This window comes from Bactrocera tryoni, unplaced genomic scaffold (assembly GCF_016617805.1).
Source record: "Bactrocera tryoni isolate S06 unplaced genomic scaffold, CSIRO_BtryS06_freeze2 scaffold_25, whole genome shotgun sequence".
Taxonomy (NCBI): domain Eukaryota; kingdom Metazoa; phylum Arthropoda; class Insecta; order Diptera; family Tephritidae; genus Bactrocera; species Bactrocera tryoni.
This window is the reverse complement of record NW_024395977.1, coordinates 11,347,625-11,419,713: the sequence shown is the minus strand read 5'-3', so window position 1 is coordinate 11,419,713 and position 72,089 is coordinate 11,347,625. Positions and strand designations below refer to the sequence as shown.

General features: G+C 39.6%; 3 protein-coding genes and 1 long non-coding RNA gene across 5 annotated transcripts; 1 reads left to right on the top strand and 3 right to left on the bottom strand.

Moving 5' to 3' along the window:
• The first annotated feature begins 24,949 nt into the window (after nucleotides 1-24,949).
• On the top strand, nucleotides 24,950-25,570 carry LOC120780580 (molybdopterin synthase catalytic subunit-like). The gene is made up of 2 exons (XM_040112841.1): nucleotides 24,950-25,175; nucleotides 25,241-25,570. Exons 1-2 carry the CDS (start codon nucleotides 25,044-25,046, stop codon nucleotides 25,547-25,549), a joined length of 441 nt encoding a protein of 146 aa, XP_039968775.1. The 5' UTR covers nucleotides 24,950-25,043; the 3' UTR covers nucleotides 25,550-25,570.
• A 13,872-nt stretch (nucleotides 25,571-39,442) lies between these two features.
• LOC120780721 (cyclin-dependent kinase inhibitor 1C-like) lies at nucleotides 39,443-40,102 on the bottom strand. Its single transcript, XM_040112982.1, has 2 exons — nucleotides 39,837-40,102; nucleotides 39,443-39,662 (listed from the first exon to the last, which is right to left on the bottom strand). The coding sequence occupies exons 1-2, from the start codon at nucleotides 40,100-40,102 to the stop codon at nucleotides 39,443-39,445; spliced, it is 486 nt and encodes a 161-aa protein (XP_039968916.1).
• A 7,162-nt stretch (nucleotides 40,103-47,264) lies between these two features.
• Nucleotides 47,265-47,539, bottom strand: LOC120780505. 2 transcript variants are annotated; one of them, XR_005705885.1, is made up of 2 exons: nucleotides 47,454-47,539; nucleotides 47,265-47,353 (listed from the first exon to the last, which is right to left on the bottom strand). It is a non-coding gene; the product is annotated as an uncharacterized LOC120780505 (long non-coding RNA). The 2 variants fall into 2 exon arrangements; XR_005705884.1 differs by having other exon boundaries at nucleotides 47,435-47,533.
• Nucleotides 47,540-60,892: 13,353 nt separating this feature from the next.
• LOC120780720 (salivary glue protein Sgs-3-like) lies at nucleotides 60,893-61,483 on the bottom strand. Its single transcript, XM_040112981.1, has one exon. The coding sequence runs from the start codon at nucleotides 61,481-61,483 to the stop codon at nucleotides 60,893-60,895; it is 591 nt and encodes a 196-aa protein (XP_039968915.1).
• Between the last annotated feature and the right edge of the window lie 10,606 nt (nucleotides 61,484-72,089).

Here is a 72,089-nt window from a genome sequence, read left to right as displayed (position 1 = left end):
TGTTTTGAAATGAAAAGAAAGTTGAATTTATATTGTGTTGAAAATCTTTTATTTTCGATTATTCCAAATATTTTCAATTTTAACGAAGCTTGATAAACAATATTTTTTGGTTTCTGTTTCGGTGCGTAAATCTACAGAGCAGTTGGTTTTCCAACTCGTGAGCCGTATATCCGTCCTTGTTAAAAACATAGCATTTCCAAATTTATGACCCACACTTCTAGCGACTATCCTTGTGTCCTATTGATTCTCATCTCAAATGCAATTTTCACTTGAAACGGAATGCGTTGGAACTGATATGGAAAATAATAGAAGTCTTTGATAACTGAAAAGGTTTGAATTGAAATGGCAAATCGTTGGAGCTCAGAGGAATTCGTAGAGTCAAGCATTCCAAATTTATGACCCACACTTCTAGCGACTATCCTTGTGTCCTATTGATTCTCATCTCAAATGCAATTTTCACTTGAAACGGAATGCGTTGGAACTGATATGGAAAATAATAGAAGTCTTTGAAAACTGAAAAGGTTTGAATTGAAATGGCAAATCGTTGGAGCTCAGAGGAATTCGTAGAGTCAAGCATTCTCTCCCATTCTATAAGATGCTACGTTACAATCAGTCGGGTTGCATTACACAGTTTCGGTGCTTGAAGATTGCGAAACATAATAACGACAGATCCAACTTTGAGACGCAAATAATGCGGTGTCATACCAAGCCTCTCCAAAGCACTTAGAAATTCCACTTGATAATTCGCGGCTTCGTCTCATTGTCAAGACGATCGATCGATTTGTATGAGCGTCTCCCGGAATTTGACTTTAAATCTTCCAGTTTAAGTCAACAACATCGGTATTTTTTGCAGCTAACATTGCGCGTGCACTTAAGGAATCGTACTTACGATAACTTGGCCAATGTCCGAACATTCGTGATGAGTTCATCTTTCGTGAATTGATAAGCGACAGATGGAATTGATATCGAACCACCGGAATTGATCCATTTCCAATTTTTAGACGCGGATTTGAAGGCTGATTTGTTTAAATGTTTATAGCGAACAGAGTGCGTACTTCATTTTCATTCCAGTGATTAACATGTTCCAGAGATTGTAATTGCTGGCTTACTTCTCCAAAATTTGCACACACCGTACCATTCACAGTACGCAATGACTCAAATAAAGTTGAACCGCGTACATTAATCAATAGCAACCTAAGGTAGAAACAATCGTCGTTTATTGGGTGGATTGTGTAAATTTGTCCTAATGCATTAGTTGATAACACACCTGGATGTTAATCTACTGGTTGGAATTGCTTTCTGTGCAACTATTTCTTTGACGATGCATTCCAGGTATAATATCAAGGTATTTTCGAATAGAGCAAGTTTCTCGCAAACGGGTCACTGACGAAAGTTGAGAAAAAACTCGTCAATGTTAATTTTGTTGCTGGCGGTGTTTCCACTGGCTGTACTGTATTCTCTGGGTTGAAATACACTCTCCACATTAAATGCGAGACGCACAAGAGTCGGAAAACGTTCATGAATTGCAAAAGTAAAAGTAAAAGTAAGTGCTGTGACATCGTGACGATCGCTTGCTGATTGACCGCGTTCCATACGTTGATGGCAAACGGAACGCCGACCGATATTAGCGCGACCTCTTCGTGGCTTCGTAAGAAATTTCAATCTGTAATTGATCACTTTATGTGAAAAATAACGTTTTCACTGAATAATTTTCAATAATTTTTCTTTTGAATAGCCGGAATAAAAAAGCATGCGACCGAAATTGAATGATTCAAATATTTGACAAATAAAAATATTGAAAAACAAAACAAACAAAAATTGAAACAAAAAATTTGTATGGAAAAATGTTACTTTTTGGGAATTTTCCAATTTCCAATTTCCCTTAACATTTAGGAGGATGAAAAATAGATGTTGTCCGATTCTCCACCCTAGCCGATATGCACGCTAAGATTCACGAAAATCGGTCGAGCGGTTTCAGAAGAGTTCAATAACGTACACCGTTACACGAGAATTTTATATATTAGATGTATGTCAAAATTCAAAAACAAGGCACATCAACTCAAAAGTGCATTCTTCATGAGAAATGTCGTCGAAACTTTGTTTCCAAAACATTACAGTATTTCTTATGCTAAACCTCGATCCGAAGTCATAGAGCCACCACTGCCAGTTAGTGAAGAAGAAATATTGGCCATAGCCGAAAAAATTAAAAGCAGGAAAGCGCCTGGATTAGACGGCATTCCAAACAGAGCCCTAAAGGAAGCCATGATACTGAAACCCAAATTATTCGTAAAAATGTACAATGCGTGCTTAAAAGAAGGAATATTTACCGACCCATGGAAAGTCCAGCGATTGGTTCTACTTCCTAAACCAAAAAAGCCTCCGGAGGAACCATCTTCATATCGACCTCTGTGCATGCTTGACACTATTGGCAAAGTATATGAAAGCATAGTTAGAAGCCGCTTGGAGATAGCAATCCAGAAAGCCGGCGGATTATCAGAAAAACAATACGGCTTTATGAAAAAGAGGTCCACCATTGACGCACTATACGATGTCGTTGACACCGCGAAATGCGCAGTAAGTGGCAAGCGATGGAAAGGCGGAACAAAAAAATATTGTGCGCTGGTCACCCTGGATGTGAAGAATGCCTTTAACTCAGCAAAGTGGGCAAACATAATCAAGGCTCTGTATGACATAAGCGCTCCTCAATATCTGATGGAAATTGTCATAAGCTATTTCGAAAACAGGCGACTGTTATTCGATACAGATGAAGGCACCGAAAGCTACTCGATTACGAGTGGAGTCCCGCAAGGCTCGGTACTAGGCCCCCTTCTATGGACCATAATATATGATGGGGTGCAAAGGAGACATCAACCGAAAGCTATTAAATTAGTTACATACGCAGACGACTTTATTGTGGTAGCAGTGGCTAAACACCTTGACGACCTCCGGAGCAAATGCAATGAGTGCATAAACGGTCTGGGCCAATGGTTCCCTTTAGAACTGGCTGAGTAAAAGACAGAAGTCATGCTCATAAGTACAAGAAAAGTGGAAGAAAGAATATGTCTCACCATTGGAGAGTGCGAGATTCATTCACAGCCTCACCTAAAATATCTGGGAGTAATAGTAGACTCAAGGCTCAAATTTAAGGATCACCTAGAATACACTGCAAGTAAAGCGAATAAAATCCTGAATGCCTTATCTAGAATGATACCAAATAAAGGCTGCGTGGGTTCCAACCGACGTTTATTATTCGCAAAGGCAATGAGATCGGTTATGTTATATGCGGCTCCAATATGGATCCAGGCGCTAGGCATCAAAGCATATGCCAGACAAATAAACACAGTGCACAGGCTGTCGGCACTAAGAGTTATCAGTGCTTTCCGAACAATTTCAAGTGATGCTGCTGAAGTAATAGCCAGTATGATGCCCATTGACATCCAGGGGGACGAATACGAAGGAGTATACAAATTACCAAAGCCATCTTTAGGAGCCAAAACAGAAGAGAGAAAGAAAAGCTTAACGATATGGCAGCAGCGGTGGAAAACCTCACTTAAGGGGCGGAGGACCTACAGACTAATACCGGACATCCATTCTTAGATCGATAGACGACATGGGGACCTGGATTTCCACCTAACCCAAATACTAAGTGGGCATGGGAGTTTCAGAAGCACGACATTAGTCCGAATTGTCCGACGTGTTCAAAGTGCTCTGAAGACTTTGAGCACGTATTCTTCTATTGCTCTCGCTTTTTAAGTGCAAGGGAAAAACTTAAAACTACACTCGGTGGTAGTTTTACGGTGGAAAATTTGACGACACTTATGTGTAAGTCCACTGAGAACTGGAAAGTTGTCAGCGAATCGGCAGCTTCAGTCATGACAAAACTTAGATACATAGAGCAGAATAGGCGTCCGTCAGTCCGTGGTATAGAGGAGACTTAAATGTCTTATCACTCCCACGATGTAATACCTAATCAGGTGGTCCCGTAGGAGAGTCTTCCCCCTACTTAAAAAAAAAAATCTTCCGCACAGCCTTTCCCTCGAAAACTCGTAACGTCGACTCATCAGATGTTGTCATCGTCCATGCTTCTGCACCATATAGCAGGACGACAATATTAAGTGACTTATAGAGTTTGGTCTTTGTTTGACGAGAGAGGACTGTACTTCTCAATTGCCTACTCAGTTCGAAGTAGAACCTGTTGGCAAGCCTGCGTTGAATTTCTAGGCTGACATTGTTATCGCTGTAAATACTGGATCCAAGATAGACGAACTGGCCACTACCAAAATAGTGACAATCAGAGAACTTTCCCCACTTGCGTGAACTTCTGGAAATTACTCTATCCGCCCGGTTACTACAGAAGTAAAAATACACTTCTTCATATAGTATAGTGTTGCCACAATGGAAATTTGAAATAACTTAATTTAACGAGTCGTATTTCTCTCCATTTATTTCAGTTGATATTGCTTCCAAGGGTCGCAAAAACTTTTTTAACGTTCATATTTGTTTCATTTATTTAAATGTTGATTCATAGGTGAGGTATTATAGGAGCGATTGAAAGGGAAAACTTCGATTCATTTCCGCTTTTCTTCTCAAAATTTGAATGCTTATAAATTCTACAACCATGCAAGATGAAGTTACATTTTCAGCAATTTTCACTTGAATGCATATTTTAATTACGAATAATAGTTTTTTATTTACGTACAGATAGAAATCAAGTCGACTTATTTTTTAACCAAAATATTATTGCAGATCATCAAGACGAAATATACTTCTTCTTCTTCTTCTTATTTGGCGTAGACACCGCTTACGCGATTATAGCCGAGTTAACAACAGCGCGCCAGTCGTTTCTTCTTTCCGCTACGTGGCGCCAATTGCATATTCCAAGCGAAGCCAGGTCCTTCTCCACTTGGTCCTTCCAACGGAGTGGAGGTCTTCCTCTTCCTCTGCTCCCCCCGGCGGGTACTGCATCGAATACTTTCAGAGCTAGAGTGTTGTCCTCCATCCGGACAACATGACTTAGCCAGCGTAGCCGCTGTCTTTTAATTCGCTGAACTATTTCGATGTCGTCGTATATCTCGTACAGCTCATCGTTCCATCGAATGCGATATTCGCCGTGGCCAATGTGCAAAGAACCATAGATTTCAAGGCTGACATTGTTGGTGGTGTTAATGCTGGTTCCTAAATAGACGAAATTATCTACAACTTCAAAGTTATGACTGTCAACAGTGACGTGAGAGCCAAGTCGCGAGTGCGACGACTGTTTGTTTGATGACAGGAGATATTTCGTTTTGCCCTCGTTCACTGCCAGACCCATTTTCTGTGCTTCCTTGTCCAGCCTGGAGAAAGCAGAACTAACAGCGCGGGTGTTGAGGCCGATGATATCAATATCATCGGTATATACGCCAGCAGCTGTACACTCTAATAGAAGATGGTACCCTCTCTATTTAGTTCTGCAGCTCGATTTATTTTCTCCAGAAGCAGGTTGAAGAAGTCGCACGATAGGGAGTCGCCTTGTCTGAAACCTCGTTTGGTATCGAACGGCTCGGAGAGGTCCTTCCCGATCCTGACGGAGCTTTTGGTGTTGCTCAACGTCAGTTTCCACAGCCGTATTAGTTTTCCGGGGATACCAATTTCAGACATCGCGGCATAGAGGCAGCTCCTTTTCGTGCTGTCGAAAGCAGCTTTGAAATCGACGAAGAGGTGGTGTGTGTCGATTCTTCTTTCACCGGTCTTTTCCAAGATTTGGCGCATGGTGAATATCTTGTCGGTTGTTGATTTTCCAGGTCTGAAGCCACACTGATAAGGTCCAATCAGTTTGTTGACGGTGGGCCTTAATCTTTCACACAATACGGTCGATAGAACCTTATATGCGATGTTGAGGAGGCTAATCCCACGGTAGTTGGCGCAGATTGTGGGGTCTCCTTTTTTATGGATTGGGCATAGCACACTCAAATTCCAATCGTTGGGCATGCTTTTATCAGTTTTCGCCGCCGTGTTTGAATAGCTTGGCCGGCAATCCGTCGGCCCCTGCCGCTTTGTTGTTCTTCAGGCGGGCAATTGCTATTCGAAGTTTTTCATGGTCGGGCAATGGAACGTCTGCTCTATCGTCATCGATTGGGGAATCGGGTTCGCCTTCTCCTGGCGTTGTGCGTTTACTGCCATTCAGCAGGCTGGAGAGGTGTTCCCTCCATAATTTAAGTGTGCTCTGGGCATCGGCATTTTTTCGTAGAATTTTCGAGCATTACCCCTGTCGGCCAGCTCATCAAGCTCTTCGTACTCACGCATTTCAACCTCTTTCTTTTTCTGTCTACAAATCTCGCTTCCCTTTTCAACTCTCGGTATCTATCCCATCCCGCACGTGTTGTGGTCGATCGTAACGTTGGGAGGTAGGCAGCCTGTTTTCTCTCCGCTGCGACACGGCACTCCTCGTCGTACCAGCTGTTCTTTTGCACTTCCCGAAAACCAATGGCTTCGGTTGCAGCTGCACGTAAGGAATTTGATATGCCGTCCCACAGTTCCCTTATACCGAGTTGTTGACGAGTGCTCTCAGAGAGCAGGAGTGCAAGCCGAGTAGCAAATCGTTCGGCTGTCCGTTGTGATTGCAGCTTCTCGACTTCGGACCTTCCTTGTGTTTGTGGGCGTGCGTTTTTTGCTGCACAGAGGCGGGTGCGAATCTTGGCTGCAACAAGATAGTGGTCCGAGTCGATGTTAGGACCTCGGAGCGCACGCACATCTAAAACACTGGAGACGTGTCTTCCGTCTATCACAACATGATCGATCTGGTTGGTAGTTTTTCGATCCGGAGATAGCCAGGTAGCTTGATGTTTCTTCTTGTGCTGGAATCTAGTACTACAGATAACCATATTTCGGGCCCCGGCGAAGTCAATCAGCCTCAACCCATTTGGGGAAGTTTCGTCGTGGAGGCTGAATTTACAGAATTTACCTTCTTTGCCCACCTTGGCGTTAAAGTCGCCAAGCACGATTTTGACATCGTGGCGGGGCAGCTGTCATAAGCGCGCTCCAAGCGCTCATAGAAGGCATCTTTGGTCACCTCGTCCTTCTCTTCCGTCGGGGCGTGGGCGCAAATCTGCGATATGTTGAAGCACCTCGCTTTGATGCGGATTGTGGCTACACGTTCATTCACCGGAGTGAATGATAGTACTCTCTCCCACCACCAACACCAAACCAAACTTGCGCTCCTTTATATGGCCACTGTAGTAAATGTCACAAGGACCTATTCGTCTCTGTCCTTGTCCCGTCCATCGCATTTCTTGGACGGCGGTGATGTCAGCCTTTATTTTAGAAGAGGACATCAACCGGACATTCAAGGTGCATGCCCTCAAATCGTAGTCCTTATCTCGTTTGCCATGGTCGTCATCAAAAGGGGGGTCTCTCATCCCAGGCTTGTTGCTTCCTTTCATTGGGGGTGTTTTTTCTTACGTGGCTGGTCCCAAAACCACCGCACAACCCTATGTAGGGGATGTTTCGCCTTCTCACATTAGCTCGCCTTCGAACGGATGTTCTTAGGCTACTAGGCTACCCAGAGGATACTTGGTCAAAGACCGGAAGTAGTGACCTGCTTGAGCCATGTGTAAAAGAATCGTTTCTGGCCACTCCCAAGTGAATGGCGATCAGAGAACTTTCCTCACTTGCGTGAACTTCTACACATGACTCCATACTTAGTCCAGTCAAAATAAACATTCCAGTTTGCATGAGTTCCCAACAAGCTGGATTTATGTGCAGGCCTCGAATCCGTCATTACAAATGACACATCAAAAGTCTCTATCGATTCCACTTGTGCGTTGTTTTTTATTCGAGGTCAAAGGTCACGTTTGCGTTTTTTGCGTATATCTCTGAAACATTGAGAGCTACCGAAAAATTTGTAGATCGTATCTACTTATCTATCGATTTCATTTTTTTTTTTTGGGGATCCAAACATTGGTGAGGATGACATCTGCTAACGAGTTAATATTTGTAAACACTTTTGCTTAATCAATCAAGTCTTCATGTTTTTCAAACAATTTGAATACTGTATTTTTTGCCCTTTTTGATAATCGCTGATGTCGTACCGCAGCTAGTTATCACATGAAGGAATAATATATGAGGCTGAAATATTAGACATCGACTCGGACCACTATCTTGTTGCAGCAAAGATTCGCACCCGCCTCTCTGCAGCAAAAAACGCACGTCAACAAACACAAGGACGGTTCGAAGTTGAGAAGCTGCAATCACAACAGACAGCCGAACGATTTGCTACTCGGCTTGCACTCCTGCTCTCTGAGAGCACTCGTCAACAACTCGGTATAAGGGAACTGTGGGACGGCAATTTCAAACTCCTTACGTACAGCTGCAACCGAAACCATTGGTTTTCGGAAAGTGCAAAAGAACAGCTGGTACGACGAGGAGTGCCGTGTTGCAGCGGAGAGAAAGCACACTGCCTACCTCGCAACGTTACCATCGACCACAACACGTGCGGGATGGGATAGATACCGAGAGTTGAAGAGGGAAGCGAGACGCATTTGCAGACAGAAAAAGAAAGATGCCGAAATGCGTGAGTACGAAGAGCTTGATAAGCTGGCCGACAGGGGTAATGCTCGAAAATTCTACGACAAACTGCGGCGGCTTACAGAAGGTTTCAAGACCGGAGCATACTCTTGTAGAACCCCTAAAGGTGATCTAGTGACCGATGCCCAGAGCATACTTAAATTATGGAGGGAACACTTCTCCAGCCTGCTGAATGGCAGTAAACGCACAACGCCAGGAGAAGGCGAACCCGATTCCCCAATCGCTGACGATGGAGCAGACGTTCCATTGCCCGACCATGAAGAAGTTCGAATAGTAATTACCCGCCTGAAGAACAACAAAGCGGCAGGGGCCGATAGATAACCAGCCGAGCTGTTCAAACTTGATCTGCCCAATCCATAAAAAAGGAGACCCCACCATCTGCGCCAAATACCGTGGGATAAGCCTCCTCAACATCGCATATAAGGTTCTATCGACCGTATTGTGGGAAAGATTAAAGCCCACCGTCAACAAACTGATTGGACCTTATCAGTGTGGCTTTAGACCTGGCAAATCAACAACCGACCAGATATACACCATGAGCCAAATCTTGGAAAAGACCGGTGAAAGGAGAATCGACACTCACCACCTCTTCGTCGATTTCAATGCTGACGTTGAGCAACACGAAAAGCTCAGTCAGGATCGGGAAGGACCTTTCCGAGCCGTTCGATACCAAAGGAGGTTTCAGACAAGGCGACTCCCTATAGAGAGATGGTACCATCTTCTATAAGAGTGTACAGCTGCTGGCGTTTACCGATGATATTGATATCATCGGCCTCAACACTTGCGCCGTTAGTTCTGCTTTCTCCAGGCTGGACAAGGAAGCACAGCAAATGGGTCTGGCAGTGAACGAGGGCAAGACGAAATATCTCCTGTCATCAAACAAACAGTCGTCGCACTCGTGGCTTGGCTCTCACGTCACTGTTGACAGTCATAACTTTGAAATTGTGGATAATTTCGTCTATTTAGGAACCAGTATTAACACCACCAACAATGTCAGCCTGGAAATCCAACGCAGGATTGCTCTTGCCAACAGGTACTACTTCCGACTGGGTAGGCAATTGATAAGCAAAGTACTCTTTCGACGAACAAAAACCAAACTCTATAAGTCACTCATAATTCCCTTCCTTCTATATGGTGCAGAGACTTGGACGATAACAAGAACTGATGAGTCGACGTTGCGAGTTTTCGAGAGAAAGGTTCTGCGAAAGATTTATGGTCCTTTGCGCGTTGGCCACGGCGAATATCGCATTCGATGGAAAGATGAGTTGTACGAGATATACGACGACATTTTTTGTATAATCAGTGTAACCGTCAAATATTATAGTAACGTTGTGACCAAAGTGTCTATGAACATACTGAAGATATTTGTCCATAATATCTTCAAATGTGTTCTCTCGATCCCACACAACATTATCGACTGAATATCTTCTCGAACGATTGCTGCAGCTGCTTCAAGTATTCTTAACCGCTCTTCCTTTTCTTTTTGTTTTTTATTCTTATACGAAGCTTTGCTGAGGACGCCATGCTGTTTGTAGATGAAGCAAATTAATGTTGAACTTCCCAATTTCTCAGTTATAATTATTCTATTACCATACTTAAACTTGAGTTTTGACTTAATTGCTCTATTATCGATCGATGGTTCCTTGCAAATATATTTCAATTCTTGTATTGTAAATTGACAGTCATCATGATTTTTAATAATTGCAAATATTTCAATCATCGCTGAAGTAATAGAATCACTTCAGGACGACCTATTTTATCTCCACTAATGGTTTTCGGAAACAAAGTGAAACAATCACAGTGTTACTTAGCCTCAGCAGCAACTAAGTCATATTCGTACTGCCCGCGGGCAATGATACCTCTTACTAACTCATCAAAACGAGTCTGAGCTTCCTTCCAGATGGTTTTATTGAACTCAAGGGTTGAAACTTGAGACAGTCATGGTCGAAGATGCTGAGCTTTTTTCATTTCAGCCGTTTTATCTGCTTCATTGCCTCAGAACAAACAGTATTTCTTGAAACAAAAAAACGATTCATTATCTCTTGCTCTAGTAAGAGGAGGACTAATCCCAGATGCGTTAGCTATCTCCGCCTCACGCTGTCTTTTAGTTGCAGCGATGCTGCTCTTCCGGGTGTATGATTTACGGCACTGCTTATGTATCGTTACAGATGTTTTGTCCTTCAAATATTCATCGAACCCATCAGCCCTTTCAGTACTTGAATCAATTAAAATCTTTAGCCCACGATCAGTTACCACTATTTCCCTTTCAGTCAAAGATTCATTGCAAATAAAGCAAAGTCTGACATTTTTACAAAATTCTGTAAAGGCACGGTTAAAACAGAGAATATAATTCACAAACACGTATATTCACTACGAAAAACCGTTCAAAACTCACTGCAATTACTAAAGCTATGTTCTTCGGGAAAAGCAGGTATACCCTGGTTTCGACCCGAAAAATGGAGAGTCGCAGGCAGATGTTTCTCAAGGCCAACCACCCAATAGAATTAGGGACGCACGATGACTCACCCAGAATTGTATATTTTTCACGTACCTGATGCAAACTAAATTATGTTCTAATGTTTTTTGTTCAAATGGTTAACCCGATGATGCATGCTGGCCAGGTATGAGTGCATATTCGTATTTTCTAAGTTTAAAATAGCCATAATTCGAGAAAAGTGCGCCTTAAAGGAAAAAGTGTTAAGATCTTTTTGTAGACAATTTTACGATCTACAAATTTTTCGGTAGCTCTCATTGTTTCAGAGATATACGCAAAAAACGCAAAATTGTGATCTTTGACCTCGAATTAAAAACAACGCACAAGTGAGATCGATGCGGAATTTTGACATGTCATTTGTAATGACGGATCCAAGGCCTTCACAAAAATCCAGCTGGTTGGGAATTAATGCAAACTTGAGTCATAATTTATACCATGTTCAGACCGCAAATTTAAAGGGATTAGATTAATTTAATTACATTCCCTAATCAGCCCGTTCCCACTGCCTTTGGAAAGATGAAAAAGTAGCTGTTTTTGACATTGAAGAATTCACATCACTTAATATTTATCAAAACGAAAGATTGTCATATAGTATTATGAAATAAAAGCCGTCTTCTTTTAAATATTATTTATAATGGAAATAATGGACGTATTTTTTCATTTGTTAAGTCGATTGAAATTAGATTCATTGCTTTAAAAAAAATTTGATTGTTTACATTTTTTCTCTTTGTAGTGTCTAAATCAGCTGTCATAAAGTAATAGATTTCCAATGCTGACAAGTAGATGGCGCAAAATCAGAGTCGCGCCGAGAGAGTCATTTTTGTATGGCGAAATCTTGATAAATTTATAGGATTATTAGAATAAAGCTCTCAACAGCCAAAATCGTGTGATTAAGTGTCGGTCTAAACATGGTATTAGCCTATTTTGACTGGACTAACTCGTATATGTCTATATTGATAATTCCCTCAGAAATTGCTCCGTTGTAAATAAGTAGAGTAATTGAAAATAATCACTTTAAAGGTTGGCTCCAAGTCTCACAAATAAATGCTTAAGAAAAAAATTGCTTATTTATTGAGCTGTAGTCAAGTAAATTTGGCAGCAGAAAGCAGGAAAGGCGTTAAATCGCATGATCTTGGTGGCCAACTTACGGGTCCATTTCTTGAGATGAATTGTTCTCCGAAGTTTTCCCTCAAAATGGCCATAGAATCGCGAGCTGTGTGGCATGTAGCGCCATCTTGTTGAAACCACATGTCAACCAAGTTCAGTTCTTCCATTTTTGGCAACAAAAAGTTTGTTAGCATCGAACGATAGCGATCGCCATTCACCGTAACGTTGCGTCCAACAGCATCTTTGAAAAATACGGTCCAATGATTCCACCAGCGTACAAACCACACCAAACAGTGCATTTTTCGGGATGCATGGGCAGTTGGCCACCAAGATCATGCGATTTAACGCCTTTAGACTATTTTTTGTGGGGCTACGTCAAGTCTAAAGTCTACAGAAATAAGCCAGCAACTATTCCAGCTTTGGAAGATAACATTTCCGAAGAACTTCGGGCTATTCCGGCCGAAATGCTCGAAAAAGTTGCCCAAAATTGGACTTTCCGAATGGACCACCTAAGACGCAGCCGCGGTCAACATTTAAATGAAATTATCTTCGAAAAGTAAATGTCATGAACCAATCTAACGTTTCAAATAAAGAACCGATGAGATTTTGCAAATTTTATGCGTTTTTTTTTTTAAAAAAGTTATCAAGCTCTTAAAAAATCACCCGATATAATATAATTTCATATGTGAATATGTTTGTATATATACTATATACATATGCATATTATGACATACTATCATAATATCCTAAAAAACTAAATACATATATTACTATAATATTGTATGTAAATTACATTTCTTCATTTAAATTTTCATACGCATCTAGATATTAGCACATAGTTACATATATACACATGTAAGTAGAATTCAGAGTCAAATCGTGATATTATCATTTATCAGTAAAAAGTGTGCGCGCACTGCTCTATATGTATGTTCATACATATGTGTACGACATTGCCGAACGAATAATGTTTACACAAACCAACATACAAATATGCGTACACATGTAGTAAATATTATATGTGCGTATGACATTCCCACACAAATAAAGCATACACAACATACATATTTATATGCGTTCCCATGTAGATATGTAAATTAAAAACTCTGTTTAGTTTTTGCGGGCAACTACGGGCAACTGCCCGTGGTCAACTGCCTCGTTTTCTTTATTATATTTTCTTAAATACAATATTTTGCTTAAGCCTAGATACAAATATTAATCTTACATTCTAGGAAGTATATCTACAATCCACTTGAGATAGGACATATGTAGGACATATGTTACATATGTAGGACATATCTTACAATCTATGGGTTACATTTTTGGACCACCTAAGGCGGACAGTATTAGCAAAGTACACATAATGTTACTTACGGATACTTAATACGGACCATATGGGTCGTAAGTGTCATGTTACATATTTATGACAGATAAAGAATATGTTCATGTAATGTGAACTGGTGGTATTAACTTGTATGTCACCCGCAAAAATTACAAATATTGTTCCACAAAAACAACAATGATTTCAAATAGCGCCAGCAGCGTCATGAATCAATATGGCAGCCAAATAGTCGATGCCGAAATATGTAGAAAAACACTTAACAACAATATTTTCATTCATGAACGCAAGCACACTTTCAACAGGCAAACTTGCTTCATTCATAAAAACAAACACTATCACATCTCCCCGAACAAGCCTTTGCCCACAAGCGTCTTTTCGCGACGATGGCAAAAGCTAAAAATCATAAATTTAACAATTTCTGATATTTGTATGAGAAAGAAAAAGTGACAACGGCGCAAATATAAGTATTCAAATATATTAGAATAAAATTGATAATATAGTTTATTTGTCGATTTTCAAGCCAAGAAATGTGTGATAGAAAATATTCAATATCCGCTTAAATGAAAATCATCCCTCTTAACTGCCTACATTTTTTTGCATCTCACGGTTTGTTTTTTGAAATACATCGAAATTATTGCTTTAAGTATCACTCGATTAAGTATCCGCACTCGTTTATGTGCCATATTATATTTTTATTTTTAACAAACCACAAAAATCTGTATCTTTGATTGTGGCACTAAGGGGGTTTGACTGTATTTGTCAAGGAATGTAAAAAATATTGTTACGCGGCTTGTAAACATCTGTGTCGATATGTATGCAAGCTCGTACAGAAACATACATACATATGTACATATTTACGCTGGTTTCTTGGAGAAGCTGTTACAGCGACAAGGGAAGCAATGGCAATTGGTGATCGTTCGTTTGTGTTTTCGTCACAGCTCGGATTTTCTACTAACAACACAATGTTGTGAAGCTTTGTCGTCGCATCATTCTTTCGACACATTGACTCTTTGACATGAAAAAAATGTGAGCTTCGCCATTGGTTGTCCGCGCCAACGGAAATTTCGCATAAAGCATTGAATGTACATACATATTTACATACATTTGTTGCATGTAGACAAATTTACAAACATTATGCGTATGGTTCTTTTATATTTGTTTACATGCACACATAATTATATATGGGCAAATGTGCGACCGCTTGGTCTTTTAACATGATATCGAAAAGTTTAATGACCACAGCAAATATTTATTTAAGTATATAAATACATATGTATATGTCGTACCAAACCTATATAAAATGCATATTTAAGTAGTAATACAAATCTTATTGAATTATATATTTGCAAGATTTTATGGAATTCATCATAAAATAGCTCAATTTTAAAATATATATGTACATACTTATGTACGTTTAAAGTTTCAAGTGTCATGGCGCCTGGTAGACAGTCGCTTACGAAAAATACTATGAATTTCGGTCTGAATTTTTCACAGCATGTTTTCAATAAGTTTTACCGTCAAAATAAAAAAAAAAAATCGCTTTTAGCGTTTAAGCGTTTTTTTATATGAAGTTTTTACATTTCTTGAGAGATGGAAACTACCCTTAATAATGTAAAAATTTCCATTATGTAATATCTATTTAAGATGACAGTTCCTGCGGCCAGGCAGCAGGCTCCACGCAGGAACTCCTTGAGGTGCTTGGAGACCCACTGGACGGCAGCGCGGTTGACGGCGGGGACGAGGATCTGCTCCTCCTCGAACCACTGTTGTAGTGACCGTCAACAGGGAAATCGCCCAGGTGAACCTGCATCACGCGGCTGATCCAAGAGCCTTGGTTCATAGAGGAGAGGGTAAAGGCCTCAAGACGGAGGGCAATAAGGTAATCTCTCTTGCTAGAGACCTAGAACTTGCATAGTGGTCAGGAATAACATTGAATTCTTCTGCATTTCAGAGTTCCTGACGCAGGATCTGGTGGCAATGCAAGCCAGGGACTTCGAAGGCATGGACTTCGTACTGGCTTCGGTCTATTTTCCAGCGGAGGCATCCACGGCACTTCCGGAGGTGGTGGAAAAGCTGGTGGAGCACTGCAGAAGATACAAGCTTCACCTAATTATTGGCTGTGATGCAAACGCCCACCACTTAGAATAAGGTATTACAGTCTGCAACGCAAGAGGTGAGCCTCTTTTAGAGTACATATTAGGTAATAGCTTAGCGATAGAGAATGTAGGGTGTGAGCCCACGTTCATAACTTTAAGCAAGAGGGAGGTGTTGGACTTCACCTTGAGCAATGAGCCCGCAAACGGATTGGTCTCACAATGGAGAGTCTCAACGGAGCCCTCCATGTCAGACCACAGGATTGTAAGGTTCATGCTAAAGGTAGAGGTCAGACAACTCCCCACTAGACGCAACCCTCGTAAGTCGAACTGGGATACCTTCCGAGAGATACTAAGCGAGGAATTGAGCAAGAGGGGGCAGACTGATAAGAGCGTTTCAGGCCCAGGAATTGAGAGTGGGCTATCGGAGCTGAGCGGGGCTGTTATCAATGCCTATCATGGCAGCTGCCCTCTAAAAGTGCCCACAGACAGTCGAAACTGTCCCTGGTGTCAAGGAAACTGGCAGGCCTCCGAAAAAAAGTACGGAGCCTATTCAACAAAGCGAAACGTACGGGGGTCTGGGAAGAATATAGGAGCTACCTCACCTTATATAACAAGGAGATTAGGTCTGCAAAGCAGGCAAACTTCAGAAGATTCTGCGAAAATGTCACCTCCACACCAGAACCGGCTCGGCTGCATAAAGCTCTGGCTAGAGGTACGACTGCCGTAGTAATACCAATAAAAAGAGGTGACGGGACTTTCACGACCAGCGCAGAAGTCAGAGCCACGGACTGCGGGCGCAATTACCGGGGACTATTCGGGAAGACCAATGTCAACCCGTGATCGAACACAGGCAATCCCGCGAGGATTGGAGAATAGCCAAACAACTATATACGGCGGACTCGATCAGGTAGGCAATGACCTTGTTTTAGAGATTCAAGTCTCCGGGAGTGGATGGCATCTTTCCAGCGCTATTACAGCTAGGGGAGCAGTTTCTACTGCCATACCTAGTTCAGCTGCTGCAAGAGAGCCTGGCGTACATCTCTGAAGTATGGAGGACAGCGAAGGTGATCTTCATACCCAAAGTAGGAAGGAAAAATTACTCATTGGCGAAGTCCTTCAGGCCAATCAGTCTGACTTCTTTCCTGCTAAAAACCATGGAGAAGATCGTGGACCATGAAATAAGGTCGAAAGCGCTGAAGAGGGCACCCCTGCATGCCGCTCAGCATGCGTACAGAGCGGACAGATCTACCAGTACTGCTCCGTACCAGCTAACCTCTGAGATAGAGAGTTCACTGTAGAATGGGGAGGTGATGCTTTGCGCTTTCTTGGACATCGAGGTGCCTTTGACAACACGTCTCATAGGAGTGTAGCCAGAGCACTGGAGAAAAGAAATGTGGCAGCACCGGTGCGTAGATGGATAGAAGCCGTACTGCGCACCAGAATTGCTGAGACCACAGTAGGAGATAAAAGTGTTCGATTCGATACAACCAGAGGCTGCTCACAGGGGTGTGTATTATCACCCCTGCTGTGGAGTCTTGTCGTAGACGACCTGTTAGCAATGCTAACAGACAAAGGGATCCGCTGCCAAGGGTATTCGGACGATATTGTAATTATAGCCCAAGGCACATATGAGGACACTCTCTGCGACCCGATACAAAGAGGTCTAAACCTGTCAAAGGGGTAGTGCAGGGGGGTTGAATTGAACATCAACCCCTCCAAGACGACCATAGTCCCGTTTACGAGACCATACCCGGTCTCAGAAATCTCACAATAAGAAGCAGAATGATAGAGATGACCAATAAGGTCAAATACCTCGGCCTCACGCTAGACTCTACTTTGCGGTGGAAGCAGCATTTAGACCTGACTTGGTCAAAGCAACAAAGGCATTAATGGTGTGCAATCGGCTGGCGGGTAAGTCCTGGGGCTGTGAGCCAAAGATTGTTTGGTGGTTGTACACCATGATAGTGCGACCGATAATCACGTACGGGGCGGTGGCCTGGGCCTCAATAGCGTCGCAGACTTCGGTAGGAATTAAACTATCGAAGCTACAGAGGCTAGCCAGTGTCTGCACGACGGGCGCAATGCGCACCTGCCCAACGGCAGCTCTGGAGGGCCTACTTGAACTCACACCGCTTGACTTGGTTATCGGTCGGGTAGCCAAGAGCACACTTCTGCAAATAACGGCAGAGGGGTTTGGCAAAGGAAAGGTCATCTCGTCCCAGAGGATGAAAAAGATAAGTGGCATTGTACCAATCGCCCTCCTCCCGAAGGACAGCACTACCAAAACAGTTAACTTCACTAAGAAGTTTACGGTCACCCTCGGAAGCGAGGATGAGTGGAACGACTCCACCCTTGAGCTGCTGCTGAGGAATAGTACGTTGAGGTGGTACACCGACGGCTCAAAAATGTCGGAGAGAATTGGTGCAGGGATCGCGAATCCACGCACCAAGCTCTCCATGCCTATGGGAGAGTTTCCGAGCATTTTCCAGGCGGAAGACTTTGCCATAAGTCGGTGCATAGAGATAAACCTCTATCGCAACTATCGCAATGAGCGGATAGCCATACTCAGCGATAGTCAAGCAGCACTAAGAGCGATCTCCTCCTACGAGATCAGATCGCTGCTAGTGCAGGAGTGCTGAGAACGGCTGAACAGCCTTGCGGAAAGAAACCAGGTGCACTTAATCTGGGTGCCAGGTCACAAAAGAATAGTCGGTAACGAACTGGCAGATGAGCTCGCCCGCGTCGCAGCCTCCACCAAAATGGTAGGTCCTGAACCCTTTACAGGGGTGGGTCCCCATATCATAAAGAAGCTACTCCGCAAAGAAGAGGGAGTGGGCAGAAAAGAGCATTGGCAACGAACACAAGGCAAGTTGCTAATGGGAGGGTACAACATGAGCAGGTTCAAAGTTGTAATTAACCTCCCCAGGAATACACTTAGGCTACTGGTCGCATTTTATACTGGCCACTGCAAGCTAAATAGGCGTTTGTATAACATGGGCCTATCTTCTTGCACTAACTGCCGGTTCTGCGACATGGAGTCTGAAACACCCAGGATTAAGACCCTCGGTTCCATGTTTGCGGACAGGGATCGCATCGACTCACTAGCACCCGGTAGAATATTGGACTTCATCAATGTGCTGGGGCTAAGTGATTCCTTGTGATTTAGGAGAGGGCACAATAGACCTAAGGTCGCGGTGCATTCCTCATCAATAAATCTATTCTAAAACTATGCATGTGTAACAAACCGTACATTCATTACGGGGCATCTCGACAGGCAAAAATTTATGGGATACTAACTGTCAAATCTATTGATATTGCCAAATATACATGTGGGAATTTGTTATCATAACATAATCATTTGCGAAAAGGCGTCGGGTAGGTAGGTTCGAGTTGATGTACAATACAAACCGTCTCAATATTCTCTCTACTAATAGCGGGATTCTGTAACCAGTCTCTAGTCTCTATTTGAGACACTTTGAGGCAAAGTCTCAATTTGAGACCAGTTATTATTCACTAAACAGTCTCTAGCGTTAGTCTCAAAATATTGAGACCTGGTACTTAGCAGGTCACAAAACTAAAAAGAACTCTTGTCTGCCATTTTGAATATACTGGATAGATATCATCATAGATATTAATCGATTGTCGTTTCTTTATATTTTGTTAGCAACTCAAACACGAAAAGGTTAAAAATAAATCAATTTTACATAAATTTCGTAAATATTATGAAACAAAGTCAACATATATTTTTATTTTCATTGATAATTATGTTTGTTGACTGTGTTATAGAAAATTTAATATTTGTTATCGACATATTTATTTTCAGTAAAGTGTAAAAACATCTCTGAATAATGAAATGTAATAGATTTTGTGACTGTCACTTACAGAATAGCAGTATCATCTCAAGTCTCAAAAATTGTCTCTAACTTAAAATCTCAAATTTAGAGACTTGAGACTGTCTCGAGTTACAGAATCGCACGGTAAATTTAATATTACCGAAATGAAAATTCGGCACAATTCTGATTTCTTTATCGCCGCGATTTGAAGGTGCCGTTGGAAAGAGGAAGTCCTCCTGATTAAAAAATATATAGGTTATAGGTACCGCAAACGCTTAGTTTACGAGATAGTCGACCTTAAAGTTCAAAAATTCGCAAAATTCGAACATTACAAAAAGCTATTTCACCGCGTTAAACCCACTTTATTTACATTTTTATCTTCAAATTAATTAAATTACACTATAATCTTTTAAATAAATCCACATTTTACACTTTTAGTAGGTTTTTTTATTTAAAAAACCATTATTTTAAAAATTACATTTTACACTCATTTGTTTACCAAAAATTACATGCGTATACATAACCAAAATGTATAAATTTTATAACGAAAACTTAAATTTTGTTTGAATATTGGATTTAAAGTGGTTATATTTTTTGGCTATCATGCACTCATATTGAAAAAAAATTTGAGTTTTGGATATAAAGGATGGAGTCATGTGTAGAAGTTCACGCAAGTAAGGAAAGTTCTCTGATCGCCATTCACTTGGGAGTGGTCAGAAACGATTCTCTTACACATGGCTCAAGCAGCTCACTACTTCCGGTCTTTGACCAAGTATACTCTGGGTAGCCTAAGAACATCCGTTCGAAGGCGAGCTAAAGTGAGAAGGCGAAACATTCCCTACAAGGGTTGTGCGCTGGGTTTGGGACCCGCCACGTTAAAAACTCCCCCAGTGAAGAGCTACAACCAGCCTCGGATGAGAGACCCCACTTTTGATGACGACCATGGCAAACGAAATAAGGACTACGAATTGAGGGCATGCACCTGGAATGTCCGGTCCCTTAATTGGGAAGGTGCCGCTGCCCAGCTGGTTGATGAAGAGAAGGACGATGTGACCAAAGATGCCTTCTATGAGCGCTTGGAGCGCGCTTATGAGAGCTGCCCCCGCCACGACGTCAAAATCGTGCTTGGCGACTTTAACGCCAGGGTGGGCAAAGAAGGTATATTTGGCACTACGGTCGGTAAATTCAGCCTCCACGACGAAACATCCCTAAATGGGTTGAGGCTGATTGACTTCGCCGTGGCCCGAAATATGGTTATCTGTAGTACTAGATTCCAGCATAAGAAGATTCATCAAGCTACCTGGCTATCTCCGGATCGAAAAACTACCAACCAGATCGATCATGTTGTGATAGACGGAAGACAAGTCTCCAGTGTTTTAGATGTGCGTGCGCTCCGAGGTCCTAACATCGACTCGGACCACTATCTTGTTGCAGCTAAGATTCGCACCCGCCTCTGTGCAGCAAAAAACGCGCGCCACCAAACACAAGGAAGGTTCGACGTCGAGAAGCTGCAATCACAACAGACAGCCGAACGATTTTCTACTCGGCTTGCACTCCTGCTCTCTGAGAGCACTCGTCAACAACTCGGTATAAGGGAACTGTGGGACGGCATTTCAAACTCCTTACGTACAGCTGCAACCGAAACCATTGGTTTTCGGAAAGTGCAAAAGAACAGCTGGTACGACTAGGAGTGCCGTGTCGCAGCGGAGAGAAAACAGGCTGCCTACCTCGCAACGTTACGATCGACCACTACACGTGCGGGATCGGATAGATACCGTGAGTTGAAGAGGGAAGCGAGACGCATTTGTAGACAGAAGAAGAAAGCGGCTGAAATGCGTGAGTACGAAGAGCTTGATAAGCTGGCCGACAGGGGTAATGCTCGAAAATTCTACGAAAAAATGCGGCGGCTTACGGAAGGTTTCAAGACCGGAGCGTATTCCTGTAGAACCCCCAAAGGTGATCTAGTCACTGATGCCCAGAGCATACTTAAATTATGGAGGGAACACTTCTCCAGCCTGCCGAATGGCAGTGAACGCACAACACCAGGAGAAGGAGAACCCGATTCCCCAATCGATGACCATGGAGCAGACGTTCCATTACCTGACCATGAAGAAGTTCGAATAGCAATTGCCCGCCTGAAGAACAACAAAGCGGCAGGGGCCGACGGATTGCCGGCCGAGCTATTCAAACACGGCGGCGAAGAACTGATAAGGTGCATGCATCAGCTTCTTTGTAAAATATGGTCGGACGAAAGCATGCCCAACGATTGGAATTTAAGTGTGCTATGCCCAATCCATAAAAAAGGAGACCCCACAATCTGCGCCAACTACCGTGGGATTAGCCTCCTCAACATCGCATATAAGGTTCTATCGACCGTATTGTGTGAAAGATTAAAGCCCACCGTCAACAAACTGATTGGACCTTATCAGTGTGGCTTCAGACCTGGCAAATCAACAACCGACCAGATATTCACCATGCGCCAAATCTTGGAAAAGACCCGTGAAAGGAGAATCGACACACACCACCTCTTCGTCGATTTCAAAGCTGCTTTCGACAGCACGAAAAGGAACTGCCTTTATGCCGCGATGTCTGAAATTGGTATCCCCGGAAAACTAATACGGCTGTGGAAACTGACGTTGAGCAACACCAAAAGCTCCGTCAGGATCGGGAAGGACCTCTCCGAGCCGTTCGATACCAAACGAGGTTTCAGACAAGGCGACTCCCTATCGTGCGACTTCTTCAACCTGCTTCTGGAGAAAATAAATCGAGCTGCAGAACTAAATAGAGAGGGTACCATCTTCTATTAGAGTGTACAGCTGTTGGCGTATGCCGATGATATTGATATCATCGGCCTCAACACCCGCGCCGTTAGTTCTGCTTTCTCCAGGCTGGACAAGGAAGCACAGAAAATGGGTCTGGCAGTGAACGAGGGCAAGACGAAATATCTCCTGTCATCAAACAAACAGTCGTCGCATTCGCGACTTGGCTCTCACGTCACTGTTGACAGTCATAACTTTGAAGTCGTAGATAATTTCGTCTATCTTGGAACCAGCGTAAACACCACCAACAATGTCAGCCTAGAAATCCAACGCAGGATAACTCTTGCCAACAGGTGCTACTTCGGACTGAGTAGGCAATTGAGAAGCAAAGTCCTCTCTCGACAAACAAAACCAAACTCTATAAGTCACTCATAATTCCCGTCCTGCTGTATGGTGCAGAGTCTTGGACGATGTCAACAACGGATGAGTCGACGTTGCGAGTTTTCGAGAGAAAAGTTCTGCGAAAGATTTATGGTCCTTTGCGCGTTAGCCACGGCGAATACCGCATTCGATGGAACGATGAGCTGTACGAGATATACGACGACATCGACATAGTTCAGCGAATTAAAAGACAGCGGCTACGCTGGCTAGGTCATGTTGTCGGATGGACGAAAACACTCCAGCTCTGAAAATATTCGACGCAGTACCCGCCGGGGAAGCAGAGGAAGAGGAAGAGCTCCACTCCGTTGGAAGGACCAAGTGGAGAAGGACCTGGCTTCGCTTGGAATATCCAATTGGCGCCACGTAGCGAGAAGAAGAAACGACTGGCGCGCTGTTGTTAACTCGGCTATAATCGCTTAAGCGGTTTCTACGCCAATTAAGAAGAAGAAGATATTTAAAATATGAGTTTTGGATATAAAGTAGTTATATTTTTTGGTTATTATGAACTCAAATTCATATTTTAAATATAATATATATATATACTTACATGTATCGTCACCTAATATACAAACCAATGTATCATAAAAAATAAATGGAAATCGCTGACAGAAATAATAATTAAAATTTATCAATTTTATGACGAAAACTTAAATTTTGTTTGAATATGAGTGCATAATAATCAAAGAATATAACCACTTTCACCAATTTATAACAAAAAGTCAATATATTTTTTTTATTTTTAACGCAGAAAGGAGTACTACGCGAGATTACTTTAGTCACCCCGGGTATTCGCTCGGCCAGAGTTAATTTTTTAGAGCGCGGCCGAATGCCGCCAACGCAGAAAGGAGTACTACGCGATAGTACTTCAGTCATCCCGGGTATTTGCTCGGCCAGGGTTATTTTTTTAGAGCGCGGCCGAATGCCGCCAACGCAAAAAGGAATACTACGCGATAGTACTTCAGTCACCCCGGGTATTCGCTCGGCCAGGCTTGATTTTCGAGAGCGCGGCCGAAGACCGCCAACGCAGAAAGGAGTACTTCGCGAAAGTACTTCAGTCACACCGGGTATTCGCTCTGCCAGGGTTACTTTTTAAAGCGCAGCCGAAGGCCGCCAACGCAGAAAGGAGTACTACGCGATAGTACTTCAGTCACCCCGGGTATTCGCTCGGGCAGGGTTATTTTTTTTAGAGCGCAGCCGAAGGCCGCCAACGCAGAAAGAAGTACTACGCGATAGTACTTCAGTCACCCCGGATATTCGCTCGGGCAGGGTTATTTTTTTAGAGCGCGGCCGAAAGCCGCCAACGCAGAAAGGAGTACTTCGCGAAAGTACTTCAGTCACATAAATTACGTATTACACATATACATATGTAGAAAGTATTTTTTTTTTATATTTAATATAGAAAAAAGAATCACGCGATAAAACAAACAAAGAAAAATTGTTAAAAATCGTACATATTTACTGTTTAAGATGTGGCAAGGCTCGTTTTCCTCATAATTGTAAACAATCTAACCTTTTCAACGATGAGTGTGCTAAGTGATTTTTAAATTAATAAATTTAGTTAAAATATAGCAAAATAAAAGTGAAATGTGAACTTATTTCAATGTTTAGAGTGTATATTTAAATATACAGAGTGAAAAACGTGAAAAAATTTAGTGAAACATAGAGAAATACCATGTTTTCTTAGTGCAAATTTTTGAACTTTTAATCGTGAATATTTTAAAAAATATTAGTAATTTTTACATTATTTTTGGATATTCCTCCTCTGGAGAAGCTCCCCTATCCGTACATACCCCATTTATACGGAAATTCGGTTTTTTTACCCCTCCGCTAAAGTAATCGGAATCGTGCCGAAAATTCCGACGGTATTTGTGTAAATGGGATATGTTGCATCTTCGAAATTTTCATAGAAATGAAAACTGCGCTGTCAAACTGCTGAAGTGACAACTTATTACCCTCAATATATGGTTTTATGATAACAAATGCCCACATACAGATTTGGCAACGGCAATGGCAATAGATTTGAGAGTTAGTATGCCATAAATTTTCGCCTGCCGAGGTGCGAGGTAATTTGGCATTACTATATTCAATGCTATTTGTGATAGTCAATCTTTTAGTTTTCTAAATACTATTGGTGATGAATAGTGTCGAAGAAAATAATTTGGTGGAAGTCAAAGTATTATTTTTCGCCAAAGCGCGTGAAATTTCTGGATTAAGTTCAACAACTTTTATTACTGAACAACACATACAAGTATCCAAACTCTTAAACCAGATTTGCCAAAAATTTGCAATAGATAGTATAAGGGATAGTTGTGTTATAGCAATAAACGAGTGTTACTGTGATAATTTAGTAAATCTTCAAGAAGGTGACGAGGTTGCTATTATTCCAGCTATTAGTGGAGGTTAAAAGATATGGCTAATTTTTTGTCCATTACCCGGGAACCCTTGGATGTTGCAGCTATTACAAATTCAATATTTCATGAAGATTGCGGTGCTGTTTCCTTATTCGTAGGGACGACTAGAAATTCGTTTGACGGAAAAATGGTTTGTATTTAAGTGTTTTAAATAATAAGAGTCAGATATTACGGCAGCATGATTGTTCATTATAGGTACATTCGCTTGAATATGAAGCATACGAATCAATGGCTCTAAAAGAACTTGAAAAAATTTGCGATTCAGTGCGCTCCAATTGGAAAGATGTAGTGAACATCGCAATATATCACCGTCTCGGTTTAGTTGCACCAAAGGAAGCAAGCGTAGTTATTGCTATATCGTCTCCCCATCGAGAAGACGCATTAAAGGCAGTTTCATATTCTATTGAACATTTGAAGAAATCTGTACCTATTTGGAAAAAAGAATTGTATAGCGATGGAGATTCAAGTTGGAAAGAAAATAAAGAATGTCAGTGGGTTAAGTAACTACATATTTTATAAAATATACTATCAACAGGCCATGATTCCGATTACTTTCGCGATGGGGTACTGAAAACGAATTTCGGTATAAATGGGGTATGAACTGATCGGGGAGCTTCATCAGAGATGGAATATGCAAAAATAATGTTGCAAACAAATATTCGCGTTTAAAATTTCAAAAAAATTTTATTAATAACGGGTGTATAACGTTGCCGACAATCAAAATCTCTAAATTTAGAATCCCGACTGTCAAAATACCGACAAATCAAAACACCGATAAATCACAATACCGACAGGTTAAACAAAGGTGCGGCCTACGGATTCCGCTCACGAAAACGCTCAGTATCATAACCCTTTGTTGGTAGAATTCTCTTTCTGTGCTCTGATAGAAATAAGGGCGGACACGATAAAATATTTTTCATATGTCGGCATTTTGGTTTGCCAGTATTTTGATTTTTCGGTGTTTTGACTTTCGATATTTTCATTTAGCTGCATATTTAAATCGAGTCGGTATTTTGATTAATAACATGGTATTTCTCAATGTTTAACTATTTTTTTTTACATTCATCACTTTATATAAACATACACTTTAAACGTTGAAATAAGTTAACATTTCACTTTTATTTTTTTTTTTTTAGCTAAATTCACTAATTTAAGGGGTCAGTGCGGTAATCTGACCTTTTTTTATACTCTCGCAACACAGTTGCCAAGTAGAGTATTATAGTTTTGTTCACATAACGGTTGTTTGTAAGTCCTAAAACTAAAAGAGTCAGATATAGGGTTATGTATACCAAAGTGATCAGGGTGACGAGTAGAGTTGAAATCCGGATGTCTGTCTGTCCGTCCGTCTGTCCGTCTGTCCGTCCGTCCGTCTGTCCGTCCGTCCGTGCAAGCTGTAACTTGAGTAAAAATTGAGATATCATGATGAAACTTGGTACACGTATTCCTTGGCTCCATAAGAAGGTCAAGTTCGAAGATGGGCAAAATCGGCCCACTGCCACGCCCACAAAATATCGAAAACCGAAAACCTATAAAGTGTCATAACTAAGCCATAAATAAAGATATTAAAGTGAAATTTGGCACAAGGGATCGCATTAGGGAGGGGCATATTTGGACGCAATTGTTTTGGAAAAGTGGGCGTGGCCCCGCCCCTACTCAGTTTCTTATACATATCTCGGAATTTACTATAGCTATGTCAACCAAACTCTACAGAGTCGTTTCGTTCAGGCATTTTCATATACAGTTCAAAAATGGATGAAATCATAATAACCACGCCCACCTCCCATACAAAGGTTATGTTGAAAATCACTAAAAGTGCCTTAACCGACTAACAAAACACATCAGAAACACTAAATTTTACAAAAGAAATGGCAGAAGAAAGCTGCATCCAGGCTTTTTTTAAAAATTGAAAATGGGCGTGGCGTCGCCCACTTATGAACCAAAAACCATATCTCAGGAACTACTCCACCGATTTCAATGAAATTCGGTATATAATATTTTCTTAACATCCTGATGACATGTAAGAAATATGGGTGAAATCGGTTCACAACTACGTCTTCTTCCAATATAACGCTATTTTGAATTCCATCTGATGCCTTCTCTGTATAATATATACATTAGGAACCAATGATGATAGCGGAATAAAACTTTACACAAATATGGTATTTGAGCTGAGGTAACCCTTGTGGAAAAATTGTCGTGATCGGACTATAACTTTTCAAGGTCCCTGATATCGAACACGAAGTACTCAGTGCCTAACCTAACATAACCTAATTTTTCACCGAAAATATCGGTAAATCTCTCAGACATTTTCATGTAATTCAGAGGGCATCATTTTTATACTCTCGCAAAAAAGTTGCTAATAACAGTATCTCGAACTTAGCCCTTCCTTACTTGTTTTTACATAAATTTTGTCATAACATTGTCAATAAATTATAAAATTTATGAATCTTTTTAGGGACGATAGCCATTTAACATTTAAAAAAAAAATTAAGCAAATCGGCTGAGTAGTTCGACCGGAGTCACGTCCGCCAGTTAAAAAACGTGTGTTTTGAGAAAAACGCGTTTAAAGTTTGGGGTGTGCACTCCGAGCGCTCCGAACGTCGAGCGGTATTATTATTTTTGGGCCTTTTTCGAAACCTTCCAATGGTAAAGTGGGTTTCTCTATTAATTCTAAGGGTATAAGGAAAAAGAAAATGCAAAAAAAAAAAATTTAAAAAGATTACATTACTGTCCCCTTTAAAATCACTAAGCAATCTCATGGCTGAAAAGTTTTTAGAGTGCTTACAATTATGAGGAAAGCTTTGTAACATTTTAAAATCCGATAGGAATGATTTTTAACTACAGCGTTTTTTTGTTTGTACTTTCATGTGTTTTTTTTTTTAATTTTTATTAACTATATTTCCAACATTTTTCAAGCTATAACTCAAATACTTTTGTGTAGTACTCCTTTCTGCGTTGGCGGCTTTCGTCCGCGCTCTAAAAAATAACCCTGGTAGAACATTACCCAGTGGACTGAAGTACTTTCGCGTAGTATGCTAAAAAAATAACTCTGGTCGAGGCAATACCCAGGATGAATGTATCGATTTCCTCATGATTGTTAGCACATAAATGATGTCCACTACGACTATAAAAACAAATTTTTAAAATATAGATTTCTTACTTATAAAGCCTGCAAAAAGTGTAAAATGTGAATTTGTTTAAGTATTTACCGTTTAATTAAATGAATATTCCGTTCTGGAAATTTCGCTTTACACTTCTGGAATAATGTCTGTAGCGTAAAAATTACAAGAAGTGGTCGACCAAAATGGTATACATACATATATGTATTTGTTAATTTATTCATTAGTATAAATATAAAAAAGATTAAAGTGAGATTAGAAATACGAAAAGACTTTACATATTTATAGTTGTTACATGGATATATCAGCTTGAACCTACCTACCCGACGCCATTTCGCAAATGATTATGTTATACTTGTAGAATAGATAGGCAATAGATTTGACAGTTAGCCTGTCGAGATGTGGGGTTAAAACAGCAAATTAAGCTACACTTGTTTATTTGCGTATGTTTACGAATTATATGTACATTGTAATATTTTAATGAAACCTTTGCTAAATATTGTTTTTTAATTTTAATTAAAAATTTAAAACGTATGGTATTCAGTAGTTTAAGTTTATAAAAATTCTCGGCTCGATTCCGATTACTTTGGCGGAGGGGTAAAAAAAACCGAATTTCCGTATAATTTCCGGGGTATGTGCGGATAGGGGAGCTTCTCCAGAGAAGAAATATCCAAAAATAATATAAAAATAACTTTTATTTTTTTTTAAATATTCACGATTAAAAAGTCAAAAATTTGCACTAATAACACATGGTATTTCTCTATGTTTCTAAATTAAAATAAACTAAATTTTTTCACGTTTTTCATTCTGTATATTTAAATATACACTCTAAACATTGAAATAAGTTCACATTTCACTTTTGTTGTGCTATATTTTACCTAAATTTATTAATTTTAAAATCACTTAGCAGACTCATCGTTGAAAAGGTTAGATTGTTTACAATTATGAGGAAAACGAGCCTTGCCACATCTTAAACAGCAAATATGTAGGATTTTTTACAATTTTTCTTTGTTTGTTTTTTCGCGTGATTCTTTTTTCTATATTAACTATAAAAAAATACTTTCTACATATGTATATGTGTAATACGTGATTTATGTGACTGAAGTACTTTCGCGTAGTACTCCTTTCTGCGTTAAAATAAAAAAGATATATTGAGTTTCCTTATAAAGTGGTTATATTTTTTGGTTATCTTGCACTGATATTGAAACAAAATTTGAATTTTCGTTATAAAATGGTTAAATTTTGGTTATCATATCTGTCAGCGCTTTCCATTTATATTTGATAATACGTTGTTTTGTATAGTAGGTGACAATATACATATATAATATTATTATATAATATTACTATATAATATTTCTTATTTGTTTATTAAATTAAATAAAGAACATATCCATATGAATGGATAGAGGCATTTTTGGGAAAAAAGGAATTTTAGCGAATTTCCTTATTATACACGGCAGCGCTCCATTTTTAAAATAAAGATTTCTTCGGTAAAAAAAACTGTTAAAAGTGTAAAATGTGGATTTATTTAAAAGTTTATAGTTTATTTTAATTAATTTGAAGTGAAAAATGTGAGTAAAGTGTGTTTAATGTGGTAAAATAGCTTGTTGAAATGTTCGAATTTTGGGAATTTTTGAACTTTAAGGTCGAATATATCGCAAACTAAGCGTTAAATATAACCCATATATTTTTTAATCAGAAGGACTTCCTCTTTCCAACGGTACCTTCAAAACGCGGCGCCAAAGAAATCGGAATTGTTCCGAGCTCGGACACGAATTATCACTATCGAACTCTATCAGCGAATTACGCCTTCGAAATGCTAAATTTGTACTGACTGTTATTATGTCGCCTAATGCGTTTATTAGGGCAAGAAAGTCATTATTTATAATTATATATCTTACTGAACTTCTTAATAATACTTAGACAAAAATATAGCGATATTGTTGCGCGTTGGCTAACTGTCGACTCTTGGCACCCTCGCACATGTTTTTTCGGACAGCATCATTATTAAAATTGCAGCATACTACAGTTTTGAAAGAGTTTTTAAAACGTAACCGACATGCGAGGTTAAATATATTTTTAAAATCCAAAAAGTGATAATCAAATGTCGGTATAAATAAAATTATGGAAGACATGACTGGAGAAAATAATATTCACTTCATTTTTTTATTACAGCATGCCACAAAGACAACTTTATTTTCCTAAAAACTCAAATATGTAATGAAATTTCTGTGCCAAATGACTTAGTGCAAATATCAGTTGATAAAAATGAGATTAAAAAGCGTATTACATGCTACCTCCAAAAAAAACGTGATGAGATTAATCAAAACAACATTATTGACTACGGAAGTATGCCTAACTATGCAAAAATAGAAGGAACTCATCCCAATTTTCCGGTAGAAAATTCATGCGCGCGAGTAAATACTACCGTTGTAAAGCAAGATAGTTCAAAATGTCTTTTGAAAGGTAAGTACGTTCAGTATTAGTCTGGCATTTTTATTTATAATAAAGTTCAGGGACTCAGTTAATTTTTTGCTACCGGATGGGCCGAAGTACTAAACTAATTGTGATGGATAAATAGTTATAAAATACATACATATGTATATGTGTATGAAAATTCAGACCAGACGAGTTCAATTTCAATTGTTTGTATTACCGTCCGTCTGTTCGTGCAAGTTGTAACTTGAGTACAAAAATTCTGGAATTTTGCATATTTGTTTCTTGGCACCAAGAGAAGGTTGCTATTCTAGATTTTCTAGAATCGTAGACAACGCTTACGCAATTATAGCCGAGTTAACAACAGCGCGCCATTCGTTTCTTCTTTTCGCTACGTCGCGCCAATTGGATATTTCAAACGAAGCTGGGTTCTTCTCCACCTGGTTCTTCCAACGGAGTCGAGGTCTTCCTCTTCCTCTACTTCCCCTGGCGGGTACTGCCTCGAATACTTTCAGAGCTGGAGTGTTTTCGTCCATTCGGACACCATGTCCTAGCCAGCGTAGCCGCTGTCTTTTAATTCGCTGAACTATGTCAATGTCGTCGTGTATCTCATACAGCTCATCGTTCCACCGAATGCGATATTCGCCGTGGCCAACGCGTACAAAACGATACATCTTTCGCAGAACCTTTCTCTCGAAAACTCTACACGTCGACTCATCAGTTGTTGTCATCGTCCGAGCCTCTGCACCATATAACAGGACGGGAATTATGAGTGACTTATAGAGTTTGGTTTTTGTTCGTCGAGAGAAGACTTTACTTCTCAATTGCCTACTTAGTCCAAAGTAGCACTTGTTTGCAATAGATATTCTGCGTTGGATTTCGATGCTGACATTGTTGTTGGTGTTGATGCTGGTTCCAAGATAGACAATTATCTACGACTTCAAAGTTATGACTGTGAACAGTGACGTGGGAGCCTAGTAGCGAGTGCGACGACTGTTTGTTTGATAGCAGAAGATATTTCGTTTTGCCCTCGTTCCCCACCAGACTCATTTCAAAGATTTGACGCATGGTGAATATCTCGTCTTTTGTTGATTTGCCAGGTCTAAAGCCACACAGATAAGTTATAATCAGTTTGTTGACGCTGGGCTTTAATCTTTCACACAATACGACCGATAGATAGAGCACACTTAAATTCCAATCGTTGGGCATGCTTTCTAGCAACAATATTTTATAAAGAAGCTGATGCATGCTCTTTATCAGTTCTTTGCCGCCGTGTTTGAGTAGCTCGTCCGGCAAACCATCGGCTCCCGCTGCTTTGTTGATCTTCAGACGGGTAATTGCTATTCGGACTTCTTGATGGTCGGGCAATGCAACGTCTGCTCCATCGTCATCGATTGGGGAATCGGGTTCGTCTTCTCCTGGCGTTATGCATTCACTGCCATTCAGCAGGCTGGAGAAGTTTTCCCTTCATAATTTAAGTATGCTTTGGGCATCGGTTACTAGATCACCTCTGGGGGTTATACAAGAGCATGCTCCGGTCTTGAAACCTCATGTTAGCCACCGCCTTTTTCGTAGAATTTTCGAGCATTACTCCTGTCGGTCAGCTTATCAAGCTTTTCATATTCCCGCATTTCGGCCTCTTTCTTTTTCTGTCTGAAAATGCGTCTCGTTTCCCTCTTCAACTCTCGGTATCTACCCCATCCCGCACGTGTTGTGGTCGGTCGTAACGTTGCGAGGTAGGCAGTCTGTTTTCTCTCCGCTGCAACACGGCACTCCTCCTCGTACCAGCTATTCTTTTGCATTTTCTGAAAACCAATGGTTTCGGTTACAGTTGTACGTAAGGAGCTTGAAATGCCGTCCCACAATTCCCTTATGCCAAATTGTTGACGAGTGCTCTCAGAGAGTAGGAGTGCAAGCCGAGTAGAAAATCGTTCGGCTGTCCGTTGTGATTGCAGCTTTTCGGGTGCGAATCTTGGCTGCAACAAGATAGTGGTCCGAGTCGATGTTTGGACCTCGGAACGCACGCACATCTAAAACACTTGATTCGTATCTTCCCTCTATCACCTTACTTTACCTGATCGATCTGGTTGGTGGCTTTTCGATCCGGAGACAGCCAGGTGGTTTGATGAATTTTCTAATGCTGGAGGTCCATCAGCCTCAACCCATTTGGAGATGTTTCCTCATGGAGGCAGAACTTACCGACCATAGTGCCAAAGATACCTTCTTTGCCCACCCTGTCGTTAAAGTCGTCAAGGACGATTTTGATATCGTGGCGGGGGCAGCTCTCGTAAGTGCGCTCCAAGCGCTCATAGAAGGCATCTTTGGTCCCATCGTTCTTCTCTTCCGTCGGAACGTGTTGATCAGTGATATGTTGACAGTACTCGGCGACGGAGTCTCTCTCCCACAACGAATACCACACCAAATTTGCGCTCCTTTGTATGGTCACTGTAGTAAATGTCACAAGGACCTACTCGTCTCAGTCCTTGTCCCGTCCATCGCATTTCTTGAACGGCGGTGATGTCAGCCTTCACTGTAATGAGGATATCAACCAGCTGGGCAGCAGCACCTTACCAATTAAGGGACCGGACATTCCTGGTTCACGCCCTCAAATCGTAGTCCTTAATTCGTTTGTCATGGTCGTCATCAAAAGGGCGCTCTCTCATCCGAGGCTTGATGTTCTTTTTCATTGGATGCTTTTTTTACGTGGCGGGTTCCAATCCCAGCGCACAACCCTGCGGAGGGGGTGTTCCGCCTTCTCACTTTAGACGTCTTCAAAGGGATGTTCTTGGGCCACCCAGAGAACTTTCCTCACTTGCGTGAACTTCTACACATGACTCCATCCTCCAATAGGAGATCTACCATTGAAATTTTAGCAGCTCTTAACTTTCACCTGTTTGAACCAGAGCTCGCAACGATCTTGCGCTTTGTTCTGTATTAGACTCACACTTCTCCCTAATAAAACAATAATGACTTTTGACACCAACGAAGAGCGCTACTCTCAGACTCTGAGCTGACCTTTTCAGAAGCAGTTCAAATTATGTGAATATTATTTCAGCCCAATAGGTCAGAAAAGCATTCATATTACGATTATTATCCAAAGCATTACTATGATATCCTAACAAATTTCCAGATCGGACGACTATAGCATATAGCTCATACACAATTCGAAAAAAGATTAAAGTCTAGTTCTGGTAGAGAAGTTTTTTTTATTTCTAAAGTTTATCGAAATATTATTTATTTTTTAATTTATGGTTGTAAGTTATTTGCGCTTTTTAAGTTTTTCATGACTGTTATGTTACTTTGGGTAATTTTGCATATACGTAAAAAAATCTTAGTAAAAGGTTACACGACGACAAATATTTGGAATATAGTTTAAATAGTACAAATTTTATTTTTTTAAGTATTATTATATATAAAGGGAGATCGCGTTAAGTGGAACCCCTACTGTCAGCTAGTTCATGTATGATCGTGACATCTTGCAAAGAGCTTGTAATACAGTGCGCAAATTTTGGTTAGGCGCGCTCTTAAATTATAGAGAAAATAATTGTACACGCGACAGTGTTAATATTTTTGTTTTTGTAAACAATAGTTGCTAGGTAATATTACATAGAAAGCTAGCATGCATAAAAAAACAAGAGCATAGCGGTACTAAAATAGCAAAATGTGAATATTATCTGACAACTGGTGCGAACTTTGGTTAGCCGCAGTCTTATTTTCATCGGTTTTGTGGTAAGTTCTCTGTGTTTTAAGTATTTTTTTGTGAAGTTTTGTTAACATTTACGCTTATTCAATTTGATTATATTCAGTTAAGAACAGTGTGATTGAAATGGCTAGAAAAAAATTTAAAATGATGTGGAAAAGGCCCAAATTAAAATTTTGAAGAAAAATGGCCTTTCTAACAGAGCAGTCAGCCGGCAAATCAAAAGGTCAACTTCCGGTGTGCTTAACGTGGGTGCCTCCTGACGACAGCCTTACCCCACGGCGCTCAAAGGCACGGCGGATCAAATCAATGCGTTGATCAGCGCCCTGAGAATGCTAGGCATTTTCAGTACCAATTGGAATGGACACACTAACCACCTTGGTCGGTTCGAAGCCCATCTAAAACCTCTGCCGTGCTTTGGGTCCAGCACCCGGTTGCGATGCAACTCCATATTCAACTGACAAAGTCAGTTCTTCCCGCATTTGGGTTTTAACCACAACCACCACGATACTCCCCGAGGGGCCAGTCCGCATGAGCAGGTTGGAGTTAACTCCAAGGGCTTCTGCTCCCGGTGGTATCAGAATTAAGTCTGCGGTCAGACCTCGTAGCCGAAGCTACTACCAGTTGAGCTTCCATGTGGCTCTGGACCGGTGGCCAGGGGTTGGACCCCATACACACATCACATACACACTCCACTCATACAAAATCTAACCTTAATTCCCAGCTAACCGTCTTCGCTGCTTTCGGTATTGCGGCTAGCAGAGATCACACCATTAACATCTAATCGACCATCAGTCCAGCTAATCCCCAGAGGCCCATGTCCCGTTAGCAGAAAGCCAAGACTCAGACAAAATCTGAAGTCTGGGTTACCCTCAACGAACCTAGCGTCCCGAATGTACTCAGTCGTTAGGACTATTGGCCCAACGTTCTTGCCACCTACACCTAACCCTATCATCTAGAAGCCCCTTGCTCCCTAGATATTCCTCCCTCTCCACATCGTCGTTGGAAATCTAGTCATTCCACTGCAATGACACACTCAAGCCCCTTCTTAACTTGAATGCAACAGCACAATGAGGCCATGAGGAAGGGCACCTAACAAAACATGCATAGCATCCGTTGAGACAGTGCGACATACAGGGAAACAAGCACGCATCATACAGACCTCAAGACAGTGGTGGCTGCTTCCTACCATACAGCGGCTCCATATGTGGCACAGGCCACAAACAAGTCACGATATATGGTGCTGACAGCACGACGTCCGAGACCCCAATCACTCCTCAAAATGCGTCGTATTTTGCCCACGGTTGCCTGCAGTCGCTCCTTCACATTCGCCTAACCATTCTTTCTCATGGTCAGCCCCAGATATTTGACTTGTATCACATATCTGATGCTGACCCCATTCACCCGGACAATCGGTGGACGAACGGGCGACAATCTGCCCTTAAGCAGCATTTTCACCGTTTTTTCATCGATATGTCAACCCTCACACCTACACACAGAGAGTTGCCCAAGCAGAGTGTCCATCATGAGTTTCCAAATATATGGACCACAGATGGAATCCTGCGGGCAACCGCGAACAACTCCAGTATCCACACTCGCATTCATTCCGACAAAAGATGCCTTTCTGTTCGGAAAATAACTCCGCCAAAAAGTAATTTCCAGACAGCCAAGCTCCTCCAGCCGTTGCACCACTCGATCCCAGCTTAGGTAATCAAACACTGCCTTGAAGTCAACAAATATGCCAAGGATATAAAACCATGCATCCTCAATACTGAGTCCTTTTCTGAATCCATACTGCCTATCCGACCACATACCTCGCGTTAGCTCACCATGACTCTTTCCAGCACTTTTCCAAGTACTGGAAGGAGACTGGTGCCCCGATAAGACCGAGGATCGCTCCTGATCTTATAAGGGGACTTCGGGAGAGGAACAACCCTGACACTTTTCCACTCGCGAGGAAAGTATCTTTCCCAGATGCACTTATTATAAATGGCCTCCAGGTATTCCGGAATGAACTTCCATAAGCTTTTACACATCTCTCTGTTTAAACCATTAAAACCTGGGGACAGTTTAGACCTAACCAGGCCAAAGAAGGGACAGGCACCTCTTGTGCTTGAGGTGCCTGCACCTCCAATCTGGGAAAGAACGCACCTAACAGAACCCCTGCTCACTCTCTCCACGACGATAACAGGGTGTCACCGACGCGAAGAGAGGTGACATCTTCCCTCCTACGACCCCCCCAGATCCTATCGACCTGACCCCAGTGTTAGTTCCTATTCTCTCGAACAAAGCTCGTCCAGTCCTTTAACCTTAACTATCATTTTTTATACTCCCTATCCCCACAACTAAATTCATACCTATGCTGGGGCAGCCTATCAGAATTGGACCGTCGGGCGCGTTGAAACTTTCGCCTCAATCGCCTGACAGTCCTAACTCACGCGTCCACCATTGCCATTGTATTATTTGCAACACCGGTTTGCAAATTATCAGCTGATGTCAAAAATAAAAACACTGTAAACAAAGAGAAGAAATAAAGCAAACCGATTTGAATAAAATAAGGCTAAAAGACGAAAAGCCTAATAAAGGGTGGAGCGAAAAAGAAATCCAGAGTATACTGGATTTCTTACAAGAAGCTCCAGAAGTAAAAGTGAAATTTATGGCTATGTGCCGCTTAAAAATATTTCTTACCTTCAGTGTCCATAATTTCTTCAGCAGCTTCATCAAATAAAGCATCAGTTGATTTTTCTCTAAAACTGTTTTTCTGCATATTTTACAATTTGTGCGAAAATTTTGTTTACAAACAATGTTTTTCTTCACGGATCAGTTGTGAATTAATGGTATTTGCAAGGGTTGCACAGAAACCACAAAAAATACGTTCATTGTTGATGGTAAATATTTGCAATTGCATAATTTTGCAAACTCACATGCACAAGATTCTGAATTGCCCTTATGTTTTATTACGACGAAAATAGATTCAGAAATATATATTGAGATGTTGGATGATGTGCTCATTGAGTATTTGGAGGATAAGGTCGAAATTACGTTTACCTTTCAGCAGGATAATGCCAGCATCCACGTTTCCAAGAAGGCAGAAGGGTTTTTTGCTTCGCGCTCTCTACCATTGCTAGGATGGCCAGCCAGAAGTCCGGATTTAAACCCCATTGAAAATGTTTGGGGCATAATTGCAAGGGCTGTGTATGCGAATGGGTGCCAGTACTTAGTTATTTGACTCGATACCAGCCAGAATTTTTAAAAATGGGGGTGCAACTTCACATTAAGAGAGCAAAATTTGCAAAACTTTTGTGCAAACCTCTTAAGTATATACTTTTTTGTAATGCGGCTAAGCATAGTTCGCGTATAGTTAAGATGTATTTTCAATATTTTAACTTTATTGTTTCTGTAATACAATTAAATGTAAAAATATATTATGTTTTTCCCCCAATAAAGAAATATTCTAAATTCAGTTACTTTTGACAATAACTCTTATGTTAAATCACCAAAAAGCATGTGCGGCTAACCAAATTTCGCGCACTGTGGTTTTGTTCATCTAACGGTTGTTTGTATCACTTAAAGCTAACCGAGACTGATATGGAGTTATATATAAGTTAAGCCGCAATAATTTATCAGGAGTATTACACTTAACAGCATCGCCAACTCTTGCATTACAAGTATCTGTTGATTGCTTTGAGAGAGATATATCTGTTATTATTTAAATCCATAGATTTGCAAAAGAATTTGTAAAAACATTCGATTTATATGCTTCTTTCTCAATTGGGGTCCAAATGGACCCACAACCTCAACAATGTAATTTGAAATATTGATCCCAGTTAAGGGCTAAAGAATATACCGTTTAACTTCCCTATATCCAATCACCATAATCCACAAAAAAAACATCGCGTTAGAGAGGCTTCGAGTGATGGAAGAAAATTTGTATGAAATTTAACTTCTACTGAGGTCTGTCTGTCCGTCCGTGCAAGCGATGACTTGATTAAAAACCAAAAGATCTTAATGCATTTAGTACACGTGTTCCTATCTATCCTTTCAAGGAGCGACTCGCACAACAACAAGAAAATGTGTTAACTTCGACTGCATCGAAGCTATGTACATATACCTAAAAGGTATAAAAATAAATTGATATTGCTTTTGATCGGCCAGGTTTAGGGAATAGTTCACATAATGCGGTTTTCGACGTTTGCTTTAGGGTGTTACAAACTTCGTAGCTAACCTAATATCCCTATTCAGGGTATAAATACGTTAAACGAGGTATCGGACTGATGATTATTTAAAAGGGATCAAAATGTTTTCAAAAGAAATCTCTTCAAATCGAATATATGTTGTAAAAGTTTTTACTATCTTTTGACTTCTTTGTCCACAAAAAGATGATACTTTTTTATCGACTAAACAATAGTTTTATTCTAGTTTGCAGAGTAAAAAACGCCTCAGGACCTCAAATACGGCCAAATTATTTCGATACTCTCGATAAACTTATGGCGAATAAAACTCCGATTAAGTATGCCAATAAAGATAGCTGTTACGAAAATATTTCAGTTATTAGTAAAAGAAAAAGAATGGAACCTATTGAAAAACATTTATTTCATAAAATAAATTATCACTTGCCTATGAATTTGCGACTGAAGCAAGCTGAAGATCGGATTTTACGCTTGGAATCGTTATCCCCGGAGTATTGGCATTTTATAGTAAGTACCGTAAGCCGTAAGCTAGTTTATTTGCAATAAGATTGTTGGATAGCCTTATTGATATTCGCAAAGCAGTAAAAGCACAGTATTTATTTTCACCGATTTATCTACATAGCGAATGTTAATTTTTTAAAAACTTTTTCAAATTCATCTACTACGCTAGAGTGACTTGCATACATGCGATAAAAATTAAGTGATAATTTTTAATATATTGCTTTTGTTTTAAATAGAAGTCTTCTTTTTTTTCGAAAAAAAAAACCTCGCGGCACCTGTGTTGAATATGAGGTGTGGATGTGAATATGGTGTAGATGTGTGGAATATGATGTGGATGATGTAGATGGTGTAGTCGTGTTGAGTATGGTGTGTATGAGTGGGGTGTAGATTGATTATATTAAGAGGGGGGTCAGGTGCTCATTTAGCCATCCCGGCCCCCCTAAACGACTGTTTAGCCTAAAAGGCGCTGCAGCTGTTGCAGCGTAGCCACAACGCTGCTCAGCCCCGTAGACCGACGAGGTGGTGGCCCAGGTTGTCGACGCCGCGTTGATGTTGCGCTCCGCTGGGGTGCGGCACGAGCTGCGGGTTGGAATCGGGGTATGCGGCCGCGATGGATGGGTGTCCGATTCACTTCGCGTGCCGTGCTGCGATGTAGCAGCGTGTGATGCGGCCTGTGGCATATTTGGCACAGTCCTCGTGATTCACACGCTGCAGTCCCATGGGTATGCGACAGGCAGTTATGGCAATGCCCGTGGGCCTGGGCAACTTTCTGCCGTTGCACGGGTCGCATACCCCTGAATATGCCACAATGGTGCAGGCGATATGGGCACCGACAGATGGGGCACCTTAGGGTCTCCGTGGTCCGTGATGGGAGTAGTGGTGGTCGAGTGCCACCACGAGGTGCTGATTGAGGGACCGCTGCCGACGCGGTTGCCGGTACCGGTGCCGGCGTTGTTGCCGGTGCAGGTGCCGGTGGAGTTGCAGGCGTTGTTGCCGGTGCAGTTGCCGGCGTCGTTGCCACCACAGTTCGGGGCGCTGGAGTAGGCACGGTGCGTGGCGCATTGGTAGCCCTAGCTATTGGCGTGGTTGCGAATGGTGTATCTACATCCATGGTGATCTATGTATAAATGAGATTGTCAGTTAGAAATCTGTCATACAATTAGATATTGGCAATCGTGCCACGATATGTGGCATGAATGGGCCATCGTATGGATCGACCATTTTTTGTTAGTTTTCTTTACGGTTTGTTATTTTTACGTACGGTTTATTATTTTTATTTACAATTTATATTTGCGTATTTTTCGTTTTCGTATTTAATTTAGTGATTTTATTATATCGCGATATTATCGGTTCGGTTTTTTCGGTTTTCGGATTCGCGATCGTCGGAAGTTGGCAGAAAGCATAGCTTCACGAGCGGTCTGGTTAGCGTTCCGTTTTGCGTACGGAGATCAACGATTCGTATGTGACCGTTATAATTTCCAGCTACCCGTTTGAAATGGGTTTTGAAGCTTTTTACAGCTGATTCCCATAAACCGTCCATATGAGGAGCGCTTGGGGGTATAAATTGCCAATTAATACCTTGAGGGGCGTACTTTTGAACGATGTCGGATGACACTTGTTTGAAAAAATCCACAAATTGCTTTCCTGTGGCTCGTTGAGCTCCAATAAAGGTTTTGCCGTTATCGCTCATGATCTTTGATGAGTAGCCACGTCGAGCGACGAAGCGAGCAAATGCCGCGAGAAAAGCCTCCGTCGTCAGATTACTACACAGCTCAAGGTGTACTGCCTTTGTCGTGAAACATACAAAGACAGCCACATAGCCCTTCATGAGAGTGGGAGACCTTAACATGGACGCCTTTACCTGGAAAGGCCCAGCAAAATCAACACCTGTTGTGGTGAAAGGCAGAGCGAAATTGCAGCGTTCCGGTGGAAGTGCTGCCATAATCTGCGTTCGCATCTTCTTCTTGTGCATAGTGCAAATCTTGCACGTGAAGATGCACTTCTTGATTTGCGGCTTAAGACGGGGGATATAATACTCCTGGCGTACCATCTGTTGCATGAGACGATGTTCGGCGTGTAGCATTAAGATGTGGATGTAATGGAGGAATAATGTGGCAAATGGTGACCTCTCTGGAATTATTATGGGGTGGCGTTCATTGTATGTCAGGCTCGAATTAGCAAGCCGACCATTGGCACGAAGCAGACCTTTCGTGTCCAGAAATGGGTTGAGGACTAAGAGTGAGCTCTTTTTATCAATCGGCTTCGATTCTCTTAGTAGCGATATATCGCGGCTGAAATAGCGCGTTTGTGTATATGTTATTAGTGCGACCTTTGCCTTTTGTAACTCTAGGTGCGTCACTGTGTTGCATGGGAAATTATGTGATCCCTTCACTTTGCTTTTGAGTTGTTCTACGTCTTCCATGCATGTGGTGGTTTTTCCAACCAGGCTAGTACAATTTCAGAATCGGACCACATATATAGTTTGCATTTCGTCATATTTAAATGCATTTGCACCATGACTACTAATTTTGACAGTAGTAGTGCGCCACATAACTCAAGTCGTGGGAGACTTATAGTTTTTAAAGGTGCCACCTTAGCTTTTGCTACTAATAAGTGGCTTGTGGTCGTGGTGTCACTTTGCGTGCGCACATAGATAGTAGCGCAGTATGCCTTTTCTGAGGCGTCACAAAAGCCATGTAATTCGACTTTGTGTTCGGGGGGGTAGTTTATCCATCGTGGAATTTGTATCTGAGAAATATCATTCAGATTGTTTGCGAACTGGGACCATTTTTCTAAGCGAAGAGGTTTCACTTGTTCGTCCCAGTCGGTTTCATCTAGCCATAGCTCTTGTATTAAGATTTTCGCTTGGATCATAATTGGCGAAAGCCATCCTGCGGTGTCGAAAAGTTTTGCCACCGAGGATAAAATCTGTCTTTTCGTTATGGCTGATAATGCGGATATGGACTCTGTCGTGTATGAGAACTGGTCCGATATCGCATTCCATTGGATGCCTAACGTTTTTGTTGTACTTTCCTTTTCGAATATAAGGAAATTAGTGTCCAACAAATTTTCGTTTGGAATATCTTTGCTTATATTTGGGTGAGTTGCCGTAATCTTTTTTAATGGAAACCCTGCGGAATTGAGGGCTTTTATTACCTGTGATAAGGCCTCGTATGCTTGTGGAAGAGTGTGACTTCCAGACAGAATATCGTCTACATACGTTTGAGTTTTCAACACTTCAATTGCCAGAGGAAATTCTGACTTTGTGTTGTCTGCCAATTCGTGGAGTGTTCGAATGGCTGGATATGGTGCACAGTTAACGCCAAATGTAACTGTTTTTAGTTTGAAGTCGCGTAAAGGACTGGTGGGGGATCTTCGGAACATAATACGTTGAAAATCTTGGTCGTCTTTATGTACGACTATTTGCCGATACATTTTTTCAACGTCCCCATTGAATACGTATTTGAATATACGCCAATTTAAAATCAGAAGCATTAAATCTGGTTGGAGTGTGGGTCCCGTAAATAGGATATCATTTAGGGAATTCCCTGAACTAGTGGTTTTCGAGCCATTGAAGACAACTCTTACTTTTGTTGTTTTTTTGTCTGGCTTCACTACTGCGTGATGTGGCAGATAAAAGGAGTAGTATTTGCCGTTGACGATTTTCTCCCCTGGGGTTACTTCCTCCATGTGATCCAAATGGAGGTATTCTTCTAACACACCATCATATTCAGATTTGAGTTCGCCTTTTTTAAGTAAGTTTCTTTCCATACTTAGAAACTGCTGAATTGCAGTGGTGCGAGAGTGACCTAAGGCGAGTGTGTTAGGAAATTGTTGCTTAAGTGGTAATCGTACGACGTACCGACCGTTGTCTGATCTAGTAGTTGTGGCTTTGTAAAAATCCTCACAATACTGATCTTCAGGGGTTGTGACTGATATGGGGGGGAGTTCTTCTAGTTCCCAAAACTTTCTCAATTGTGAATTGAGGTACTCATTTGAGACTTCCTCAACTTGAGTTGTTAATGTTGTAACTGGTTCCGCAACTAGTCCGCTTAGGACCCATCCGAAAATGGTATTTTGCGCCAGAAGTGTTTTGGTAATTTTCTCAATACCTTCGAGAATAATTTGTGGTATGAGATCGCTGCCTAATAGGAGATCTATTTGAGCGGGAGTGTTGCAGTTGGGGTCTGCTAACTTAAGGTGTGAAACCTTTTGCCAATGCTTGCTATTTATATGATAGCTTGGTAGCATGTTGGTTAATTGCGGTAAGACAATAGCTTCTGCTTGTATGCGCTTATCCGCTTTCGGGGAAAAGAGGTAATGGGGCAGATTTTATTTGAGTTTTGAACAACTCTTCCGCCCATTCCCGTGATTTCAAAGTTGGCCAGTTTTGTTGGTAACTGTAGCCTGTTTTGTGCCCTAGACGCTATAAATGATCGTTGTGATCCTTGGTCTATTAAGGCTCTGAGTTTGAACAGTTCTCCTCGGTGTTCGATGGAGACAACTGCTGTGGGTAATAGTACCCTACTGTGATTTTCGCTATGTAGCGTTTGGGTTTTCAACGCCTTTGAGCAGCATGGTGCTTCTTGGCAGTTATCAGAATTTGTTGTGGCAACTAATCCTCTTGCTCGTTTTACGTTTGCATTGTTTGGGGGTGAGCTGGAAAAATTTGTTATATGTAACATTGAATGATGTCTTTTATGGCAGTAAACGCAATTAAATTTGCTTTCGCAATCTTTAAGCGTATGCGCATGTGACAGACAGTTGGTACATAATTTTTTGGTTCTTACGAAATTGTTCCGATCGCTAACATTCATTTTTTTGAATTTTTCGCATGATTTTAGTTTGTGACCTCCTCTACAAAATTCGCATGACGTTTGCTTATATTGTTCAGAAGTGAACGATTGATTTTTAAAAAAGCTTCTATTTAAATTATTGTGGCTACTTGCTTGCGGTCTATTGAAGCTTCTATTGAGGTCGTTTTGAACGTTTTTCGTTCTGACTAGTTTTTTATCTACCCTTTCTGCGATTTCATATTGGGTAGTAAGAAATTCTTTCATTTGCTGCCACGTTGGGCACTTTCTACGCGATGAGAGCGATTGCTCCCACAAAAGTAACGAATTTTCTGGTAATGCAGCTGTGCATATATTTACCAGAATGGGGTCCCAATTATCTGTGGGAATATTCTGTGTCGATAAAACGGACAAACAATTTGAAACCGTGGATTGAAGCTTTATGAATTCTTCACTGGTTTCTTTCTGAATTTTTGCTAAATTCATTAGTATCGTCACTTGCTTGTCGACCAATATTCTCTCATTTTCGTAACGTGCTTTAAGAGCTTCCCAAGCAAAATTGAAATTTTCGTCATTCAGAGCGAACTGTTTGACTATTACGCCTGCTTGACCTTTGGTTTTGTATCTGAGGTGATACAACTTCTGCGCTTGTGATAATTTAGGATGGTTTATGTACACAGCTGTAAACATGTCCCGGAAGGACGGCCACTGTTCATAACCACCATGAAATATATCTGTGTCGCATACTGGCACTTTAAGGTGAATGCCTGAACTTGCCTCTTGGGCTTGTCTTTGTGGCAGCTCTACCTTTGGTTGTGGAGTAGGTGCAATTGCTCTTAAAAGCTTTAGTTGATCAGAAATCATTGCTTTTGTGTCTTCGAACTGATCTAGGCAGTGTTCATACTTGGTGTATGCCGAGGATTTAAAGTTTTCCGGTAGATCTGAGTCGTCAGATTCTACGACTGCGTCATATGCCGCTTGGAGACGTGTCCAAGAATTGTCTAAATTATCTTTTTTGATTTCTAAGACCGATTCAGAATTATCTTGAATCGGTGAAGATGAAAATCGAGTGCAGTATCGTATCAAACTGTCACTCTCAGCAATGAATTTTGTATAAGAAATATCTTTACCCCTCTTTAGTTTTGTAGCACCTTGCTTTGAGCGTGTAGCTTCAGCCGGTGTACACGGACTTTTTTCGTCTGAAATCATCTTTGGAACTTTTAGCAACTGAGTTGTTTTCGATTCCTTTGAGTCTGAGCTCATTTAAAAGATGTATAGAATGAATCAAAACGTCTTAGTGAAAACTAGACTTCTAGATCAAATGTCGAATAGAAGACTCTTGTGTATGTAAGAGTTTCCAACAAGTAAATAACCAATGATTTTTTGATAAACCGAGATTTTTAAAAAATATTTTCGTATATATCTGTATTTATGTATATGATTAGACGAGAACTCTTTTAGGTAACTTTGAACGAAATTGAATAAAGATAACGCTTTACGTATTTCGGAGTAATAATATGCGCAATCGCGAACTCTTTTAAGTTAATAAGAGTTTTAAAATGAAATAAATAATTAATCACTTAAATTTGATTTAATGATTATTATTATTATTATTTTTTTTTTTTTAATGACCGGAAATTATTTTAAGTATTTTTTATTTTTCTTGTATATATTTGTTTTATATATTTTGTATGTCCAAATATCCTATAGGGTATACCTATAGGTGGATCTTTTATTTATTATGTGCTAATGAGCGCTCGTTGTAGAGATCACTGCACTTTGTACATATGCATGTATGTACATATGTATTACGCTTTTGTTTATTTTACACAATCCTGCTTGTTTTTGTTGATCAAAAATCAAGGGGATATTGCGGAAATATGCCAATGTGGACTTTGAATATAGTTTATACGCAATCCTGCTTGGTTTTGTTAGACGAAAACCAAGGGGTATCGCGGAATATTTGCCTATGTGGACTTTGAAGCAGTGAGCGTAACTACATACGTGACAATACACTTTTGTACAAATGTTATATGTTACAAAAATCCTTTTTGTTATATGTATTTATTGTTATACTTTGTACCCAATGTCGATTGGGTATTTCTTCCAGTATATTATATATTGAATATACTTGCGCCCGTATGTATATATATGTATGTATATATGCGTATATGTGTAAAAATGTTCGCGGTATGAATGAACCACGAAAGAGAATTAAACGACCGTAGGTAATTTTCGTAAGTTCACTTGTTAGTAAGTATATACATAATTTGTATAACTGCGCCGCTTATACATAAGTATGTATATGTGTACGCAGTGAGACGAGGCCGCGAAAAGAAAATAGAATGATATTCTGACTTTAGAATATATGTATATACTAAATGTATATATTTTGAAATAAATATATGCGGATATGATTTCAGTAGTAGATGAGCCAGTTATGCTCTTTATAGGTTTTTGGAATATACGTGAATTATTTGTACATATGTATGTATGTTATAAAATTTAATTCGCAAATACGTTCTTGTTTGTTGTTTTTTTCTTTTTTCTGTGCTTGCCGTAGCTTACTTTAAGCAATCCTGCTTATACTTGATTAAGTATAAGGGGCTGAAAATTTCGCAAATTTAAATACTTGAATTTTTATATATTTTTTCTCTGGGTAGTTTTGTGTTATAACACAACGGTAAGCATTTACCGGCAATCACTAATCTTTTATATACAGTACCAAACTGCTTTGTTAGCGGTGTACGGTTTTTACCGGAAAATAAACCGAACTCTGAAAACAGTTTGGTAACGGTTTTCGCTTATTTTTCGACCTGAATTTTGGTCTGAACCGTAAATTTAAGTTTTAGATACTAAACCATACATATGCATATGAAAGTGATATATAAAATTGAAAGGAACGATACAACTCACTTTGGTTTCCGCCAGGGGCTTTTGGGGATAATATGAGAGTATGTGTATGTGCCTGTGCTCTTGCCCAGTAAACAATCGCGTTTGTAAATAAACTTAAAATAAACTTACACTGGTAAACCTTTTCGTTACAAAAAGTTTACGTTTTTCATTACAAAAGACTTGTAAAGAACCAAAACGTTACATTACTTTGGCCTTTTTCACATACTTGTAAAATCGCTTATTTTTAAACTTAAAAGTAAGCATTTATTAAATTAATATCCAACCGCTTGTAAGTTTATTTTCAAATGTATTTGTAAACGTGTTGTAATGATTTTATGTAATGGTAGTAAAATAAATCGCATGATATATTTTTAAAGATATATAATTATTTTCTTTATTAGTTTTAATTCATTTAATATTATTTATTATATATACATATGTACTTATACTAAAAATTAAAAAAATTCTTCATAAGTTAAATCAAACTTATACTAAAAATTAAAATTTAAAAAACATTCTTTAAAAATGAAATGATAGAAAAATAGTTAGGTAAAATAATTAATTTGCTGCATTTTGGTGCTTCCGTTTTTGTCTATTTTTGGCAAACTGAAAAATCGTCTTGGTGCCACTTATATATTCAGTGTCATTGCCCTTCACTTCATGTAAGAAGACATCTGAAATTTAAATTAAAAATATATATAAGTATATAAGTACACATGTAAATATAAAGTTTATTAAGTTTTATTATTAAGTACCTCGGATAGCCATAGATACTTTTAAGACGCGGACAGGTTTTTTGTCTGACGTTCCACTCCAAGCAAAATGTTGAGCACATTCATCGGATACCAATGAGCGCCAAGTTGTTCTTACGAATTTCGCTCCTGTGTATTTAATATTTTGCATAAGTTCCGATTTCTTCAAAAAAAGGAAATTGTAAAATTGGCTTTCAAACAGTCAATAAATATTTACTTACAAATTTAGCATATTCTTCATCCTTCTGGAGTAAACTCTCCAATTCCATAAATTGCTCCACTGTGTTTAAAGGTTCCGCTGGCATAATCTTTTTTGATGGAACATTGTCTCTGCTATTCCTCAACTCTGCGATATCTCGCTGCAAGCTTCTTACCTCCTCGACGATTCTTCCCATAGATTTTGATACAGCTGCATCAATGGTGCTTTGAATTGCTGCAAAAAAACATTTTCATTAAAAAAAAAATTTCAAATAAATAATTGGTATTGACTACCTTCTAAAAATGTGGGATCCAGTGTATAGCTATTAATTGTTCCTGCTTCTTCGACTATGGTGTGGTTATTTCCGTTTTGGTTGATGGATGTTTCAAATTGCAAATGCACTCCATCGGTATTTGTTTGGGCTATTGGTTCTTGGGAGTTGTATGTGTATGATTTATTGGCGGACATTATGAGAAACTAGGAGAAGAAAGGAATGTGAATCACTTTCAAAGTTATGTAAATAAAATACTTTTATTATTTTGGTTAGGATATGGGAACTTAAGATATTTGAAAAAGTTAAGCTGTTTGTATTATATCGGGTGATTTTTTAAGAGCTTGATAACTTTTTTTAAAAAAAAAACGCATAAAATTTGCAAAATCTCATCGGTTCTTTATTTGAAACGTTAGATTGGTTCATGACATTTACTTTTTGAAGATAATTTCATTTAAATGTTGACCGCGGCTGCGTCTTAGGTGGTCCATTCGGAAAGTCCAATTTTGGGCAACTTTTTCGAGCATTTCGGCCGGAATAGCCCGAATTTCTTCGGAAATGTTGTCTTCCAAAGCTGGAATAGTTGCTGGCTTATTTCTGTAGACTTTAGACTTGACGTAGCCCCACAAAAATAGTCTAAAGGCGTTAAATCGCATGATCTTGGTGGCCAACTTACGGGTCCATTTCTTGAGATGAATTGTTCTCCGAAGTTTTCCCTCAAAATGGCCATAGAATCGCGAGCTGTGTGGCATGTAGCGCCATCTTGTTGAAACCACATGTCAACCAAGTTCAGTTCTTCCATTTTTGGCAACAAAAAGTTTGTTAGCAACGAACGATAGCGATCGCCATTCACCGTAACGTTGCGTCCAACAGCATCTTTGAAAAAATACGGTCCAATGATTCCACCAGCGTACAAACCACACCAAACAGTGCATTTTTCGGGATGCATGGGCAGTTGGCCACCAAGATCATGCGATTTAACGCCTTTAGACAATTTTTTGTGGGGCTACGTCAAGTCTAAAGTCTACAGAAATAAGCCAGCAACTATTCCAGCTTTGGAAGACAACATTTCCGAAGAAATTCGGGCTATTCCGGCCGAAATGCTCGAAAAAGTTGCCCAAAATTGGACTTTCCGAATGGACCACCTAAGACGCAGCCGCGGTCAACATTTAAATGAAATTATCTTCAAAAAGTAAATGTCATGAACCAATCTAACGTTTCAAATAAAGAACCGATGAGATTTTGCAAATTTTATGCGTTTTTTTTTTAAAAAAAGTTATCAAGCTCTTAAAAAATCACCCGATATATATGAAATACTGATGATTTTAAAGGAGTTATAAATAAATCTTTTAAATTTTGTAAATGATGTCCTTGTAAAATGATTTCATTGTCCCTACTTTTAATAATAGAAACAGTTCTAAAGATTAAGTTGTCACTCATATAAAAATTATCTGGAGCTTTTAAAGAAAAGTACAAACCGTTTTTAACAACAAAATTGAAAGAACCGTTTTTGAAACGACCTAACCTAACGACCTAATAAATTGGCGTTTAAACAAGTTATTTTTTCATTTTGCAACGAATAGTTCCTGTTTCTTACTTTCACCCAAGATAACAACAGAACTTTTACTACCCCTAAACAAATAACGTGCATATAATCAAGTGGAAATTGCTTGATCATATCTGTTGGTAAATTTTCTAAAATGATGGGACTGAGCTGCTTGTGATGTTGTATGTCAGTTCTATTTCGAAAATCTGCATTTGTTCTGGAAGGATGTGGTTGAAAGGGAAAAATTGTTCTGTTTTCTTGACGTTCGCCTTTCTGGGTGCATTTTGTACAAGAGCTGTAGCCTGAATGACCCTTAATGCTTAATATAAAGGCTCTTGCGGGTGCATCACAAATAAACGCTCGACATTTAACATTATAATTTTTTGAATCAAATTGGAGTCCGCTGGCAATAAGATCATTCATTTCATCAACAAAAGGTTTTAGATATTCATTAGCAGATATTGGATGAGAACTACCGGCAAAAATTCCAACAACTAACACAGATTCTGTACCATAAATATTTATCAGAATTGGCCACAAATTTTTCTTTGAACTTTTAGATATTGGTAAGCCATCTACATTTATATTTAATGCTAAATCATTTGAACTTAGTGAATGTAATTTTGTTTGAAGAAAATCTGTCAAACAATCTTTAAGACCATAATGGAAATATTGCCCTTCATTTAAGCAAGTAGTAGGGGCGTCGGTTGGAGTTTGTTTTAATGTGCGAACATCCTTTGGTAGTCCAGGAATTTTAGTGCCTAAAATTTTCAAAAGCTTATTTCCCAAATCGTTTGAAATGTTTGATTCAATAACCCATGATGTAAGTTCATCTATGAAGATATCAATTGGTGGCTGATGCTCATAAAATTCTGAAGGACTTAACTCATCTGAATCAGAACTTGATTCACTCAAATTTTGTTCAATTAGTTGAAATTCACATTCATCCCTCCGCGGCGGGGAAGAAGTGGATAGGATAGGGCAAGGATTAGGTGAAGCTGCGGAGGTTGTAGGTTGCGACTGTTCATTATCATTTGAATACAACAAGTGCATCAACTGGCAACTAAAAGTTTTTGCTGTTCTGTACCGCTTTAAGGAACTCATTTGCAATTTTTATAACCAAGTATAACATATGTTAATGTAAAAAACAACAATTTACCTTTTAAGTTTTGGAAGCACCTTATTTCCAGTATTCCTGCAAAAAACAAACTTAGTTAGAATGCGTGGCAAATTTTCCGCGAATAGCAGTTAAAAAAATTATAACAACGCCTTAAAATACAACATGCAACTTACCCTTTTATATTGTAAAGGCCTTTTTTATTTTATTTTATTTATAACACTTCTAAATAATACTTATATGTAAGTAATTTTTCAATTAATTATTTTTAGTTATTAACTTTTCCACTGTTTTATTTAAAACGCACGTCTTTACATCTCACAAATTCAATAATTATGAACTGCGATCACTCAAAAAAGAAAAAACAGTCGTCAGAGAGTCGGCGAAAAAACTAACGGGAAATGGTAAACGGTTGGTTTACTTTTTGTGTTTACATGTAAACTGATTTGCAATGTTGCATCATAAGTTTACATTTATGTTTGTAAGTAAACGTTTTTTCAACGCATTTATTTTAAACTTACAAATATAAGATAAGTAAACTTATAATTAAACTTATTTCTCACATTTGTAAGTAAGTTTACTCAAATGTTTGTAGATAAGTTTATTTTAGCGCAGATTTACAAAACATTTACGCAATTGTTTATTGGGTGCCTGCGCTTGTGATAGCGCTTGTGCCTGCGCTTGTGCCTGTGCTTGTGCTTGTGCCTGTGCGTCTTTCTCCAATCTTTGTGTTGCTGGTGTTGTTGGGTTTTCCTGGTTCCTCTTTTGTTTCGATTTGGTTTTGTTTTCACCGCACTGTGAAATGAAATTTGTTTGTTATGTTAACCTTTAGTTTGCGCACCACACTTTGTCACCTCACTCTTTGTTTTTTTTTTTTTTTTTTGGTTTCACCTTACATACATTTGTATATGTATGTATTATATATGTATTTTATGTTTAGCACCGCACTTTTGTTCAATTTTTTCACACTTGGTTTGCCCACAGGTATTCACTTTTTTAACATATACAATATACGTACATGTGTACATATGTATATTAGATTTTGTTTATATGTATATTTTTTTTTGTTTTTTGTTTTTTTTTGTTATCACTGTATTTGTTGTTTGTAAATTTTTTCACACAGGTTGTTCCCTTTTTTCCAATTCTTTTTTTTTCTTCACCACCGCTTTCCTCTTTTTTTTAAATTTTTGTCCAAAGTTTCACAGTTTTTCACGTTTGGTTTTTCTTTTTTACACTACCGGTTTTGTTCTACACTGGGACTTTTTCGTGGTCACCAACGGCCAGTTGTTACTACCGTTTGAAGATTTTTTTTTTTTTGTTTTACACTACCGGTTTTGTTCTACCGGGACTTTTTCTTTTTCTTTTTCTTGTCACCAACGGTCAGGTATTACTACCGTTTTCCACACTTATATTAAATTTTTTTCACTTTTTAATTTTTTCCTTGCTTTTTTTTCACGTTTTCATATGTATGTCCACCAACGGTTTATTTTGTAACCGATTTAAAAAGTGTCACTTCACTACCGGTGTCTTAACACAAATTTTTTCAGTTTTTTGTTTCACCCGTTTTATACTCCGGGTTCTTTTTTTTTCCCCCTTTTTTGATTTAGTTACCGCGTTACCGTGACCGATTTTTTTTATATTTTTTATTATTTTGTTATTGTTACCACTACTGCCGTCCGGTACGGCTTCGAAGGACCATGTTTTAAATAGAAGTCTTCGTTTTTTTCGAAAAAAAACCTCGCGGCACTTACCCTTTTGTGTTGGCGAAATGATTTCAAAGCGGGAAACTCGTATGTACGTATAAGCGCACGGATCGTATGAGAAAAAGCAAGGCTGGCCCGTCCGCCAGTCCCTTTTGTTACTTGTGTTTGGTGTCCTCATGTGTGGTGTGAAAGGTGTGGTGTAGATGATGATGAAATGATGACGTGTTGAATATGAGGTGTGGATGTGAATATGGTGTAGATGTGTGGAATATGATGTGGATGATGTAGATGGTGTAGTCGTGTTGAGTATGGTGTGTATGAGTGGGGTGTAGCTTGATTATATTAAGAGGGGGGTCAGGTGCTCATTTAGCCAGCTTTATAAAGTTATTTTAAATTTTATTATAGTTTTTATTGTGTTTACTACCATTTGTTAAAATTGCTGTACATACTTTACTACAACTATAAATAAGAGCTGTTCTTTTAACAACAAACAAAGTAATAATAAATTGTAGAGGAAAGAAAATATAATGCATCCATATTAAGTGAACATTTATCTTAGTAATCCCAATGACCACCGTTATTTTATGTTAGTTTCATAAACCAATGCCGCAACCTAAGATAATACTTTTCATACAATTATTTATGCTTTTAACCAAGTCCATACAACAATTTTGAGCTTATGAGCGTCGTCCAGTTGAAGGATTAAATCCTCACCAATAAATTCTCTAACACACTCTTTATAAATTATTAATTTAATCTCCTATGTTTATCGATTGTCCAGTGAGATTTCCTGGCATTTCATCGATCGACAGTGAAGTTATTGCGTTTTAAGTGTCAGTGTGTTTGTGTTATCTGTGCGAAAATGAGCTTCGAACAGAGAGCCAACATTAAATTTGACTGACGACCAAAAATTGCTCAGAATCCAACATTCGAAGAACCGTTTGTGACAGATTATTTGACCAAAAATCACATTGTAACCATTAACCACTCCCCGTATTCCCCTGATATGGCACCGTGCGACTTCTTCCTTTTCGGAAAAATGCATTTGCCCATGTAAGGAAAGCATTGTGCAGACGTAGAGGCCATTCAAAAGGCTTGCTCCGGCATACTGGTGGCCATACCGATAGAGATGCAAACATCGTGAAATGAAACATCGATGGTTCGATGTATCGATGTTTCTTCAAACAACATCGAAATCAAAAACATCGATGTATCGAAACATCGATGGATTTTTGAACTTTTTTAACATATTTTATAAGTGAGCATAAAAAGCTTATTTCAAAACCATAATTAAGTGAAATACACTAGTACTCTTTTAATTGATATATATTTTAGCTATCTATTAAACCCTTTTCTCAATAAATAAAAGATATAAATAGTTTTTGAGCAAACAACAAATTATTGATTTAAAACAGAATTTAAAAATAACAATTTGGAAAGTCTTTTCCCTGTCAAGCGATTTCTTTGCTGTGTGATCGTTGCTCCAGCTTTAGAAAACAGTCGTTCACTAGGGACTGAGTGGCCACAATGGATAAATATTTGGAAGCTTGTTTATACAATTCAGGAAATCCATTTTTCATATCATCCCACATTTCTGTTGTATTCTGTTTGATAGAAGCAACAGCTGATCCAAGATACATTTGCACTTCAACTTCCGTTGTTGTAATAGTAGATAAATTGGAAAACTTACATTTCATATTTTGGTGGGCCAACTGTTTATGATGGCTCCAAATATCAAACGGGTTTTCTGTGGCACACTCATCCGAAGATTCCGACGTACTAACGCCATTGAATATTTGGGTGCCCAACTGAGTGAGAATAACACCACTGTATTTAAGTTTATGAGTCACTAACACTCGCGATTAATTTTACCAATTAAAAAACATTATTTTAGCGGATACGAAATAAGTGATAATTTATTTGTAATACAAATTCCGGTTACAACAAATGGAATCTTATTGAACAACAAATGCAGGATCGATGTGGAGCGCAGTGATGTCGAAATAGTTGCGGATCACGGCCGATCCAAAGTTACGCAGAAGCGTTTGAGCTCTGCCTCGAAAAAAAGGTATAACTTATGCGCTTAGGCCCGCAGACGAATCAAAAGTATCAGCACGAGCGAGTGTGACGAAAAAAGTGACGAAATGTGTCTGCTTTTCCGTTTTCCATCCTTTTGAAGAGTTTGTTGGTGTATAGCCATGGTGAGTGGTCGTATGGTGATCGTTTGCTAGGTATGGTGATGTTCTCAATTGTGGTGTGATGTAGTGTCATCAGCTGTGGTGTATTAAGTTACCTTATTAGGGTGCGCCAGTTTTTACGGGTAAAGGGGGTGGATGCTTAACTCATTTAAACATCCTGGGCCCCCTAGGCGAATATTTTGCCTAGTATATATCGGCGTACTGCTAGTATAGTACCCGAGGGCTCAGAATAAACGCTGGAAATGGTTTTGGTTTTAAACAGACATGCTTTGACGTTCATACGATATGAAACTATATATTGCGCATTTACGAGTGCTTTTCGTAGTTATTATACATAGCGGTTGTTTCTTTGAAAGTTATTATGCTGATCATTTAGTACTTGCTTTTTCTGGATTATCACCAAATTAATCGGCTTATGAAGGATAGTATCTCCACGTATGGGTACTCCTTAGCCCTCGATTAGGACTATGAAATTAGAGGGATCTTGCGAGGGATGTGCCGTGAATAGAGAACGGCTTCGATTCGTGGAGTAGATAATTTTTTTTATAATTATGCTTTGTATAGCTGATTCCCATAAATGTTGCGTCAGTAATCATAAGTGGCGAGGCCACCCTGGGGGGTCGAAATGTGACAGATATTTGAATTTTTATTATTGTCAGATTGAATTCTGACTTTGCTTTTTCTACCTTTATGTGGGGTATTAGAAAATTGTGGCTCTATTGGTTGTCGTACGACATACCGGCCATTATTTGATCGAGTAGTTGTGGCTTTAGAGAAGTGCTCACAATACTAATCTTTTATAATTTTGTTTGTTGTTGGAAGTTTCCTTAACTTTTGCAATTTCCTTAATTTTGAATTAAGGTATTTGTCCTCAACTTGAGTTGGTATGGTGGAAACTGGTTCTGCAACTAGTCCACTTTGTATTTCGCTGTGCAGCGTTTGAATTTTTTGTGCCTTTGAGCAACATGGTGTCTCTTGGCAATTTTTACAGTTTTGGGTTTCTGGATTTGCTTGCAATTAAACCCGTGGTTTTTTTAATATGCGCCCTTTTTTGGTGTGATAGCGGATACGTGCTATAGTGAAGCATTGTATGGTGTCTTTTGTGACAATGGAAGCAATTAAATTTACTTTTGCAATTTTTATATGTATGCGCATGTGACAGACAATTTGTGCAAAGTCTTTTTGACCTGACAAAATTATTTCGTTCGTTAACTTTTAAGCTTTTAAACCTCTCGCAAGATTTAAGTTTATGCCCTCTTTTACATAGTTCGCATGACGTATGTTTTCGTTGTTCAGATGTGAACGATTGCGTTTTGTGAACGTTTTTGTTTAAATTTTTGTTGCTTCTAGCTTGGGGCCTATTGAAGCTTCGGTTTTGGTCGTGTTTAATGTTCTTAGTATTAATTATATTTTCTTCTAACCTTTCCGCAATTTCATATTGGGTGGTGAGAAAATCTTTCATTTGTTGCCACGTTGGGCACTTTTTTCGTGATGAGAGCGATTGCTCCCATAGAAGTAACGACTTTTCTGGTAATGCGGCGGTGCAAATGTTTACCAGGATTGGGTCCCAGCTGTCTGTGGGAATATTTAGTGTCGATAGAATCGACAAGCAATTTGAAACATTGGATTCTAGTTTGATGAATTCTACACTTGTTCCTTTCTTAACTTTTGGCAAGTTCATTAGTGTCGTTACTTGTTTATCGACCAGTATTCTTTCATTTTCATATCTCGCTTTTAGAGCTTCCCAAGCCAAATTGATATTGTCGTCATTAAGAGCGAACTGTTTTACTATTATGCCTGCCTGACCTTTTGTCTTGTATCGGAGGTGATACAATTTTTGTGCTTTTGATAGTTCTGGATGGTTGATGTAAACGGCTGTAAACATGTCCCGGAAGGACGGCCATTCTTCATAACCTCCATAAAATATTTCTGTGTCACATGCCGGCACCTCGAGGTGGATGCCTGAACTTGCCTCTTGATATTGTTGCAGCTCTACTCTCGGATGTGGAGAAGGTGCAATTGCTTTTATTAGTTTTATTTGATCGGAGATCATAGCTTTTGTTTGTTCATACTGGTCTAAGCAGTTTTCATATATAACGTAAGCTGATTATTTCAAAGTTTGTGATAGGTCTGAATCGTCAGAACCTACTATGGCGTCATGAGCCGCTTGGAGACGAGTCCAAAAATTATCGAGATTTTCCTTTTTTTATTTCTAATGCGGATTCAGAGTTTGCCTGAATAGGCGAAGATGAAAACCGAGTGCAGTATCTTACTAAACTTTCACTTTGTGAAACAAATTTAGCAACCTGTTTTGAGCGTGTAGCTCCTGCAAGTGTAATTTGACTTATATCGTCATTCATCTTTTCTATTTCTCAAAAAAATTATTCAATTAATTAAAATTTTCTCAGTGTAGACTGATTTTAATAAGAATATAGTATGATTTGAAATCGAATACTCTTTTATATAAATAAGAGTTTATTACTTCGGATTATCTTTCTGAAAATATTTGTTTTATTAATGACGTTTTGTATTACTTGCGACAGAATAATTTGTTGCTTTTTTTTTATTTTTTTTTTTTATTTTTCGCAGTAGCAGAATTATCAGTCAAACACGCGTTTTTGGATTTTTATTGCGTTGAGCGCCACTGTTCTATATACATGCGTAGGTAGGTACTTATGTTTTGTGCAATTGTGAGCTCGTTGGAGAGATCAATGTGCTTTTTACCTAAGCATGCACGAATTGTTAGTATTATGTTTATGTTCTTAAGCAATTGAGAGCTCGTTAGGAGATCAATTTGCTTTTTTAAGTTATTATGCACTGTGAGGTGAGCGCGAAAACGGAATTGAAAAAAAGGGTGCACACATTTACATATATGTAAATATGTATGTTTTGCTCTATATGTAGGTATAATAATTTGTATATTATTAGCTAAATATGCTTATATGTATGTTTGTATTTTTTGCAACTCTTGCTTCGCTTTGCTTTGTTTATATTATAATATTGATTTAGTTTGTGCCTTTGCTTACTTAATTTATGCAATCCTGCTTATTGCTTTGTTAAACATAAGAGGTATTGCCGGAAAATATTGCAAGTAAATAAATACTTGATTTTTGGATTCTTTCTGTTTTTGTTAAATAGTTGTGTTTGAATACACAAAGGTAAGCTTAACATATAGGCATTTAATTTTTTATAAATATTTCGATATATAGTATATTGTTGGTAACCGCTTCGTTGTGCTATTAAAACGGATTTTAAGTTGCAGATTTTATTTTAGCATATAAAACCGTCTTTTTCTATACATATATGCATATTATTAAGTATAAAAAAATGGACTAAATACGCTCACTTGGTTGCATCAAGGGCTTTGTAATTGTATATACATATGTATGTATGTTTGTATGTATGTGCTCCTCTCCGAACCGCTTCCAGCTGATTTGTCTGTTCGCCTTCTTCCAATTCCTGTGCTCCAGCTGGCTACCTTCTCGTGATGTTGTTTTGTTGTATGTATGTACTACTTGTATATTTGTTTTAATGTTCGCGCCCGTTTGTTTCGTTTTATTGGTGATTTAGCTTTTCGCGCCCGATTTATGTTTGGTGCTTAGGTTTCATGCGTTTTTGTTTGTTGAAATTGTTTCGTTTATTTTGTTCTCCCGTTTAATTTGTTTTTGTGTTGTAAACTTGTTTATATTTTGGTTTTGTAAATTTATGTTTTATGTCGCAGTATTATTTTTTTTTGTTTTTGTTCCACTGCACTTTTTTTGTTTTTTATTTTTGTTTTGTCTTTTTTGTTGTAAATAAGTATACAAAATTTAATTTTCCTTTCGCATGTGTATATATATAAGTATATATGTACTTTTTTCTGTTTGGGACACTTTTCGTTTTTTAATCTTAGCACACTGTGCTCTGTTCGCTTGGTTGCTTTTTTTTATTGTTTTATTAACACTGTTTTTGTCACCACACTTTGTTCTGTTTTATTTTTTCTTTTTTAGATTTTTACTTTAAAATCCAATAGTGCCTTTCTGTAAGGCTCGAAGGACCATGAATATTTGGGTGCCTAACTGAGTGAGAATCACACCACTGTATTTAAGTTTATGAGTCACTAACACTCGATAATTTATTTGTGATACAAATTCCGGTTACAACAAATGGAATCTTATTGAACAACAAATGCAGGATCAATGTGGAGCGCAGCGATGTCGAAATAGTTGCGGATCACGGCCGATCCAAAGTTACGCAGAAGCGTTTGAGAAAGTGACGAAATGTGTCTGCTTTTCCGTTTTCCATCCTTTTGAAGAGTTTGTTGGTGTATAGCCATGGTGAGTGGTCGTATGGTGACCGTTTGCTAGGTGTGGTGATGTTCTCAATTGTGGTGTGATGTAGTGTCATCAGCTGTGGTGTATTAAGTTACCTTATTAGGGTGCGCCAGTTTTTACGGGTAAAGGGGGTGGATGCTTAACTCATTTAAACAGCCATAATTTGCATCCTTTGTGAAATTATTTAAATACAAAACTGTTTTGTTTTTAGCCAGTGCATCTTTAAAATTCAGAAATTTAAATCTCGGATCCAATACAGTAGCCAACGCCAGAACTGAATTAAATTCAAGTTTGTCAAATCTCTTATTCATGTTCTTTTACAGTTCACTTTTTAGCTCCCTTACAATAGCGTCTTGAGCTGAAATTTTTGTCAGAACTTCAGTTAAACAGCTTACTAAAGGTATAACCTTGCTAGTGGTAACGTAGTTATCAGCCGAAATCTCCCTGGTCACAATTTCAAAACACTTTAATAATTCAATCACCTCCTTAATTTTGTTCAGCTCGGAGGCATTAACCATAGAGGTGCTTCTGGGCGAGTGAGCAGTACTTCACTTAAAATAGGGGCTAAGTGGACAAATCTCTCTAACATATAAAAACATGAATTCCATAGCGTTCTTACTATTACGCTTCTATTTAATTTCATCATGGTTGAATCATTATCAGTTACACAAGCAGAAACTTTTTTTAAGGAAACGTTCCACCCGTTGAAAAGTCTAAACATAGTTTCTTCTAAATAAGCTGCTGTATGACTTTCTTGCAGTTCGATTACTCCTCACGTCCCACTCAACAAACGTAAATTGTCCAAAAAATGAATTGTTACCCCAAGGAACGACTGATTTTTCATAGTCTCCGTCCATATCGTCAGGCAATAACTGTCGCACTTACGAATATACTCTTTGAAAATTGAAGACAGCGCTTAATATTTTTCATCCACTCATAATTTTATGGTTTCTCTACTTGGAACTTTAAAAAGCGGAACCAGTTCCTTCATCATCTGCAGAAAACCTTTTCCTTCTACAGTGGAAAATGGCTTGTTGTCCATTATAATATATTTCACAATTGCTTCAGTAATTTTCTTTGATTTAGGGCCATCTTGGTAAGAAATACTTTTGACTTGCTCAAAAAAGTATTTCACATTAGGTTGGATCAGCGCTGGCAACTGATCTGATTTATTTTGCAGTACTGATGGAGTACATTTACTAGGAGATGATTCAATACATGTAGTCTTCTTATTACTATTGTCGGATAACTCACTTGACATTGTCGTGTCGTGTAATCAAACGTTCCTTAACTCTCTCCTGAGTTAGAGCGCAAACAGCGAATTCCGCAAAACCGTGGCCCGAGTCAACTGATACGACCTATCTTATGGGAGCGCAATGTAAATGATTAGCCAACACCGCTTTTACCGCCCGCTTTACCGTAGGATACCGTAGATTTCCACGGCATTTGGATTTTTCCCGTAGAAACGTGTCAGCTGATTGCTCTCTCCCAACGCAGGGTTACCTTCTCGATATACTGTAGTAATTATAAAAATATGTTTGAAATTTTCTTAAACTAACTCAAAATCAGAGTCGAATGCAATTATTTATAAATATATAAACTATTTGTAATAGTTTGATTTCAGTTTTCATATTTTATATTATTGTTTCTCTCGCTATTGCTAGCCACCACTTACCTCGGCACTTGTTACTTCACCGGCAAAAATAAACACAATTTGAATTTGTTTGTTAAATTTAAGGTTTAGTTTAATGTTTCGGTTTTGGTTTGTTTAATTAAAAGGTTTAGTTTAATTTAAAAAAAAGAATACGGTTTGGAGTCACCGCCAATTCGAAATCTGTACATATACGGAAATTGACGCTGCGTAACACGTTCGCTCGGTGCGAGATCGTTGTAAGAAAGGGGAGATCGTCCTCTGGAGCAGTCGCTTTTGATAGTTCGATAGTGTAGAGTTATGGTGTGATGTTTGCATGTGTGGTATATTCGTGTGTAGTAGTGTGTGGTGTCTTCATTTGTGGATCGCGTTAGTGTGGTGTGTTGTCGTGTGGTTGTTCAGTGTCGGATGTATAGAGGGGAGAGCTAACTCATCTAGCCATCCCGGCCCCCCTAGGCGAATATTAGCCTAGCAGTCGCTGTAATTGCTGCAGCGTGGCAACAACGCTACTAAGACCAGTGGAGCGACGGTTTGATGTACGATATTGCCGGCGCCGCGGGGATGCTTCATTTCGCCTTGCTCTGGACGATGGAGGAGCGACTAGCCATCGGTGCCGACTGGGCTGCTGTGACCGGTTCGCGGCAAGCTGTCGCGCTACAGGCCGTTTTGGGGTCCGGTGCAGCATGGTGTGGTGTGGCCTATTGCACAGTTGGCATAGGGTCACTGATGTGCACTCCTGTGTGGTGTGTACCGTTGCCAAGCAGTTCAGGCAGTGCCCGTGAGCTTGAGCGACCTTTTGCCGTTGCATGGGCTGCATGCTGCGAAAAATGCTACAATGTTGTAGCCGGTGTGGGCGCCGACATAGGGGACATCGGCTGCGCTGAGGTTCTGCTACGGGTGTTGAGGACGGTGGTGGTGGTCTCGTGCTACTACGAGGAGCGGGTGCAGTGGCGGTTGCCGCTGGGGTTCGTGGTGCTGGAGTTGCCCCAGGGCGTGGCACGGTTATAGCTGACCTCACCGTTGGCGTTGGCACTGCTGGCATATCCACATCCATTGTAATCTGTGTGGGAGGAGTAATGTGGTTATAAATGTATGCCATTAAAATGTGCATGGCGATTGTGCCACGTTATGTGGCAAGAAAGGGTCGTCACGTAGATCGACCATTGCGTTAGATTTCGAAATAGTTTAAACGAGTTTTTTATTTGCGGGTTAATTACGTCGGGTTTTTGGTTATTTGATTTGCGTTACGATAGTATCGGCGGCTTTTTCGTTATTTGCGGTTTCGTCAATGTGTGGTAGAAAACATAGTTTCACGAGCGGTCTTGTTACTATACCGTTTTGAGTGCGGAGATCAACGACTCGTACATGACCGTCGGAACCGTAGTGTAGGTTTTCTATGCGGCCAAGCCGCCATTCGGTGGGGGGTAGACAGTCATCATGGATGATGACACAATCTCCAAGCTTTGGCGCCTTTTCTGGACTCTTCCACCTGTACCTTTTATGAAGGTCCTTTATATATTCTTCCTTCCATCGGCGGCTGAAATCGTGATGGAGAATTTTTATTCTCTCCCATTGATTTAATAGGGATAGCGACCCCACGCCTGGCTCAGGTGTGGCCAGAATGGGTGCTCCTTTGAGAAAATGCCCTGGCGTCAGGGCTGTAAAGTCAGAGGGATCTTGCGAGAGGGTTGTGAGTGGCCGTGAGTTGAGAACGGCTTCAATTCGCACTAACAGTGTGGTGAACTGTTCATAATTAAATTTGTAGTTTCCAGCTACTTTTTTGAAGTGGGACTTAAAGCTTTTACTGCTGATTCCCATAAACCACCCATATGAGGAGCGCTTGGGGATAAATTGCCAGTTAATACCTTGGGAGCATACCTTTGTACAATCTCTGGTGAGACTTGTTTGATGAAATCCACAAACTCCTTTTCAGTGGCTCTTTGGACTCCAATGAAGGTTTTACCGTTATCGCTCATCAGTTTTGATGGGAAGCCGCGTCGTCCGACGAAGCGAGCGAATGCCGCGAGAAAAGCCTCCTTTGTAAGATTCGTACACAGATCGAGATGCACTGCTTTTGTCGTAAAACAGACAAAGACAGCCACATAGCCTTTCATTAAAGTGGGGGACCTTAGCATGGACGCCTTTATCTGAAAAGGCCCAGCAAAGTCGACACCTGTAACTGTGAAAGGCAGAGCGAAGTTGCAGCGTTCCGGTGGAAGTGCTGCCATAATCTGTGTTCGCAACTTCTGCTTGTGCATAGTGCAGATCGTGCACATGAAAATGCATTTCTTTATTTGGGGCTTAAGACGAGGAATATAGAACTCTTGACGGACTATATGCTGCATTAGGCGATGTTCAGCGTGAAGCATGACTAAGTGGATATAATTGAAGAGTAATGTGGCAAGTGGGGATTTCTCTGCTATAATTAGAGCGTGGCGTTCGTTGTACGTCAGGCTTGAGTTAGCAAGCCGACCATTCGCACGAAGCAGAACATTCGTGTCCAAGAATGGGTTAGGAACCAAGAGTGAACTCCTATTATCAATGGGTTTTGATTCTCTTAATAATAAGATATCGCTACTGAAGTCTCGCAATTGAGTAGATGCGATTAGTGCGACCTGTGCCTTTTGGAATTCTAGGTGCGTCAATGTATCGCATTGGTTAGATTCTGGGTGGATTCTCTTAATTTTATATTTGAGTCGTTCTATGAACTTTAGCATGTAGGCGATAACTCGAAGGGCACGAGGGAACGATGAAAATCGCTCAAGGATGTCATTATCATCCACTGTTGCGTGAAAGGAGTCGATTTTTCGACTTTCTGGGGCAATTATATTGTGCATGGGCGATTTTGGCCAAGAATCGGGAGATTCTGTTAACCATGGGGGGCCATTCCACCAGAGGGTGGTGGTGGCAAGGTGCAGCGGCTTGCACCCTCTTGTACCTAAATCGGCAGGATTGTCAGCACTGGCGACGTGTCGCCAAGTGGCTGACCCCACTAGGTCAAGTATTTGTGACGTACGATTAGAAATGTACGTTTTCCATGCGTGTGGTGGTTTTTCCAACCAGGCTAGACCGATTTCAGAATCGGACCAGAGATGCAATCTGTATTTCTTCATGTTTAAGTGGGTCTGCACCATGGAAACCAATTTTGCGAGTAGTAGGGCGCCACAGAGCTCAAGTCGAGGTAGACTTAGCGTTTTAGAGGAGCCACCTTAGCTTTAGCTACTAATAAGTGGCTTGTGGTCGCGTTATCGCTTTGTGTGCGCACATATAAAGTGGCACAGTATGCCTTCTCAGAGGCGTCACAGAAGCCGTGTAATTCGACTTTGTGTTCAGGGAATAGTTTACCCACCGTGGGATTTGTATCTGTGAGATATCGCTTAGATTGCTCGCGAACTGTGACCACTTTTCTAAACGAAGTGGTTTTACTTGTTCGTCCCAGTCGGTCCCATCTAGCCATAATTCTTGTATCAAGATTTTCGCTTGTATCATAATTGGCGAAAGCCATCCTGCGGGGTCGAAAAGTTTCGCCACAGAGGATAGAATTTGGCGTTTTGTAATGGCGGATAATGCAGATATTGACTCGGTAGTGTATGAAAACTGGTCAGATATCGCATTCCATTGAATCCCCAGAGTCTTTGTTGTACTTTCCTTTTCGAATTTAAGGAAATTAGTATCCAACAAGTTTTCTTTCGGAATGTGTTTTACTATATCTGAATAACTTGCAGTAATCTTTTTCAGTGGAAACCCCTACGGTTTTAAGGGCTCTTATAACCTGTGATAAGGATTCGTATGCTTGTGGAAGACTGTGACTTCCAGACAAAATGTCGTCAACATACGTTTGCGTTTTTAACACCTGGGTTGCCAGAGGGAATTCTGACTTGGTGTTTTCTGCCAATTCGTGCAGTGTCCGAATGGCTAAGTATGGGGCACAGTTGACGCCAAAGGTAACTGTTTTTAACTTAAAGTCGCGTAGTGGACTAGTGGGGGATTTTCTGAAAATAATTCTTTGAAAATCTTGATCGTCTTTATGTACGACTATTTGTCTATACATTTTCTCGACGTCCCCGTTGAAGACGTATTTGAAGATACGCCAATTTAAGATAAGCAGCATTAGGTCTGGCTGAAGCGTGGGTCCCGTAAATAAAATGTCATTTAGGGAATTTCCTGAACTAGTGGATTTTGACGCATTGAGCACAACTCTCACCTTTGTGGTTTTTTGTCTGGCTTTACTACTGCATGATGTGGCAAATAAAACGAGTAGTATTTACTTTGTATGATTTTTTCGCCAGCGCTGACTTCCTCCATGTGGTCTAAATGGAGGTATTCTTCTACGACTCTATCATATTCTGGTTTCAGCTCGCCTTTTTTAAGTAGGTTTTTTTCCATACTTAAAAACTGTTGGATAGCAGAGGTGCGGGAATGACCTAAGGCGAGTGTGCGGGGAAATTCTGGCTTTAGTGGTAGTCGTACGACGTACCGGCCATCATCCGATCGAGTAGTTGTGGTTTTGTAAAAATTCTCACAATACCGATCTTCAGGGGTTGTGATTGATACGGGGGGGAGTTCTTCTAACTCCCAAAATTTTCTTAATTGCGAATTGAGGTATTCGTTGGAGATTTCCTCAACTTGAGTTGTCATCGTGGCAACTGGTTCCGCAACTAGTCCACTTAGGACCCATCCGAAAATGGTATTTTGCGCCAGAAGTGTTTTTGTAATTTTCTCAATACCTTCGAGTATTATCTGAGGTATGAGATCGCTGCCTAATAGAAGATCTATTTGAGCGGGAGTGTTGCAGTTGGGGTCTGCTAACTTAAGGTGAGAAACCTTTTGCCAATGCTTGCTATTTATATGATAGCTTGGAAGCATGTTTGTTAATTGCGGTAAGACAATAGCTTCTGCTTGTATGCGCTTATCCGCTTTGGGGAAAAGAGGGTAATGGGGCAGATTTTATTTGAGTTTTGAACAACTCTTCCGCCCATTCCGTGATTTCAAAATTGGCCAGTTTTGTTGGCAACTGTAGCCTGTTTTGTGCCCGAGACGCTATGAAAGATCGTTGTGATCCTTGGTCTATTAGGGCTCTGAGTTTAAACAGCTCTCCTCGGTGTTCGATGGAGACGACTGCTGTAGGTAGTAATACTCTACTGTTGTTTTGTTTTCGCTATGTAGCGTTTGGGTTTTAACGCCTTTGAGCAGCATGGTGCTTCTTGGCAGTTTTCAGAATTTGTTGTTGCAACTAAACCTGTTGTTCTTTTTATGTTTGCGCTGTTTGGGGGTGAGCTGGAAAAATTGGTAATGTGTAAAATCGAATGATGTCGTTTATGGCAATAAACGCAATTAAATTTGCTTTCACAATCTTTAAGCATGTGTGCATGTGATAAGCAGTTTGTGCAAAGTCTTTTGACTTTACAAAATTGTTTCGATCGATTATTTTAATTTCTTAAATTTCTCGCAAGATTTAAGTTTATGTCCCCTGTGCACAATTCGCATGACGTTTGTTTGTATTGTTCAGATGTGAACGTTTGATTTTTGAAGAAGCTTCTATTTGAATTGTTGTTGCTACTGGCTTGGGATCTTTGGAAGCTTCTATTAAGGTCATGGGAAATACCTTTTGGTTTAATTATCTTTTTATCAACTCTTTCTGCGATTTCATACTGGGTAGTTAGGAAATCTTGCATTTGCTGCCACGTGGGGCATTTTTTCCTTGATGAGAGAGATTGTTCCCATAGCAATAACGATTTTTCTGATAATGCGGCGGTGCATATATTTACCAGAATTGGGTCCCAATTGTCTGTGGCAACGTTTTGTGTCGCTAAAACCGACAAACAGTTGGAAACCATGGATTGAAGTTTTTTATATTCTTCACTTGTTTCCTTTTGAATTTTGGGCAAGTTCATTAATATCGTTATTTGCTTATCTACCAGTATTCGTTCGTTTTCGTACCTTGATCTCAGAGCTTCCCAAGCCAAATGAAAATTGTCGTCATTTAATGCGAACTGTTTTACGATGACGCCTGCTTGACCTTTTGTTTTGTATCTGAGATGATACAACTTCTGACCATTTGATAATTTCGGATGGTTTATGTAAACAGCTGTGAACATGTCCCGGAAGGACGGCCATTGTTCATAACCACCATGAAAAATTTCAGTGTCACAAGCGGGCACCTTGAGGTGGATACCCGAACTTGCCTCTTGATTTTGAATTTGTGGCAGCTCTACTCTCGGAGGTGGAGTAGGTGCCACTAAAATTAATTAAAGCAGTGGCACCTACTCCACATCCGAGAGTAGAGCTGCCACTGCTTTAATTAATTTTAGCTGATGTGCGATCATAATTTTTGTGTCTTCATACTGGTCTAAGCAGTTTTCAAATTTGGCGTAAGCAGAAGATTTAAAGTTTTCTGGTAGATCTGAATCGTCAGTATCTACAATTGCGTCATATGCAGCCTGGAGACGTGTCCAAAAATTTTCGATTGTTTGGCTTTTTATTTCTAGCGCAGATTCAGAATTCTCTTGAATCGGCGAAGAAGCAAATCGATTGCAATATTTTATTAGACAATCACTCTCAGAAATGAATTTAGAGTATGATATGTCTTTCCCCCTTTTCTGTTTCGTAGCACCTTGCTTCGAGCGTGTAGCTTCTGCAGGTGTACATGGACTTTTTTCGTCAGAAATCATCTTTGGGACTTTTAGTAACTGACTTGGTTTAGAGTCCTTTGAGTCTGAGCTCATTTAAAAAAATGTATAGAATATCAAAACGTCTTAGTGAAAACTAAACTTGTAGATGTTTAACAAGGTTTCGTATAAAAAAAAATGTTCAATAGAAGACTCTTTTGTATGTAAGAGTTTCAAAGAAAATCGATAAAACAGATATTTTTTTTTTATACTGAAATTATTGAATTTAATTTCACCACAGATTTCGTATACACGTATGTATGTATGTTCAGACGAGAACTTTCTTGCGTTAATAAGCGTTTTTAATTAAATTAGTAAACCAAAACGCTTTTAATAGCCGCCTATAATCGCGATTTTGTGTAATCGACAACTCTTTTTAGGTAAATAAGAGTTGATTTATTTTTGTTTCGAATTATGTACTTTTCTAGTATTCAATTTTAATTTCGATTTAATTTTATTTAAATATTTGTTATTAACCGCAAAAACAAATAATTTTTTTTTGTTGTATATATTGTGTATGTACGTGTATTTATTTATGTATCTTTTATTTTGTTATGTGCAAATGAGAGCTCGTTTTAGAGATCTCTGCACTTTGTACATATGCATATATGTATGTACATATGTATTACGCTTAATTATGTTTTACACAATCCTGCTTGTTTTGTTGACCAAAAGCCAAGGGGTATTGCGGAATATATGCCAATGTGGACTTTGAAGTAGTATGCGTATTTGCATATGTGACGATACACGATTGTACAAATTTTCAATTTTATTATTATAATAAATTTTTCGCCGTTTAAAAACGTACAGATGCTGCGATCAGTATTAAATTGTTGACGATTTAATTGAAAAACAAATTTTTATTATGTTCAAGTTGTACCCGGGGTATAAATTTACCATATGCGTTTCTGCGTGTGTATGTATGTACGTATTTATAATGCGACCGTATACTCGTACATAGGTACGCTTGTACATATGTATGTATATGAAAGTTGCCACTGCACTGCACTCTTATGTGTTCACTGCACTGTTGATTCCTCACTTTTTTCCCGTTTTATCTGCACTTTTTCTCACCGCACAAATTTTTTTTTTTTTTTGTTTTTGTTTAGCTTAGATTTTTGTTTTTGTTTTTCCAAGCTAGTTCACTCGCACTTCACTGCACAATTTTTGTTTTCGTTAATACGCTTTTTTTTTCGTTTTTTCACTTTTCTATGTTTCCATAGTGCCTCGCACTATGGCTCGAAGGACCAATGTTTCTCTCGCTATTGCTAGCCACCACTTACCTCGGCACTTGTTACTTCACCGGCAAAAATAGACACAATTTGAATTTGTTTGTTAAATTTAAGGTTTAGTTTAATGTTTCGGTTTTGGTTTGTTTAATTAAAAGGTTTAGTTTAATTAAAAAAAATACGGTTTGGAGTCACCGCCAATTCGAAATCTGTACATATACGGAAATTGACGCTGCGTAACACGTTCGCTCGGTGCGAGATCGTTGTAAAAAAAGGGAAGGTCGTCCTCTGGAGCAGTCGCTTTTGATAGTTTGATAGTGTAGAGTTATGGTGTGATATTTGCATGTGTGGTATATTCGTGTGTAGTAGTGTGTGGTGTCTTCATTTGTGGATCGCGTTAGTGTGGTGTGTTGTCGTGTGGTTTTTCAGTGTCGGATGTATAGAGGGGAGAGCTAACTCATCTAGCCAATTATGAAAAATTGTTATTGAAAACTTGTGTACAAAACTATATATGCGTATTGAGCAATGACAACATTGTTCAAATGAAAACAAACAAAGATGATTGATATCTACGGGCTCAACTTTTGACACATTTTGCATTCTACGGACGGCAACTGAAGAAGGGAGGAGCGTTTTACGCTGTTTCTGCTCTTAAGATGAAATGTCCCCATTTCAAGTCATCTGGGCTTGGAGTCGACGAAGTTTGATCTCGTAGGTTTGGCGGAATAATCGTTCTTTTTTATCTTCTACATAAATTTACAGCATAGATTAATAAAGCTAAAGATATTACAATAAGTATTAGGTACAGTATGAACTTTCCTGGTTGTTCTTCAATAGGAATCATGTATTTATACATTTCTTGAATATTTGAAAATGTGTAATCTGAATTGGATGTAAATATTTTTAGAATTTTTTATTGTTCATCTTGGTGGGCATGAATTACAATTAATTTTCTGATCCATCAATAATTATATTTCCGTGATTTAATGCAATAAGTGGTCTATTACTTTTTTGAATAACATTAGGGGTATTCTCTTGCTCTTGCAAAACCCTTGCACGGTGCAAGAATTGCATTCCTCTTGGTGCACCGGCACAACAACAAACACACACAGAAATTTATTTGCAATGGCTGTAAAATATGTCAGACCAAAACCCATGTATATTTGCGTGCACTGTCACGCAAAAATATAATTGCAACCCTGTTTTAGCTGTCAATTTACGTCGTTAAATTGATGAGGAATGTGAATTTTAAATAGATTTTATAATTTCTATAAGATTTGTTACAGTTTTTCTGTTAAGAATGAATGCAGAAGGTGCGCCAATTCACAATAGCCATGCACAATAGTCATTTACAATAAATTGACCGAATCAGCCGTTCATATAACAGTAGATTCTCCAATGGGTGCTCTCGTGCCCTTGTATATTTCGGTATAGTATTTTTGCAATCTGCAATCTTGCAAGAGCAAGCGAATACCCCTATTACATTTTGCCTTATTTTTTTCAAGCAATGGAAGTTCTTTTGAAATTCGCTTCACATTTTGCACCTTGAGAGTATAATCGGACTTTGCCGTGTTTGTATGCTAAAGGTATTAAGTTATATAATTTACAACGGTTATTTATTACGAGATATTTGTATATTGTAATTATAGCCTCTTTGTACATGCATATGTACATGAATATCAGAATATTCTAAAATATTAATTATGGGTATGTTAAAATCTTCTATGGAGACAATATCTTGAATGTCTTTGAAGTTTTGAGTACCAGAATAAGAGTTTGCTGTTTTAGCAAAATTAATGGTATTCGTGATTGCTTCTAATTCCTTGTAAACTTCTGTAATAATTAATTCTTCAGTAATTGACTTTGGATCTAATGTTTCTAATATTTTTTCAAATTGACTGTTAATCTTCCGTTGATTATTATTTTCTATCAACCGATTGAGTCCTGTCTTGATCTTTATAAGGTCGTCATAGTCAGGAGTGCTGGTGACAAATTTGAGAATAAAACCTAAAAAGTTTAATGAGCGTTGCAGTCTACGATTTGAAGGTATAAGCTATGTCTGAAGTGCCTACATCTTATTAATAAGAATTATCTCTTCTTTGTTTTCTTCTGCAACGTATTTGGATTTCATGATATTCTCGTATGGACCTAGAATAATTGACAAGTTACGTGGTACAGATAAGTCGTATTTGCAAATAGGTGCTCTCGAAGTGTAGATCCTGATTGTCATGGTAGGTGGTGCAAGCAATCGCATATGCTTCACAACGGCTCTTTGGTTTATTTGAATAAAGTATACCTCTGGTGTAGTTGCTCCAGAGTCCCATAATAAATGTGCGGATGGCGTCATCACTCACGTCTGATAATCTTTCTTCCATTGTTTCTATTTTTTGTTGAATCAATGTTAAGGCGTGAAATTCGGGGAGAGTTTTACTTCCTTGCTTTTTCTTCATCATTACTTCTTTCAGGAAATGTAGTGGCGTTTAACCTTCTTCTTCTTTATTGGCGTAGACACCGCTTACGCGATTATAGCCGAGTTAACAACAGCGCGCCAGTCGTTTCTTCTTTTCGCTACGTGGCGCCAATTGGATATTCCAAGCGAAACCAGGTCCTTCTCCACTTAGTCCTTTCAACGGAGTGGAGGTCTTCCCGGCGGGTACTGCGTCGAATACTTTCAAAGCTGGAGTGTTTTCGTCCATTCGGACAACATGTCCTAGCCAGCGTAGCCGCTGTCTTTTAATTCGCTGAACTATGTCAATGTCGTAGTATATCTCATACAGCTCATCGTTCCATCCAATGCGATATTCGCAGTGGCCAACGCGCAAAGGACCATAAATCTTTCGCAGAACTTTTCTCTCGAAAACTCGCAACGTCGACTCATTAGTTGTTGTCATTGTCCAGGCCTCTGCACCTTTTAGCAGGACGGGAATTATGAGTGACTTATAGAGTTTGGTTTTTGTTTGTCGAGAGAGGACTTTGCTTCTCAATTGCCTACTCAGTCCGAAGTAGCACCTGTTGGCAAGTGTTATCCTGCGTTGGATTTCCAGGCTGACATTGTTGGTGGTGTTTACGCTGGTTCCAAGATAGACGAAATTATCTACGACTTCAAAGTTATGACTGTCAACAGTGACGTGAGATCCAAGTCGCGAGTGCGACGACTGTTTGTTTGATGACAAGAGATATTTCGTCTTGCCCTCGTTCACTGCCAGACCCATTTTCTGTGCTTCTTTGTCCAGTCTGGAGAAAGCAGAACTAACGGCGCGGGTGTTGAGGCCGATTATATCAATATCATCCCCCGTCCATCGAATTTCTTGAACGGTGGTGATGTCAGCCTTTATTTTCAGGAGGACATCAACCAGCTGGCAGCGGCACCTTCCCAAATAAGGGACCGGACATTCCTGGTTCACGCCCTCAATTCGTGGTCCTTATTTCGTTTGCCATGGTCGTCATCAAAAGGGGGTTCTCTCATCCGAGGCTGATCGTTAATTTTCATAGGTATGATTTTTTACGTGGCGGGTCCCCAACCCAGCGCACAACCCTGCGGAGGGAATGTTTCGCCTTCTCACTTTAGCTCGCCTTCAAACGGATGTTCTTAGGCTACCCAGAGGATAATTGGTCAAAGACCGGAAGTCGTGAGCTGCTTGAGTCATATGTAAAAGAGTCGATTCTGGCCACTCCCAAGTGAATGGCGATCAGAGAACTTTCCTCACTTGCGTGAACTTCTACACATGACTCCATTCCTCGTTTAACCGAATAGGTATAATCC

What these genes read in the sequence shown, in the direction of transcription:
- LOC120780580 (XM_040112841.1), top strand. Translation starts at nt 25,044, where the DNA reads ATGGCTAATTTTTTGTCCATTACCCGGGAACCCTTGGATGTTGCAGCT. An exon ending in ATTCGTTTGACGGAAAAATG is followed by an intron (nt 25,176 to 25,240) that starts GTTTGTATTTAA and finishes TGTTCATTATAG; the next exon opens with GTACATTCGCTTGAATATGA.
- LOC120780721 (XM_040112982.1), bottom strand. Translation starts at nt 40,102, where the DNA reads ATGGATGTAGATACACCATTCGCAACCACGCCAATAGCTAGGGCTACC. An exon ending in CGGACCACGGAGACCCTAAG is followed by an intron (nt 39,663 to 39,836) that starts GTGCCCCATCTG and finishes AATATGCCACAG; the next exon opens with GCCGCATCACACGCTGCTAC.
- LOC120780720 (XM_040112981.1), bottom strand. Translation starts at nt 61,483, where the DNA reads ATGGATGTGGATATGCCAGCAGTGCCAACGCCAACGGTGAGGTCAGCT.